This window comes from Branchiostoma belcheri, unplaced genomic scaffold (genome assembly GCF_001625305.1).
Source record: "Branchiostoma belcheri isolate BF01 breed outbred unplaced genomic scaffold, Haploidv18h27 scaffold80, whole genome shotgun sequence".
NCBI lineage: Eukaryota > Metazoa > Chordata > Leptocardii > Amphioxiformes > Branchiostomatidae > Branchiostoma > Branchiostoma belcheri.
The window spans coordinates 1,514,670-1,584,951 of record NW_017804465.1 but is presented as its reverse complement, the minus strand read 5'-3'; the positions used below and the strand labels follow the sequence as shown (position 1 = coordinate 1,584,951).

General features: G+C 40.8%; 6 protein-coding genes across 8 annotated transcripts in view; 3 read left to right on the top strand and 3 right to left on the bottom strand.

The window, feature by feature from the left end:
• Nucleotides 1–2,375, top strand: part of LOC109486478 (calsequestrin-2-like) — a 2,431-nt gene extending 56 nt beyond the window's left edge. The window contains exons 1-3 of one of the 2 annotated variants that reach the window (XM_019790308.1): nucleotides 1–28; nucleotides 142–375; nucleotides 1,458–2,375. The exon at nucleotides 1–28 is cut by the window's left edge and continues 56 nt beyond it. In XM_019790308.1, coding sequence (XP_019645867.1) covers nucleotides 162–375; nucleotides 1,458–1,660 — 417 coding nt within the window. In that variant the 5' untranslated portion in view covers nucleotides 1–28; nucleotides 142–161 and the 3' untranslated portion in view covers nucleotides 1,661–2,375. Of the gene's footprint in view, nucleotides 29–68; nucleotides 376–1,457 lie in introns of those variants that run through there. The other variant, XM_019790309.1, reaches the window with a different exon arrangement.
• A 440-nt stretch (nucleotides 2,376–2,815) lies between these two features.
• Nucleotides 2,816–11,839, top strand: LOC109486523 (dihydrolipoyl dehydrogenase, mitochondrial-like). Its single transcript, XM_019790359.1, has 18 exons — nucleotides 2,816–2,914; nucleotides 3,693–3,771; nucleotides 4,082–4,158; nucleotides 4,584–4,652; nucleotides 5,033–5,102; nucleotides 5,492–5,592; nucleotides 6,069–6,212; nucleotides 6,557–6,658; nucleotides 7,111–7,199; nucleotides 7,731–7,832; nucleotides 8,169–8,202; nucleotides 8,392–8,457; nucleotides 9,206–9,276; nucleotides 9,633–9,694; nucleotides 10,057–10,184; nucleotides 10,690–10,750; nucleotides 11,066–11,232; nucleotides 11,665–11,839. Exons 1-18 carry the CDS (start codon nucleotides 2,876–2,878, stop codon nucleotides 11,728–11,730), a joined length of 1,527 nt encoding a protein of 508 aa, XP_019645918.1. The 5' UTR covers nucleotides 2,816–2,875; the 3' UTR covers nucleotides 11,731–11,839.
• Nucleotides 11,840–13,571: 1,732 nt separating this feature from the next.
• Nucleotides 13,572–23,426, bottom strand: LOC109486473 (serine/threonine-protein kinase ATG1-like). The gene is made up of 13 exons (XM_019790302.1): nucleotides 23,313–23,426; nucleotides 22,666–22,835; nucleotides 21,971–22,147; nucleotides 21,202–21,320; nucleotides 20,003–20,204; nucleotides 19,705–19,773; nucleotides 19,260–19,430; nucleotides 18,667–18,754; nucleotides 18,054–18,313; nucleotides 17,286–17,553; nucleotides 16,483–16,896; nucleotides 15,803–16,185; nucleotides 13,572–15,015 (listed from the first exon to the last, which is right to left on the bottom strand). Exons 2-13 carry the CDS (start codon nucleotides 22,804–22,806, stop codon nucleotides 14,425–14,427), a joined length of 2,883 nt encoding a protein of 960 aa, XP_019645861.1. The 5' UTR covers nucleotides 22,807–22,835; nucleotides 23,313–23,426; the 3' UTR covers nucleotides 13,572–14,424.
• A 5,943-nt stretch (nucleotides 23,427–29,369) lies between these two features.
• Nucleotides 29,370–42,793, bottom strand: LOC109486471 (leucine dehydrogenase-like). Its single transcript, XM_019790301.1, has 11 exons — nucleotides 42,423–42,793; nucleotides 41,887–41,985; nucleotides 39,718–39,824; nucleotides 39,038–39,159; nucleotides 33,260–33,385; nucleotides 32,731–32,823; nucleotides 32,152–32,258; nucleotides 31,569–31,664; nucleotides 30,741–30,884; nucleotides 30,083–30,172; nucleotides 29,370–29,567 (listed from the first exon to the last, which is right to left on the bottom strand). Exons 1-11 carry the CDS (start codon nucleotides 42,768–42,770, stop codon nucleotides 29,370–29,372), a joined length of 1,530 nt encoding a protein of 509 aa, XP_019645860.1. The 5' UTR covers nucleotides 42,771–42,793.
• A 3,906-nt stretch (nucleotides 42,794–46,699) lies between these two features.
• LOC109486520 (ubiquitin carboxyl-terminal hydrolase 15-like) lies at nucleotides 46,700–67,154 on the bottom strand. 2 transcript variants are annotated; one of them, XM_019790354.1, is made up of 26 exons: nucleotides 67,028–67,154; nucleotides 65,027–65,154; nucleotides 62,665–62,804; nucleotides 61,959–62,085; nucleotides 60,384–60,529; nucleotides 60,070–60,134; nucleotides 59,594–59,656; nucleotides 58,732–58,824; nucleotides 57,545–57,659; nucleotides 57,341–57,380; nucleotides 57,012–57,145; nucleotides 56,576–56,734; nucleotides 56,011–56,235; nucleotides 55,565–55,648; nucleotides 55,029–55,123; nucleotides 54,410–54,481; nucleotides 53,710–53,841; nucleotides 53,128–53,207; nucleotides 51,264–51,390; nucleotides 50,743–50,837; nucleotides 50,168–50,238; nucleotides 49,894–50,012; nucleotides 48,880–49,029; nucleotides 47,933–48,036; nucleotides 47,357–47,445; nucleotides 46,700–46,979 (listed from the first exon to the last, which is right to left on the bottom strand). In XM_019790354.1, the coding sequence occupies exons 1-26, from the start codon at nucleotides 67,135–67,137 to the stop codon at nucleotides 46,803–46,805; spliced, it is 2,940 nt and encodes a 979-aa protein (XP_019645913.1). In that variant the 5' UTR covers nucleotides 67,138–67,154; the 3' UTR covers nucleotides 46,700–46,802. The 2 variants fall into 2 exon arrangements, with proteins under 2 accessions (XP_019645913.1, XP_019645914.1); XM_019790355.1 differs by lacking the exon at nucleotides 58,732–58,824 and having other exon boundaries at nucleotides 46,701–46,979; nucleotides 67,028–67,137.
• A 1,565-nt stretch (nucleotides 67,155–68,719) lies between these two features.
• The window catches only part of LOC109486524 (mitochondrial carnitine/acylcarnitine carrier protein-like), a 6,309-nt gene continuing 4,746 nt past the window's right edge, over nucleotides 68,720–70,282 (top strand). The window contains exons 1-2 of the mRNA XM_019790360.1: nucleotides 68,720–69,163; nucleotides 70,169–70,261. Of these exons, the coding sequence (XP_019645919.1) occupies nucleotides 69,071–69,163; nucleotides 70,169–70,261 (186 nt within the window). The 5' untranslated portion in view covers nucleotides 68,720–69,070. The remainder of the gene's footprint in view (nucleotides 69,164–70,168; nucleotides 70,262–70,282) is intronic.

Sequence of the window (70,282 nt, the reverse complement as noted above, 5' to 3'; positions counted from 1 at the left end):
TTTCCGCCTACTTTGGACGTCTTTTAAGGTAATTTTCTGTTTTTTTTTGTACCGGTATCTTTGTTTTCGGTGGTGTTTTGGATACTGTACGTTCTGTTAGAATTTGACACTCAGTCTTGACAGTTTGATACCATCTTGCAGCCACCAAAAAAAGATCTACCATGTTTTTTGAGGGAAACGGAAACAACGATATGGACGTCGGTGGTTCCACTACTCACAACAGGCACCAAGTATCCATAGACCCTGGCACCTACTTCGTAACCAGGATCTTACTCAAGGCCCTGATCGTAGGACTGGCCATACTTATCGGAACTGGAGCGTACAAGCTGTGGCAGTGGTGCCGTTCTAAGGCGAAAAAGCAAGCTGAAACAGAAGGTAAACTGAATCATGTGGGTATAACATTTGCAAACCTGCACGGTGGAGTGACGCCCACCGAGCCTCTTAGGCTAATCTGTCTAACTGTGTGCCAAAAACGCACTGTAGATTTGGTGCGCCAATGTGTCAACATCAGCACATTTGCCGCCGAGAGCCGTGAAATTATTATTTAACATTTGAAAAGAAAATGCATAATGTTTACCTTCCCGTGGTCTAGCCTTGCAGCCAGTGAATGAATGTGACTTTATTTCCGTGTGGGGCGCTTCGCGCGCCCAGCCCGTGTGGGCTTGTAGACACCATTTGATATGGAAAATTCATTGCAAATACATGCCCGAAGGCTAATTGCAAATACAGACAAAATTTATGTGAAAGAAGGTACAATGATATGAGAGTCTACGTGATACTACATTCTACAACATACGTGGTATTTTGTTGGGTTTGACATCTTCTTTTCAGACAGTGGGAGACGAATTTACCCATTTCGTCTATAATATGTGGGTTCTCTGATTTGATAATACAATATGAGTAGTACAAAAGAGAGAATTAGGGTACAGAAATATCAACAGAAAATCAGGGGTACAAACTACTGCTCTGGTCATCCATACCCAAACACACCACTATATATAAGTAAAACTAGTACCATGCATGTTGTAGAATATAGTATAATGCTAGACGTAGATATAGTCTCACATACCACTGTATTTTAATGTATTTTCTTTCTTATGTTGTTTGTAACTGCAATTAGCCCTCGGGCATGTATTTGCAATAAACTTTCCATATAAGGTGACGCTAGTCCAACTCTGTCTTGCAGTTCGCAACGACAATCATGTAACACGACGCCACAGGGTGTCTTCTACGGCACCAGTTACCATGGTGACTGACGTCTGGTGCAGGTCATTGACCTTGTCTGTTTTGAACGGAAGAAGACGAAACAGAGCACAAAAACATTACGTTTCCTTTCTCTCTTGCAAACGAAATTTAATTTAGGAACGTAGTTTCCGATCCCGACGCCCCATTGTACTCGTATGCACTTACAATATATGCATGCAAAGAAAAAATGAAAGCATGGGAACTTGTTTCAGAAGAAAAATCCGAAGACCAAACGGGAAACGTCCAGGTCTACATCGATGATGATGACGACGATGATAATGAAGATGATGATGATGATGACGATGATGATGATGACGTCACAACAGATGACGTCACAGCAGATGACGTGATGCTTGTTCCTCGCCAGTCAAGCGCCGGGCATGCGCAGCGGCAGGAACTCCAGCCGTTAGCTTGAGCAAGGCTTGCATGGTGAACGACGGCGAGACCGAGGGAAAATTCAGCTCCTCCCTACTACAACCCTGTAGACAACAGCTAACTTGAAAAACCAAAACTTGTTTGTTTGTTTGTTTGTTTGTTTGAGCCGTTGTTTATGCTTAAATCAGCCTACACATTTGTATACGAATTCACAGAGTTTTTCTAATACAACATAGTTAACTGAATACAATATTTGTATGAATATATCATCCTTTGTTAGGTGTGCCCATTTTTGTTCTAACTTTATTTCAGAAACAAAGGTAGATCGTAGATCGCTGTACAGTGGACACTCAACAATAAAGTGGACGTCATTTTCTACTACATGTATTTATATATTGAATATCACTGAATATCACTTGTTTAATTGCCGTTAGTGCCATCGGTATAAGGGTGTTCAAAGTAATTAAAAAAGATACAGGTTACACGATAGTTCAGCCAAGACTATAATAGGATCAAACTATATATTTGTGTAATATACAGGTATAGAATTTCCCAATATAGACCATGTTTGTATATTGTACACAGTCTGTTTCCTATATAGTAATATAATAGTATGTGCAAACTGAAAAGGTTTTACTATCATTGTAGTATTCAACTGTGATAGGTTGTCTGTTAAACTTGGCAATATAACGTTAACATTTACAGTTACTAGTGGTTAACGTTACAGCATTCAGTCACAATACAACAATCCATACAATAGCAATAGACGGATGTTGTGTGTTTATTGTGTGTTTCTTGTTTTATTATAGCTCTAGCATCTACATAGCTGGAAGTGGGTGTTTTAAAAGCCCGGTTTTTAACAGTTTTGGACGCTAGGAGTTACCTAACCTTGGTGTAGCCTCCGTAGCAGGCTTATAGAACCGGGGGTTTGGTGGTCTTCAGCTGTTTTCTGATTAGCCCAGTTCTAAAAACGGGGGTTAATTCAACCAGGCCGGCTATGTTGTCCATATGCAATCAGAAAATAGCACATAAAAGCTCCCAAAGACCCTGAAGACCCCCCAAGTCCCCAGTTTTTGGCATGCTATGGAGGCTAACCTTGGTACTGAAACAAGATTCCACACACACACACACACACACACACACTGTACATCAGCGCCACCATGCGGATAGATCCGGCACGACAGGTGATCGCAGGGTCACTACGCGTGCGCAGCGGTTCACCTTCCGCCATCTTGGATTCGGAGCCAGGCGCAAGATGCAGTCTTGGTGTCGTCTGTCGTCTCAAGCAGCCAGAGTAAGACACCTAACTCCTTATTCCAAGCGTCTGATAGATACCAAAGAATGAAGGAGGCAATAGGTTCAAGTGTTGTGAATTTGACGTGCATAATTTTAGGGAAATAGTTCGATCTTCTAAACGTGACGTAACTTTCCGGCATGACGCCCCCCTCCCCACTTTGCTGGTCGTTCACTAAAAGTTCAATGTCATGACGATTAAACGCGATAATAAGGACATAACGCCGTCATTGTCATACCATTTTACTTCATAAGACTGTGTAATACTTAGGACACCTAAAATTGCAATCATTTGCCATAGTCTTAAATAGTCTTTCACAGAGAAATTTGCCTAAACTACAACGTGCCTCTCATCACGTACGTTGCATCATAGACTTTCCTAGAGTTGTGTTTTATGTCAGTTAGACAGACTAAATCCGCAAAACACCGTTCTGGTGCATATCTGTGTATGGTACTCTGTATATATAGTGAAGTAACAGTGAAGACATTAATTCTACTAATACTCTAAAAGTAATACGCATATTATTATGTAACGTTACAACATATAAAACTACTAAAATGGGAATGCATCTGTTAGCAGCGACACCTGTAATGCAATGCGATGTGAACCAGTCAGAATTGCCCTGAGGAAGGGTACTGAGTAAAAGACTTGGATGTGTAAAAAAAGTCTCTTTGCTCAGTATTTTACCAACCTGATGAAACAGTTAACTATTCACAGAAAACTACTAAAAGTTATAAAAACTTGGATTTTTCTGAAGTGCATTTCTGTTGTGTTTAAGGTGCTGAGAGTGTCCGGTGTCTCCCAGCGGGGACCGTCCATTACTGTAGCAGGATGCAGGCACTACTCAGATGCAGCAGGTCAGTACAACCACACTAGTACACATTCCTGAGTTAGAGCTGTGTACCTAAAGAAAAAAAGAATCGCGAAGGCCACCGTGTCTACCCTCCTCACTCAGATGTAGAAACTGACACAGTCATTGTAGTCTGAAAATCTGTATCTGTACATGAATCTGTATCTGATTGCAAATAAAGATCTCGAGTGATTGCCATACAACTACCATGCAGTTTTTAGTAAGCTGTTTTAAACTGTTTCACATGTTAACATTTGATATTGCTAGATGTGAATGATAATACCTCCCCATGTAACTCTCCTCTGTTCCCTGTGCAGAGGCAGACCTGGTGGTTATAGGCTCAGGACCAGGTGGTTATGTGGCAGCCATTAAAGCTGCTCAGCTCGGCATGAAGGTCAGGCTGTGTACCATTTTATGGCTTTGAATTTTTTATCAGTTTTTCTATCTGTCTAGACTAAGTATAATAGTATAACAGCCATTTTCATTTTATGTCCACTGTATGTTTTGTATATATCACTCCAACTTTGTGATTATTTTCTCTATGTCAGCCCATGTACGATTTTTTGGCTTAAAATGTTATATCTCAGTTTTTCTGTCAGTCTAGGATAGATTATAATAGCCTTGAAGATTGTATCAACTTTGCCAATTTTTGTATATTTCAGTATGTGATTGTACAATGTATTTTTTCCAAATAGGTGACTGATATATCTCTTAAATCAGAGATTACATGTATTTGATTACATTTCATATTGCCTATTGGATGGCCACTTCTACAAATCCTATACTTCAGAATGCTGAATTTGTTCTTGTCATTTCCAGACTGTCTGTGTAGAAAAGAATCCTACTCTAGGTGGAACCTGTCTCAACGTAGGCTGTATACCATCCAAGGTCAGTTGGAAAATCAGTTTGTATCCAAACTCAATTCTTTGTATATTGATTCTGTCAATTTCATCATATTTGCAGTATAGTTGCAGTCTCTCACACAAAAATGCAATTTGTAAGATTGACCCTTGTGAGAGTATTATACAGTCTGTCTGTGTCCACAGTATAGATGTGGTGTTCAGTACCAAGGACAGGGGTGATGTGCTAGTTAGCCAACATGCTTGTCTGTTAGTAACTGTTGCAAACAGATTTTTTTTCACATTTCAAGACATCAAAAATGTAGTTGTGTTAAGAACAACACTGTTTTAATATACATATATGTATTATTTGAACAACAACAACAAAAAAATCCATGTGTTTTAACAGACGTTGTCTGTCCTCCCCAGGCCTTGTTGAACAACTCCCACCTGTATCACATGGCTCATGGCAAGGACTTTGCCAACAGGGGCATCGAATGTAAGTAGCTTTAGTTTTTCAGACATCCGTTACACCACCCAGGCATAAAATAGGAAGTACCTGACTTTGGTTGGGGAGGTAGAAAGGTACTCTACACAACTTTACTCACTCCACCCAGGTGTAAAATGGTTACCTGACTTCAGTTGGGGAGGTAAAAGCCGGTGGAAGGAGAGGGATGGGTCCTCCTTCCAATACCGTGCCCTAGACACAGTGGACTAACAACCCGCTGCCCCTATGGCCTCAAAAAGGCTATGGCACGACATGTTCATTTATCTTTACATTTTAACTTGACTTGACTTGATTTGACCTGATTTGACATAACCTGATTTGACATGACTTGACCTTACCCGACCCAACCCGACCTGACCTATGCTCTCTGACCCCTCCAGTTGACGGCATCAGGTTGAACCTGGAACAGATGATGTCCCAGAAGTCCACAGCTGTGAAGGCTCTGACTGGAGGCATCGCACATCTCTTCAAACAGAACAAGGTCTTTGTTTGTTTGTGTTTGTTTGTTTGTTTGTTTATTGGAAAGGTGGGCTTGTGGTGAGAGTTGTTGACTCAGAAGCTGAAGGTTCTGAGTTCGAATCTCTGGCAGGCCCCAGTGTCGTGCTTGTGGTGTGACTCTTCAAACATAGAACCTCCATTAAATGTCCCTTCCGAGGGACGTGTTGGTGGTGTAAGATGTTAAAGGAATGTTTCTTGTTGAAATGACAGAATTCTGTTAAGTATCATGCATGCAGTTTTTTTGTCTTTCTTTATTCAATTTTACACATAACATATTTAGAACAATAACCAAACTATGAAGATTTGAGGTTAGCACATGTTCACAATTAGGACTGTCTTTCCTTACTTTTAGATTTGACCAGTTAAAATGCTGCTGTCCGACAAGGATTCTTATGACGGTTTTTGAACAATGACAGTAGTTTTCACATTGTTCCCTCTGACCTCCCCCCCCCCCCCCAGGTCACACACCTGGCCGGTCACGGGAAGATCACAGGTCAGAATGAGGTCACCGTCCTGAAGGACGACGGGGGTCAGGACGTGGTCAAGACCAAGAACATCATGATCGCCACGGGGTCAGAGGTCACGCCCTTCCCGGGGATTGAGGTAAGAAGCTCTATCGTATCCAGAACTGTGCGTATCTAGTTCTATTCCTGAATGGGTTCGAGTTAGGATCAGACACGGTTCTGGATAGTCTCTGTGTATCCAGATCTGTGCCTATCTAGTTCTATGGCTGAATGGGTTAGGGTTTGGATCAGGCACAGTTCTGGATAGTCTCTGCATATCCAAGGACGTAGATTTGCCCCAGGCACGGTTCTGGACATGCATGGACTATCCAGAACCGTGCTTTCATACTTCCAATGGAATTCCTTCCAGTTCCAGGTTGTGAGAGTTACTTCATTGTGGAAGTTTTGCTTACTTTTAAATCTGTTACATGTATGTTATTTCAGATTGATGAAGAGTCTATCGTATCGTCCACCGGAGCCCTGAGCCTGAAGTCTGTCCCAGAAAGAATGATCCAGATTGGGGCTGGGGTCATCGGGGTGGAACTGGTAGGTTTGACTACATGTACATGTACTTCCATCGTTTTATTTTGATATGTGTAACCCGCAGGAGTATTGACATTTGTTGTGCCCAAGAACCACAGGAAAGAGGCAAATTGCAAGCTATCATCAGGCCCCAGTATCACTGTGCAAACACGTCTAACCCTCGTTACGGGGAACAACAGACGATAAACCAGAGAGACAGAGAAATGCACAGTCAAAGTTGTCCAAGAAGACCACTCAGGGGACTGATAAAATCAATCACTATAGACTGGATTCTTATTTCTTAATACTAATAATAGGACAATTGTTTGAATATATCTTTCCTGACATAAAGACAAAAGAACTTAAAATTTGTCAGATGAAGTGATTTGAAAAGTACTTGTCAATGAGGTTGTTAAAAGACGGTCATTTTTTTGACGCATTGTAGTTTTACCTGTGACCTTTGACCTTGTTTGCAGGGTTCAGTGTGGGGTCGGTTAGGGTCAAAGGTGACAGCTGTGGAGTTCCTGGGTCATGTTGGAGGGATGGGCATCGACATGGAGATCTCGTGAGTTTCTGTCTTTGTGTCAAGCTGAGAAGCTGGTTGATTATTTTGTAATTGCAGCAAGCTTTGTATGTACTTAGCTGGGTTTTAATAGCAATGATGATTTAACTTTTTTCAGTTGTATACTCTTAATTTGTGTAATTGTTTGTAATCTTGCACTGTAATGAACATAATCTGGCAATGGCTTTACTGTAACTTTCAGCAGACTTCATGTTGCTTGTCACATTTTTATCGTGCTCTTTGAACAATATACATCTGAGTCCCTAATTGCAAGTGCACTGGTCTGTACTTCTGCAAACATTTTTTTATCTTTATTTATTCACACTAGCCTCAACTTAGTTAAGTATTGTCCAAAGTTGTATTTTTCTTGTTCTAGTACTGGATGAAGTTAAAGTTTTGCTGTTGATGACCCTACAGGAAGGGTTTCCAGAGAATCATGGACTTCAAGCTCAACACCAGAAACATTAAACAGATTTCTTGTTTTACATGTAGATCTGGATGAAGTTTTAGTTGTATTTTTTGATGACTCTACAGGAAGGGTTTCCAGAGAATCCTGAAGAAGCAGGGGATGGACTTCAAGCTCAACACCAAGGTCACCAGCGCTTCCAAGAGAGATGACGGCGTCGTGGAAGTCAAGTAAGGTCAAACCTGGGTCATAGAGGTCAAATAAGGTCAACACAAACTAGCAGTAATGTAGTCAGTCACTAACAAACTACCTTGTTTTGTAATAGGTTCTTGTACATGTGCAATATTTTAGTTTAGTTGAATCAAAGTCCCTTCTTGCTACTTGCAATAAAAGAACAGGAATCTGCCTCCCTGAGGTTGCTAAGTAGTTCCCCAGAAAACGGTTTAAACTTTAAGATAACACAAAGACAGACTTTCCATTGTGACCACATTGAAAGCTTTGTCTGGCTCTATTGCGAAGTTGTGATGATAGCTTTTTCTTGACTTGGACTTATGTTTTTTTTTCAGGGTTCAGTCTGTGAAGGGAGACAAGGAAGAAACAGTAAGTGTTGTTGGTCTTATTTCTGTTCCAAAAGGCGATAATGTTACATTTAGTTGAATGTATTTTAGACTGTATTTGAAAAAAAATAGAGATTAATCTGAGTTATTCAGTCTTCAGAAAATTTCCATGATCATTCTGTAACTTTTTACTCCTGCTAACATACATGTACATGTGTATTCCCCCCTGCAGCTTGAGTGTGACGTACTGTTGGTGTGTATAGGAAGGAGACCCTACACAAACAACCTGGGACTGGAGGTAAGTTTAACACTTGTATACTCACCTGACAGGTGTCTACAGTATGGCTTTCCTACAATGTTATAGTATAAAGCACCAGTCATAGTATAGTGTAATAGTATGAAAAGTATGAAATAGTCATTGCTAAATTGCCAAAGTCAGTCCTCATTTAAGTTGGTAAAGATGCATCTCAAATGGTCAGGGAAATATGTTTCTTTAATAAAAGGCAAACCAATGTGTTGTCCATTGCATGAACACTTCATTTTTATTACCATTTAGTCCTGCCAGGTATGATCAGATCAGATATCAGATATGTACAGTTAGTGGTGCATACCTAAACCTAATTTTAGGTTCAGGTCCGGATTCAAGTCCAGAGGTTTAGGTCCAGTTCCGGACTTGTAAGTCCGAACCTAAACCCATGGCATATACGAAATTGCATGTTGGCAACCTTGCAATGTTGTCTGGGTGAAACTTTGCCCACATAACATGGAGGCCGGTACTTGACGATGCCCGATGGCAATGTTTTCTTCGTTTTGCAGCAAAGACTTTACAATGTACGGAAGGTTTTAGGTGGTTTGGAAAGAAAAGGGGTATGTGAAATGGTCTTTTATGGTAATAAGTCCGGACTCGGTTCTTGATCTTTAGGTTTTTTTGGACTTGAACCTAAACATTCTTACAAGTCCGGATCCAAGTCCAGTGAACCGGTATGCATCACTATGTACAGTGTATTGTAACTTGTAAGTAAGTAACATCCATCCATTGTTGTCAGGACCTTGGTATCCAGTTGGATGAGAGAGGCAGAGTTCCTGTCAACTCCAGATTCCAGACTTCTGTGCCCAGGTCAGTCTGTCTGCTGCACTATCCTCTTGTGACTAATATAAGATACTGCTAATATCCTTAAGGGCTAACTATACATGTAGTAGTGGTACCGTCAGTGACGGTTAGAACAATTGCATATTATGAAGCAAATCAAGCAACAGTTACTGGATGAATTTGGTATCATGTGTAGTACAAGTTCTGAAATATGGAAAATAACAGGTACAAATTGTACATAAATGCCATAATACACAGGTTTCTTGTTGACCTTTTACATTTGTAGGTGTTGCCTTGACTTCAGTTTGTACTGTTGCTCATTTTGCTATGTAACTGTGACTTTTTGAAGTATATGTTTTAACAATAGTATGCTCTGTTCCCAGTGTATTTGCCATTGGAGACTGTATTGCTGGACCTATGCTGGCCCACAAGGCAGAGGATGAAGGTGTGTACTTCTGTTTTACTTTCGTGAAAGGTAGAAATTCATAGCTTTTATCACATTTCTTGCACTTCAACTTCGTGCCCCGGTAATGTAGATTTAGCATATCTCTTTTATATCTACAATCTATCTTATGATATACAGGTGAAGAAAGTGCTTATCTTAATAGTTGCTACAGTTTTTTTCAGACTTTTATGTGTCATTTCATTGATTTGATGAAAATTTCAAAAATGTTTGTTTTACAAACCGGCTTGGAATATTACCTTCATGGCTCCTATCGTAGCTGTTGGGGCTATCATAGGATAGATTTTTTTCATCCTGTTGCTTCATATTTTTTCTTAAAAAACACTGGATTGTTCTGTGTTTAGGTATCATCTGTGTAGAAGGCATAGCAGGTGGAGCTGTCCATATCGACTACAACTGTGTTCCTTCTGTCATCTACACACATCCGGAGGTCGCCTGGGTCGGCAAGAGTGAGGAGATGCTCAAGGAAGAGGTCTGTTGTACCAGTTTTACTTGTTTAATAGGTATAAAAGTCCTGACCAGATGTTTAAACATTAGATCATATAGAATGAGATTCAAGCACTCAAGAGAGACAGTAATGTTTTTAAGTACTCACAATGGAATAAGTATTACTTACTAAACTTAAAAAGGTTATTCTATTCTATTCTATTCTATTCTATTCTATTCTATTCTATTCTATTCTATTCTATTCTAAATTTTATTCTATTCTAAATTGTAGTCTAAATTGTAGTCTAAATTCTGTTCTAAATTCTGTTCTAAACTCTATTCTAAACTCTATTCTAAATTCTATTCTAAATTCTATTCTAAATTCTATTCTAAATTCTATTCTATTCAGTCCATTATATTCTTATATAATTATTCCATTCTACATTCTATTCTATTCTAAATTCTATTCTATTGTTATTCTATTCTAAATTCTAAAATTTCTGTTCCTACAAATGAATTCAGAACCCTGCTAACCATATTCTTGCCCACAGGGAGTCCCGTACAAGGTTGGGAAGTTCCCGTTTGCAGCCAACAGCAGGGCAAAGTGTAACGGTAAGTATGTGAATATATACATGTGCTACCGGAAGGTGTATTCTGTATTTTTATGAGCCACATAACGACACATTGACTGTAGTCTAAGAAGTATAAAATGTCGATGGTTTCTGAATAGTAATTTTTTTAGTGTGATCCATACTTCCTAAATTTCTGAGTGGCGCTGGTAAAATTTGTCTGGTGCAGGTAATTTTCAATGTTCAGAAAAGAGGATTTCCAGGCCTGTAATTTTTTTGTGTTTCCCGCTGCTGACAGAGATTGCATGGGGAAGGTTGTAGTTCTATGTGTGGTTCACATGTTGTGTGTTTTCTGCAGCCGACACGGACGGTTTGGTGAAGATCCTGTCCCATCAGGAGACAGACAGGATGCTGGGAGCTCACATCATGGGCCCGGGCGCCGGGGAGATGATCAACGAAGCCGCCCTGGCGATGGAGTACGGAGCATCGTGCGAGGACGTCGCTAGGGTCTGCCACGCACATCCGGTAGGTCTAGGACACGCATGCTCACCTTATACTATCACGAAGGTTCTGTGTGGGTAGTTACATTAATATGTACATGTTTAAAGTTAAAACTTTAGCTCCAACACAAAGAGGTCCTCTCACTTACACATATAGAGATTTTGACCAGTCACTCTGGTCTTCCTCAGTAGACTGACCCAGTGAGGCAAACTCGTATTCCCTTTGACTGTTTGTAATACACGTGTTTTGCTTTCTTTTTTGATAGGAAAAAGGAATAGGATTAAAAAAAATTTAGTTCATTTTTGCTGTTTTGTTTCTGTAGCTTTTTGGGGGCTTTAAAAATTCAATGTAGTTTTGCGATCGGCCAACATGCAGTTAGCTGGTGTCAAATGTATTTACCCAAGTGTATGCTTGCTTAAAGCATGTCTTTGATAAAATTTGTTTTGCATCTTTCAGACGTGCTCGGAAGCCTTCAGAGAAGCCAACATGGCCGCCTACGCCGGGAAGCCCATCAACTTTTAAATGTAATCCTGTCCACACTGAAACAAATATGGGAATATTGTAAATTACTCCGTGTGTTACAGACAATTTATTTACGTGGTATTCTTTAGGTGCATGTACATGAATTTAGGTAGCATTTCAGCAGAATGTACTGTGCACGAAACTTGTAACTGTACCAGTATTGTTCATAGCACTTTGGCAGAACATCTCTTCTAAAGTAATCTTTAAGGATTACATGCTGTACCGGGAAAGATATCGTCTGCAACATTTAACAATTCATCCTACGAAAACCATGAAAAAGCCGTGTTTGACTCAGTATGTTCTTCTGTTGTGCTACTTTAGGTGCATAAAACTGGGATGTTGATCATTTGTGAGTGGCATTGGGTGACAAAAAGTCTGGTGTTGCTCCACATGTAATTATAGGACATGTTTTAGGAATTACAGAGATTGAAGATTTACACAAAATAAAACCTCAGTCTGTTATGACCTTATCTGTGTGTGTAAGTCACACGTACTAATTTTTTGGAAATACGTTTTTGAGATCTTGGATTTTCCCCAGGCCCGATTTTGGAATTGTACATGCATATGCAGAAATAAAGTTAGCTCTAGTATTATAATATATATATATATATATACATTTGTATATATATCATAGCTGTCTGGTTTCTAGTTTCTGCCTAATTTTAATTTTGAATCAAAGCACATCAACTTTCAATATATAATTATGTTGGTTCAGTTGAAGGAGTAACTATGAATGTTAATTCTGTTGTATTTTTCAATGTCTCGGAAAAATATCTCTTGTAATTCTATACAAAAATAAGAAAAAATCGACTCACGAAAAATAATGTTGCTGTAGACTTGTCTGACACGTTGTGGAGAATTCAGTAAATAAAAGTAGTTACAAGAGGTTGAAAATAATATACTTTTGATCTGAATGGTTTTCTGGAGATCTTGAATTCATATATTATCTTTCTTTCTAGTGCAAGTGCGTGGAAAAAAAAGAAAATGAAATGATAAGTCCTAAGAACAAATGCTGACACATTTAACAATTGGAACTATTATAGTTTACTTGGAATGAGGCAGAAGTAGCTATATATATCGTAATATATAGTTTTAACATACCAAACATCAGCAGTCACTTTTGAATTCATTCTGTCCTTGCCTATATGAATTCAGTCCCAACAGGTAAACTACAGTTTCCAACAAAGATAGAACATCCCTTCCACAGAAAAAGGGTTTGTTTACCCCGGTACATTTTAAATTTGACATGCAGCATTTATAGTCTTCATTTGAAATTAGAAAAACATAAAACATTGGAATGAGACGATATAAAAGATCATGATTATCCTACATGCATTCACATTCACCCAAATATTATGGCACTGCATTATCCTACTGTCAAAGCAAACAATATGCATTGTATACTGACTATGACATCTATAAATCATCTAATATATTGTTTCATACAGTTAACCCTTTTCTTCCTTGCAAAGCAGCCTCAACATCCCATGCACAAGCTCATTTCATTTGCCTTTATCAATTAATATCGCTATAAAGACCGCTCTTTCGGCTAGAACCTGCTAGCCTTCAATGTAGAAAATATCATAACTCATATATTCATCCATGGATTCCACATCCAAGTTTAGAGGCACTGTTGCCTACATTCATTTTCCAAATTGTATAAGATACCACGAACTGTAACAGTTACAGTAACTGCTGGTACTAATATTACTATAATTACAAAATACACGACTGTATAAAAGCCAGTCATATACTGACCATTCTATACTATAGTATACGATGCAAAACCACCTATCTTACAGATACATATACTGGTAGCAGTCCCGGATTAATATATCATATAATAATTATACATGAACACTCTTTTTTCTGTACTTAATACTACAGCTATCTAAAGCTGTAACAGTTGTACAAATATGATTCTTGCTTAAAGATAACATGGCAACCAGCTATTGGCCAACATTCAAATCAAAAGGAAACTCTTAATAAAAATAAAAGTACAATGTTTTTTTTTCTTCTATCTAGGCGATACAACCCCTTACGTCCAATCTGTAGAGGCACAACCCAACAAGAAATTATTTCATACCCTGTTGTAGTATACAGTCACATATTATAATATACATGTATTATCATTATCTACCTTTTTACAGGTACCAAATACAGCATACACATATTGTAGAACCGCTATCAATAAACAGAAGAAGTGCTGGTAAAAACTGTTAAAAATTTGGGCAAGTCCAATTGCTTGCAATGTGTACTAGGAAATTACAGTTCGAACCTGTTCTGTAATAGCTTCTACCAAGAACACACTCATGGACTTTCAAACTAACAGGAGGTGCTGTCATCACTGTCCTCTGTAGGCTCCCTGCTGCTTACAGACTCAGAACGACCCACGCAGCGACAGTTTACCCAAAAAGTAATTTGCTTCTGCTGGAAATTACTGCTCAGAGTCTATTCTACTGTCCAAGTATGCTTTCATGTATTCTAGTTCAAACCTGTTTCATAATGACTTCCACTAACACGAGGTGCTGTCATCGCTGTCCTCTGTAGGCTCCCTGCTGCTCACACTCTCAGAACGACCCAGCGAAAGTTTACCCAAAGAGAAATTTGCTTGTGTTGGAAATTGCTGTTCATAGTCCGAACCTGTTCTGTAATTATAACTTCTACCAAGTTGAATACAGAAGAACTTTAGCGCTAACAAGAGGTGCTGTCATCGCTATCTTCTGTAGGCTCCCTGCTGCTCACACTCTCAGACCGACCAAGTGAGAGTTTACCCAAAGACAAATTTTCCGACGGCTGGTCAGAGTCAATCCTACTCTCCATGTACGCCTTCATGTCTTCCGCGTCTTGGGCGTTGTTTTGTGGTGCCAGAACGTTCTCGAAGCACTGTTTAGAGTCAATTCTACCCTCAGAATAGTCCTCAATGTCCTGCACAAGCCTATCGCGGGCCGCATTTGGTGAAAACTGGAAGCTACGTTCGTCCGACGGAGGAAGACTAAGGTTGTTACTAGATGACGACGATGAAACTTCGGGAAGGGACATGGAGCTGGTTTCGGCGTCTGACGAGCTTGGTTCTTCCGTAGTCTCGCTGGACAGACCGCTGCTGGTGTCTGTGAAGGTTGTACAGCTGGAGGATCCATCTCTGGAGATGGAAGACTGGGAGGAAGAGGAGGAAGAGGCTGTGGACTGCTGGTTAGAGCAGCTGGAGTCCGGCGATGCAGGATAGACGTGCTGGAATCTTGACGGTGGATGGTGGGGGTACAGTCTCTGAGCTTCTGCAATGTACTGAGAGAGAGAGAGAAAGAGAAAGAATGGTTTATTCACAGTTAAGGCCACACCTGTCCAATTTAATTTGTTGGTTCTCGGATTCGCCTCTTCATTTTTTTCTGATTTGCAAAAAAAAAAAAAAAAGATTCTGGTTCTGAATCAACTCAAAAATGCTCATATTTTGCCCCCAACAGTTGAGGAAATTCCTTTTCTTCATAGTTGTTACAGTTTTTTCCATCTATCAATGCAGTGGTTTGATTAAAAGTTCAAAATTTATACTTTAAATTTTAACCCAGCCTTTTTTGTTGACTTCATGGCTCATATTGTAGCATTTGGGGCTATAATAGGATGCCTAGACCTGTTTTTATTTTTATTTTTTTTCGCCCTGTCGCTTCATATTTTTTCTGAAAAAATCCGAGAACCAACAAATTAAATTGGTGTGGCCTAAGCACACCTTTAAAATACACTTAAAACAGTTTCCAGTTGTCACAAAGAAGCAGCTACGTTGGTTTAGCTGTATTGAGTTGTAACATGACATACAAGCAATCAGTTATACATATTTTACGCCAATAAAATTATCTTGGACAGTTGCTAAAAGTTATATTTTTTTATTATGTCTATTGGTGTGCCAGACATTTTCATCTTACGTTCGTTATACATTTTGTATACATTTTGTATTTGTTAGTGATGTTACTTCAACCTGTATTTTGAATGTTTCATGTTCAAAGGATCTTAAAGCACAATATACGTGCTTGCTATCAAATGCTCATAAATCCGTGTGAATAAAAGAAAAAGCTGTATATACCTGAGGGTAGGGGTCTTGGTGCATGTCAGCTCTTTGAGACTGTGACGGTGGAACGTCGTACTGTGGTGGGTACTGCGGGTGGTACCCGTATGGGACGTAGTTAGGCGGCAAGTACGGCACTTCAGTTGGGGCCATGGCAGGCGAAGGCTGGCCCATGTACGGTTGACTCACTCCGTAGAAATGTGACTCTGGTGTGTAGAAGGCTGCAGCCTGGCCATTCTGAGACACGCAGGCTTGATTCTGGTGCTGTGGGTAGCCCCAGTGTCTCCCCATGTTGGGAAACTGGGCGTAGTCAGAAGCTCTGTTGTCAGGTGGATTGTAGCCAGGTGGGTAAACTGGAAGGTGTTGCCTCTGATGCTCCTCACCTGGTCTACCTGTCACACCTGGATAAATGTGCAAAAGTTACGTTTAATGTAGACATCCCGGTAATAAGATATGCCAAAAAAACAACTGGATAAGATTTTGGAAATGGTCAGACTTTTCAAGTAGCATCCAATACCTTTCTTCAGTGACACTAAGTTATTGTGACTAAGGATTCCAGGAGAAATGCAGGTTTATAAGCACAAACGATTGAGTAGCTATAATGTTTGTATTTTACAATGTATGTAAGAGGACTCCAGGAAGAGCAGTGGTTGTATTGTCAATAATTCCTGAATGAGTCCTGAAACAAACAAACAAACCTGGCAGAACTGAATCACCATTCCTTCCTGCAGACTGTCTCTCTGCCCTATTCGGTGTGATGCCAGCAGGCTTTTCTGACGATTTCACTGCAGCATTGCCAGCAGGAATGTTGGAGGCCGGTTGGTTAACCTGTGGCTTCACCACATTTTCCGTGTCTGCCTTCGCGTGGAATTCGACGGGTGACTGTCTAGATGGTCCGGACATCGATGCACAGTCGTCGGACTCACAAGGGCTCAGCTTCCTTACCCCGAGATGTCTAGAAGAAGGAGGAGACATCTTGGACACTTCCTTGGGCGGAAGCGTCTTCTGGGTGGCAGACTTGCCCCCCTCCCCGTCTGTGTTTCTCACGATGCTGTCTGGCATCCAGGCCTCGACTGGTCGGTTGGGTGGGAGATCATCCTTCTTTGGCAAACCTTGGAAAACATGTTAAACATCAAATAAGTATCAAAAGATCTAAAACTACATCATGATGTATATTATACATGTACGTCAATGAAGGTTAGACATCCAGGTAATGAGATACTCCAGAAAACAATTACTCAGGGAACTGGACAGAATTTGAAAACTGTGAGATGTTTCAAGTAGCATCAGCTACTTTTCGTCACTGACTGTCTAATAGAATATAATATTATGTATATATATACAGTATCTGTTTTCTTGAGGATATCATTCAATATCTATTTACATTGCCCCAAAATTACAGCATTATCATACATGTACAGTCAATACAAACAATTTCTGTTGCATATCTTAAAATTTATCTATACATCATCAACAAAGGCTAATAACAACAGGCAAACACCTTTGTCCTGCCCTTCATCCTTCAGCTGCTCTTTGCCAGCCATAGCCGTGTTCGGATCTTGCTTGCCTGACGGAATCGGCAGATTGTTGTCCTCTTTATTTGGGGCGGGCGGACCGGCGAGATTTTCCACGTTTTGCTGGTGACTGACGACATCGCTTGACCCCAGGTCAGTACTTATAGTACTCTGTGAAGGGTAGCTGGGCTGGCTTGTTGCTCTCTCTGTCGGGAGTTGGCCACCATTTGGGTTGACACAGTGGCCAACAGTTGCCTTGTTTTCAGAGAGAAAGAGAGAGAGAATCATTTATTAACACGTATTGAATTCAGCTAAATGGACATAGTTGCTTCTTTGTGACAACTGGAACCTATTTTAAGTGTATTTTAAATGATCTTTTCTCTCTGAAAACCATTTTGGTTGACACAATGGCCAACAGTTACCTTGTTGTGAGAGAGAGAGACAATGGTTTATTCACATGCACCCTTTAAAATATACTTAAAACAGTTTCAAGTTGTCACAAAGAAGCAGCTATGTTGGTTATGTCAATGAATTGAGTTGTGACATGACATATAAGCAATATACATGTTATACACTTGCTAAAGGTTGTATAATGCTTATAAAACTTTATTTTCAGTTACATTGTGATAATTCTTTTCATCTTTATGAAGTCATATTCTTACACACGTGATTATTGTCATGTTCTTTGGACTACCGCGTAGTTTGTTATTCAATAAAGTTGTTGCGTACATAATAGGGCTTTTCATGAATCTTACAATTCTGTTAGCTGTCTTGTTGTCTTCCTTGCTCCAAGCCAGCTCGTCAGATTCGATTGGCTCGTGTGATGACTGACGCAGCGGATGTGGAGAGGGTCTGATTAGGATTGGTGACCCCTGATTGGCCAGGTTGGGGGAGGGTCCAAGAATCGGGGACCCCTGATTGGCCAGATGTGGGGAGGGACCTACAATCGGAGACCCGCTGGCCAGACTAGGAGAGTCACTCTCTTGCGGCTCTTGCCGTGTTCTCCGGGAAAGATCTGTAGTAAAAGAAAAACATTTTTTACAATTTGAAATTACTCCATTTACTAAGAGTTTTAGATGAAGAATCAAATAAGGGAAATTTAAATTACAGGGAAGACACCCCTGCAAAGAAGCCCTTGACACTGAGAGTAATTTACCCTACCACAGGAAATCTAGGGAGATGTGTAAAAAAAGTCCTAGGAAGCTACCCCTAGTTAATAATGGCCTTGGTTGCAATGTGTAAAGATGTTTTGATATTAAGTAATGTATATTAAGATATCAAAGAAATAATACACGTTAACTCCAAGTAAAAGAAATCACTTTTACTAATTGAAAGGAGAAACAAAACAGTGAATGATATAAAAGTTACCTGGTGAAGATGATAGAGAAGACATGAGGCTGACTCCCTCCTTACTCAGCTGCCTCCTCACCTCCATCTGCTCAAGACGACTTAACACCTGAGGAAAAAGAAGACGACCAGAGTCAGACAACTAGTGCATCAAGACAGATACTCACCTAATAAGTATATATTGTCACCTTCAACATGTATTGAGTCGAATATATTACAAATCCTCAAATCAAACTGTGAAACAGTTGTATACAAAAGACCATGTTACTGAACTCTACCATAATGATTGCAGCATTCTACTGTAAAAACTAGTGCATAAACAGGTCTGTCCTTGGTGCTGAATGTTCCCCCCATGTACTACATTTAGTATATAGTATGCCTATATGCCGCATATCTAATTTTCATGGAACATGAACTATTACATATCTGTAAAGCATGTCGACTGTGTAGAACAAGATACATGTACAAATTATTCAATGGGAGATTTATTTTATTGAACAAAACAACAGAAATAAACAAAGACAACAACAAAATAAGAGTACACACACACACACTAAATTACATACTACATACTATCCATAGTTGAAAGATCTGACAAAGTTTAAGTAACATACGTCAGTCATTTTGGGCCGCTGCTTCCTCTTGTGCAGCGTACACTGCCGACCGATTTCAAACAGACTCAGCGCTGTTTCTCGTGGCCAAGATGTCCGCCCCGTCTTCTTATCCACAAGCTTCAAGGTCAAGTCAGGGTCGTTGGTTTCCATGTGTTCCATCACAAGGTCGGTCTGTGGACGTAGACAAGGTCATTAAACAAAAAATCAAATAAACAAACAAACAGGGACTTATAAAGGCAAACAACAATATGGTATTCATAGGATTCATTCCCCAAGCTAACCGACATCTCGCACACGCAATCTTCCCCCAGTAAAACATCTGGAGCAGCATAGTTCTGTTTAGAACTTTCATTCAGCCTGTCACACTGAGTGCTAAGACAAGAATCTATGTTTACAGTTGTAAGAAACATCAATCAAAAGCTAAAACAAAGAAATAAAAACCTACCAGCACTCTGGTGTTCTTCCCCCTTGTTTCATCAAATGCCTTCTGTCCAGTCAGTATTTCAAACACCACCTGAGGAAAACATTAAAAAATGTTTATTTATAACATTAAAGAAAAAGATTATTTCATCAGTAATCATTAAAGTAACATAATAAAATCATAACTCTGTATGGCAATGCTATAGACTTTTTAAGTTTGATCAATAGTTAGATCCACAAAGTTGCTATAATTCTTCCTGTGGTCCTTTATGACTTTTAACACAACCAGTATTAGCAAAAAATGTCAACCAATCACAACTCACCACGCCAAAAGCATAGGTGTCGACCTCCCGTGACAGGACCTTGTTCCGGCAGTACTCAGGCGCCATGTACGCAGTCGTGCCCATGAGCTTGCTTCCCGTCTTCATTATCGTATAGCTCCTCAGGCTCCCTCCCGGGCCGTCACGCGCCAGCCCGAAGTCTCCGATCTTTGCCTCGTAGTGACGGTCGAGAAGGATGTTGGAACTGGAACGAAAATGCAGACATTGTGTAACTTACTAAAATGATGCAAACTGCAGGCAAAACAGTTGATCTGAGCTGTTATGTTACCTCCTAGGTTTGTAGGAACAAACGTATTCTGTTAATTATGGGCTCCCATACACGTCACAACTATTCTGCAGAAGGGACGACCCATCCAATATTCATTTCATTTTTCATTTCATTTATTTATCCAGGTGATACATATCGCCTTGTCGGCGTTTTTCAATGATACCTGGGGGGTAAACCCCAACATAGTAAAATACAAACAAAGTAACTGAGGATAAAATACAATAATAAATAAGAAGAAAATAATCGCCATATACAAGTGTGCAATTAATCATAAGGTAACATAAAGAATCCAACCAAACATAAATAAGTTAAAGCGAAAGGAATTTGCATATCAATGGAACTTATCTCACAAGCATAAAACAAACAAAATCATATTAACTGGTAAGGAAAATCATAATGTTTGTAAATCACTCAACCAAAATCAAATTAACTGGTGAGGGAAGAAAGTCTGGTCTTAAATGTACTAATAGATTTTGAGTTTCTTACATGTGGCGGAAGGGAGTTCCAGAGAACTGTGCCGGAGAATGAAAATGATCTCTTTTTGTACTGTAGACGTGCTTTAGGTAGTTGGAGCCCCCCCTGTGTACTGTGTCGGGTGTTGTGTGAGTGGGTAGAAGCAGATGTTGTGAAGTATTGTGAGATGTGCGCAGGTGTCATACCATTCAGTGCCTTGAACGTATGTACTGAATTAGAAAAATTTCAGTGAAAATTTATCACTGGATACAACATAATTTTTATATCTTCATCTGCTCCTTGCTCAATAAATACTTCAAAGGCTGCAGGCTACGGTGTCTGTCCTTAGTGCTGAAAGACCTGTGCATTATTCTCCAGCATACTACTAGCCGACTGCTGCTGACCCCTTTGGCAGGGACACTAGCAGCAGAATAATAAAAGCCTGGATAGTGAGTGATACCTCTTGATATCCCCATGTATGAGAGGCGGGTCCTTGACCGTGTGCAGGAACTGCAGTCCTCGGGCCACACCTTTGGTGATGTTCATTCTCAGCTCCCACTTCAGACCTGCTGTTCTGTCCTGGGGGCACAGATGCAGGGGGTTTCAAAAGGCTTATAAAGATTATAATATTGTTGCTCCCACTAACATATGTGCTAGAAAGAGAAGTTTCCAAATTTCAATTAACAGTTGGCTGAATGTTCCATTTACTATGAAACATGGCAGTTTTTAAACTTAGTAAATACATGTAGGTAGCATTGTATAGCTGAGTGTCTAGGCTAGCGTACATGAGATTGAGAGGTTAGAGGTTCCATTCCTTGCGCTCCTGGCATGGCTGAATATTGTACCAGTGAGAAAGGCCCTTTACACAACTCACTCCGGAGCGCTAGGTGCAAAGATGGGTACCTGACTTTGGTTGGGGAGGTAAAAGGCAGTGGAAGGAGAGGGATAGGCTCTACCTTCCAATACCGTACCCAATGACACAGTGGATCAACAACCCACTGCCCCTACAGCCTCAAAAAGGCTATGGGACTACCTTTACCTACCTACCTTTTTTGTCTCATTGTATTTCTGAAAGAAATTATCCTACCTTGCATTGCAACCTGTCCTCCAGTGATCCATTGTGCATGTACTCAGTGACCACAGGTTACATTATATAGCAAGTTGCAGGACAGAGTTAGAGGGTTAGGGTTAGGGTTAGGGTTAGGATTAGGGTTAGGATTAAGGCTAACCTTGCATTGCAGCCTGTCCTCCAGTGAGCCGTTGTGCATGTACTCAGTGACCAGGCAGGGAACCATCCCGTCTGCGGAGTAGCCGTGCAGGGGGAGTAAGTTCGGATGTCGGAACTGCATCAGCTTTGCCAGCTCGTTAAACTGAAACTTCCTCCCATTCCGCTCCTTTGTGATGTCCTCGTTATTCTGGGAAAGATTACAATGATGTACACGTTAATTAGAACTCATTCATTAATTAAAAAATTGCTAATTAAACAAGTTTATTAAACTGGAACTTCCGACCATTACGCTCCTGGGTGATGTCCTCGTTATTCTGGGAGAGATAACGACAATGTACACCTTAATTAAAACTCTTTCCTTAATTATACAATCCACCTAATAGATGCAATTAGATTAGATCATTATAATTGTAATGCGTATATAATGTACATGTTATACAGCTGCCAAATAAATCAGTTCAAGTTTCAAGGAGCTCAAAGTGATTTCTGGATTTTTTTCTTTTGACAGCAGCCTTTCTCCTCGATTCCTTTTTAGGATGGGAAAAGGTACAAGTACAGAAGTGAGGAAAGCTGCCATCATAGTCTCAAGGACACAACATTAACGTCTAGCTAGAAATTCGAATACATTCAAGTAATCAATGGCCATTCAGCCATTTAACACCATGATAATATATTCAACACTAAAATCAACTGTACCTGACGTAGGCACTTGACAGCAAAGATGGTCTTGAAGACATTTGCGCGGAAGACTCTGCCAAACGTTCCCTCTCCAAGAAGGTTGGCCTGAGAAAATCCTTTTGTTCCTTCCTCCAAGTCCTTGTAGAAAAAGTGGGGCATCTTTGCCAGAGTGAAGCCTTTTTCCACATCTGAAATCAACAAAAATACATTATTTTTATTTTTTTGTATAGTACACATAGGCATGAAGGGCCCAAAACTGCCAGTGTGACAACAAAATTTGAATGTGAATGACGTAATTCAAACTAAGCATCTTTCTTTACAACCTTTTTTTACTCACATTTGTTTATTGAGGATTGGGCAGAAAGCATAATGCATAATCATAAACATTTACATTGTATACAGATTTAACAATACAATACAATAACCTACAATAAAGACAACAGAATGGCAAAATGGATAATAGCAAACTATCAAAAGGCACCAAACTGGTGTACCTAGGGTACTAAATATCATGTCAAACCTACCACAAAACCATCATATAAAAATATTACAAAATCATCATGATATAAAAAATGTTACAAAACCATAATTAAAAATTTTACAAAACCATGATATAAAAAATATTACAACTTTGTAAATACAAAAATAAACATCTTTCGAATCACCATTCAGTCGTTCCTGTGCTTCTTCCCTTGTTTCCTTGGGAGGACTCCCATGATCCTCTCTGCCCCCAGGGTCCTGGTGCGGCTGGCACACCCTGATGTTGGGGGGTGGGGAGATGCCGGGGGGCATGGGTGGGGGAGGGGGCAGGGGGAGGGAGTCCATGGAGGAGCTTGACCCTAGAATCAAAATCACACATGATGTTAGACAAAATTAGGATAATAGCAAGTCCTTAAATTTCTCTACAACATGCCGCATAAGGCATCACCCATGTACAGTTCTGAAGCCCTTAGGCCACACAACTTTGAACAATCACAAAGACAAACAGCTTCAAAAATCTTCTTGGCAGAGGTAATACTGTTAAAAGGCTTTTACAATCAGACCATGGCAGTTATACAATCATAAATGCTAAATATTTGTCACAAGTTTAAGAAAATTAAGAAGTTGAGCAACTAAAACCATTAGGACACTATAATGTCCTTGATAAAACCCATGGAGTACTTTAACTTTTAAGAGGCAACACCTACCTTGATTATCAAGTCTCAAGGCCCCAAAGGTGTCGGAAAGTTTGCCGAAGTTCTCATCAGACTGCACAGTGGGAACTGGGGGGTCTTCCTCATCTCTCAGATATCCGTGGTACTTGACATCCACTGTTAGGGGGAAAGCAATGGTTAAATTTTTGCCACATATTTCTTTCCAGAAATTCCAGGCTATACTGACATAGTAGTAGTCTTGTTTCATCCAAGAACTTAAAGACCTCCTTTCCTGCAGGAAATTAAATGTGTCCCTGCAAAAATGAATGAAATTACAGTTACATAGTAATGGCTTTTTGGTCTTATAGGTATAACTATAAGTTAGTGAGAATGTCAAATACAAGACTTACCTACTAAGCCATATGACTCATTGCTGTAAACTGGTATAACCATAGCAAATATTTCACGTTCAACTCTGTGCAAAATAATTTTCAATATATACATGTAATGTTATAGGAATTGTAACTTTAAAGTTATACAATCTACTAACGTTTAATATATCAGAACAGGCGAGCAGTCTCAAAGGTTTGATACGTCCAATAATCAGGACACTGGATTGTACACTGGTTTTTAAATACAGAGGAAATAGGAAATAGAACTCTTGTGTAGTCATTTCTTAACCTGGGGGATTCCAAGTATGTTTGTTTTTCTCACAAGACATAAAGAATTTACAAGAAGGGGCATGTGTAGTACTCAACTTATCAATAAAATTATATCATGATTATATTATAATTTATAAACGACAACATTTTCTTTGAATACTACAAAGTTTTAATGTTTAAACAAGGAAAATGATTCAGCAACCTATTTTAGGGATGTGAATTTTAGGAAGGGTTCCAACTGGGGAAGTTTTTGTGGCGTCAATGCGGTTTCGGATGACGCTCAACAACAATTTCATTTCCTTAACTTCCTGGCGACCACCTTCCCTAAAATGTTTCAGTGCTTCCTATCATGAAAGTTGTTCCTTCTACAAAAAAAAAACAAAAAAAACAAAAAAAAACAGTGTACTTTATAGATGAGTTAAACAGATGGGTAAAAGGGTTGGTGTGTTAGAAGTTGGAATACAAAAACTTCTGATAACTTTAATTTTAGCTGTCAGTTGTTAAAAGCCTACGTGGGTAAAATTAGTAACTAGCCCAACCCGGAAGTAAAGTAAGTGCAAAAGCCGCCATTTTGTTTTCCCAAAAATTTTTCAACAACGTTTGAAACTTGTGTAAAAATTGTTGATTTTAACGCTTATTAAGGCTTATTCATCCACCATCTCTTCACATATACGACGCAAAACTCAAAGATTACAAAAAAGTTTGTCTTAACCTATCTAAAAGGTGTTCTACGTACCCAGAGGTTTCAGAACTTCGGCGGCCCTGTTGAGCTCGCACTCACACATGACGACGAAAAGTCTGTTCACCGAGACATTTTTCTGGCCAAGATGTTCCAGAAGCCTCATGGTGGGACTTCCGTCCGGTCTTCTGTAGTCCAACTCAAAGGCACTGATCTCATCCTGGGAGTAATCCAGTCTCCCAGCTAAGGAAAAAGAAATAGAGGAAACGTGTAAAAGATTTAATCTCCAAGCAGATCTTTCGGTAGTCGCAAAAGACAGTATCAAAATTGGTCAAGCCAGAAAGTATTTGGTGGCTAATGGGCACTCCTCTGGCCAATAGATACTGCCTTGCCACCGTATGATCTGCTTGGAGATTATAAATAATCTAAAAATCTAAAATCTAGTCTGGTTGCCAGACTGTTGCCGTGGCTAGTACACAGGCTATATCCTCGGCTCCAGGGCCAACAACATGTCCCCAAGGAAATTTTACCATACACACACCCCTTAAGTTTTGCTTCTTAGGGGTCTATTAAGGCTCTGCCCTTAGTACTAGCCCCAAGAAAAGTCTTGCACCCAGGCTAGTAAAATTATCAAGGTCAATAAGTCCTTCAAATAATTTCTGAGAAACTGAACTTCCGACATGTGCAGGAAAAAAACACCACCAAAACACTTCGAAGAAGCTCGTCACTTACCGACATCTTCCCAGTGTTTCTTCGGGTCCAGAAGATCTTTAAGTCGTCTCCGTTTGGAGTACTCGATGTCTCCGACGGCCACTTTGGTCTGAGGACTTGGACTTCGCGACTGGACCGGGGTGTAAGGTGCTGCCTTCATGCTACCGAGAACAGCAGCCGCCATGATCGGAGCACTGAGACCGACCCACAAGGAAGTGACGATTGCGGTAAAAGTTTGGGAAACCCCCGCCGCCCCCTCTGACGTCATAAACTCATTTGCATAATTTATTCAGGGCGCGCGGGTTGTGTGACGGATTTGGCGCGGATTACGTCACGATTCGTGAGAGGAATTGAAGATTGAAGAAGTGTTGGACGTAAATGTCTGGGTTTGGTATTTAGGAAATTTGCCGATGAGTTTTGACACATTTTATGTACTAAATTCGGGGTAATACTACTAATTGGAAAATCAACAATTTTTAGCTCTTTGATATTAAACAATTTCTTAGCCTGGATACCAGCCTGTTCCCAGGGCTTACACAGGCCAGTTCCTTGGCTCCAGGGCTAACATGCCCCAAAGGAGATTTTACCACAGCCTGGCAGTAAAAACACTTACTGTACAACAAGCAGGAATATCTACATCTGAGTTACTCACTTAATGTAAACTCAGGGGTGTCTGTGGTGAAATTTCCTCGGGGACACATTGGTCCTGGAGACAAGGAGCTGGCCTGTGTAGGCCCTGGAAACAGTCTGGCACCCAGGCTACATTTTCTCATGACTATTAAACAGTCTTATCTCTTGGCAATGCATAACATGACATGCAAACAAATGAACATTATTTTTTAGCAAACTACAAGGCTATTATAATAACACATCATTCTTCAATGTTGACATCCTTTATTCCCGACACATTGTGAATTATATATAGAGAGATCACAGTGTAGCCTGAAGTATAAACAAAAAAAGTCATGAAAATTACATGACTGTGCATAAGGCAATACTAATTCAATTCATTGGTTCTTCGACTTTTGCAGGAAACTATTGGACGGTTAACAACTTTCTTAGGAGCTTAAAGAGTTAAACATTTTCTATTATTGACAGAAGGTCTTCTTCCTCCCAACACTGTTTAATAGACTCCTACTACTGCCTACAAGTATTTTGTTGATAGAAGTTAGGCCACACCGATTTAATTTTATGGATGACATCCGCGCACGCATTGATTTTCGCCCGATCTCAAAAAAAAAAAAAAAATCACGTATTCCGAGGCTCTGGCCTGGCTTTAGGCCTGGGTAGTGCACGGTGGTGATAACTCTGGTTGACGGCAGCCAGGCTACCGAAGCTCCAAGACTCAAGAACTCAGTACATACGTACAGCAGTGCCGATTCATATATTCCGCAAAAATCCAGCATGTGTCGGCCTGTCGTATACGTCGCTATGTAATGCGCCAAATTCACAATACCAGGTTTGTATTCCTGTGGTTTAGTAGCATTTTTATTTTTGGACGGATTTTTATTTTTTTCGCCCCCGCGCACTAGTTTGGGGGTCTTCAGAGGATGTCATCCATAAAATTAAATCGGTGTGGCCTTATACAGTACAATACACCATGATTAAATACTCAACTAGAAAAAGGCACATAAATTGCCACTAAAGCACATTGTTGCAAAAGCATTTGTGGGAAAATCACTTTTCCATCTCAGCATAATAATTCCTGAAAAGACCACTTAACTTAAAATCAATATTGCCATCTAAAACAATTATTGAGTTAATTAAGTGCCTAACAAAAGTTAATCACAGTAAACAATAAAAACTTTCACCTGGATCTTGCAACAAGTTGCTTCAAATGGAACAGAAACAACTAAATACTTTGCATTGTACAATACATTGTACACATCTTATGAATGTCAAAAAAAATCTAGATAAGAATTCCTATCTTGCTTTCTTCCCATCATGAATTACGGCCAAACATGATATTACAAACTAATGAACACTAGTTTTTTTCACGACACCACTAAAACACTTCCCTTATTTTTTCTATTTTTTCAAAACTATAGTTCTAAGCAATCATCTATTCAACCTACTACTGACCTTAAAATCACTTCAAAATTAAGATAAAACTTTTGGAGAAATATTTGCTACATCAGAAAATTACAAATCAGTACCATATCTTACTTAGAGTTCTAAGTACAAGTTTCTGTTGTCACAGTCATATTTATGTACAGTGATTAATTATAGTATCTCATTTTCAACTGCTTCTCATTGTGCATAGACATTCTGAAACAACAGCTGCCTTCTGAGGACTAAAAATCCTATTTCAAACAATTAATGTTGTTTGCTATAATCTTAAAAACAAAAACACTATTTTTGCTGAAAACACTAAATGAGTGAACCCTCATCTATCATATCCAAATGCTGCTTAATGCCAGCCTCCACCAGGCCTTTCTACGGCAATACGGATCGTAGAATTTGGCAAAAAGGAGGGTAAAATTGGCCAGGGGAATCAAACCCCAAGGCGGCCAAACTCCCCTGGCAAATATTCTCCCGACCTATATATAGCCAGCGTAGTTAGTCTGGTAGAGACTAACTTAATGCATTGGTCTTGCTGTACTGCTCCAATGTAAACAGTAAATATATAACTACTCAGATTCTATATAGTGTAAAAAAAACTGCAATTTCAGTTTTTCTCTTAAATACAGATGATATGGCTGTATCTTGAAATCGATAGTCTTAGATTTGTATAGTACATGATTACATGTATACCAGTTCTTAAACATTGCATTGTTGTATCAACTATTCTGTGCTATCACACTCTAAGTCAACATGGACTACGCTATTATTTTTTGCACTTAAGGTCTTCAGTGTTTCAAAGATATGTGGAGAGAATTTGTGGACGGCTACATGTGATTCAATCATCAGCACTATATCATACATAGTTGTACACATAGTTCTGTTATAATTGATTTAATTCACCAATATGATGAAGTACCCTCTTAAATACCATTTCTCCATTCATTTCTTAACATTTTATTGTTTAAAGCCTTACAATAAACAAACATGTTTGCTTCTAACTAGAGCCCCTGTCACACATTCAAGACCTTCCCACAACTTAACTGACAAGTTGTCTGGAATCTGTCCTAGTCTAGCTCCAGTTCGTTCCTCTGTTTGCATCCAAGCAGAAAGAATATTCCTGACTTTGATGTTTTCTAATTCATAGTAGGCTGGTGCAGACTAAGTCCAGCCATAGTTGGCTACCTGTGACAGAGACTTTAAAAATTACACTACAAATACTATGACTGTTTAAAGTTAAAACGATAGATCCAACACAAAGAAGTTCTCTCACCTAGAGTTTTCGACCAGATACCTTTAACCCAGTGTTGAAGTCACACTTCAAAGAAGCCATGTGACAAGCCTCACTGGGTCAGTCTACTGAGGAAGACCAGAGTGACTGGTCGAAAGCTCTTGGTGAGAGAACTTCTTTGTGTTAGATCTAAAGTTTAACTTCAAACAATAACTACCAACACAGATGAACTTTCATGATAAATACTAAGATGGAGACCCGTAGATGTTGTTCCCCCTATGCCAGCCGCCGGCCACCAGTGCTTTGATAATCTGCTGACTCCGGTGAGGCCAGATGGGATGGAGTTCCCGACTCGCCTTGTCGGCAAGAACGTCGGCAGCCTCCACAGGTGTGACGTCCTCCTTCTCAGCCTTCTGAAGGATCTCCTTAGTGATCTTAAACACCTGGAGAAATACACAAAGGTGGCAAGGTTGTCTTGAGTATGTTTGAGTGTTTGAGTGCTAAACAGGCTCCAACCACAACTCTCAGTCATAGAATCTGAGGCTGGTTTGTCTGACAAGCAGTAGTACTGGAAGCAGAACACCTTCTGCTACACCTCATCATGATGAGGATGAAAGAAGAAGAACAAGAAGAAGCAGGCTCCAATATTGTACCCTTGGGAAAGGCTTTTTACACTTACTTCCTCACTTGACTCAGGTGAAAATGAGTACCTAGCTTTGGTTAGGGACATCCTCTTGGATGGAATATAAAGCCAGGGGTCCCGTGTTTGGGGAGGGCCACACCTCAAGCACATTTAAGAACCCAACACACTTTATCGAAAAGAGTAGGGGTTCTTCCCAGTGTAAGTGTATCAGTCTGGTCTTACAAATATTGTACTTACTGTACAAAACTGGACAGTTGTGTTATGCCTGAAGGCTGTTAAACGATTATGCAAAACAAACAAAGAACGCCAGCTTACTGAGTTATCCCAGTCCCTCCCCAGATGTCTGGTGATGGCTGGATCATCTGGCAGACGCCCGTACGTCTCATTGGCACAGTTCACAATACCCTGGGGGGAAAAGGAAACACATTATTCTGTATTTACATAAATAACGAAATGCGCATTTTCCCAGCTCTATATTTCTGTGAAATATGCCAACTTCACAGAAAGCCTATATCATATTGCTTTTATTACATTTGCCTGGTAGGACACGTTTTTAGTAGAGTTTGCACGTATGTGTATGGTTTAGAACGATAAATAAAGAAGCTATGGATGGATTGTCATGACAGTTGGAAGGTAGGTAGGTCTAGACTCATTGACAAATGATTAGATTTTGGACCCTCTGGCCTTTTTAATGGTACTGCAGCAGAACTCCAGTTTTAATATCTTGTGTTCTGGACATGCTAGAGTCATGATTTTTGTGATTGATGTACAAAACTCACAAGTCACGTGTATCATCTGCATCACAGGACGTCAAAGAAGTGATGGATTGTTCATTCGTTTACAAAGACTAGAGTTGTACAGTGTAAAATTTGGGTAAGTTCAATTTCTTGTGTTGGAAATTACAGTTCAAACTTTATTCATAACTCACCATCCATGCTAAATTATATATAGAAATCAACTTTACAAGCCTCACCATCCTGTTGGCCACATAGTCCACTATGTACGTGATGCCGCGCTCCTTCAGTAGCTGGTTGTCCTCGGGACAGCCCAGCTGGTTGTTGGCTGCACCGCACACGATGGAAGCACTGATCTGTGGGATGGTGTCCTCATTCAGGATCTGGGGGAAGGGGAAATTCACAGTTAAGAAATGGTACAGTCATGATTACAGGAACAAACTAAAACTATCATCATGTAAGGAACAGTCGAGGGAGGGAAAAAAAGGGCTGCACCACACACAATGGGAGCACTGATCTGGGGTATGGTGTCAGCATTCAGGATCTGGGGAGAGGGGAGGGCAAGGAGGTATAAGCCAAGTGAGGGTTGCTTTTTTTGTATAGGATATCTAGACAACAAACTTGCAGGAATGCTCTCAGTGCCTTATGTGTCAGAAAGACACTGGAGCTGGGAAAGATACAACGAACAGTTGATATACTTAGATACATTGCTCCATTAGCTCTTACCCACTCCATGTAATGTAGATCCTTCTAAAACGAAGCCCTGAAGAAGGTGATGTCGGCTGAATAAAACACTTGGTTGTGTAGAAAGATTCTCTTTATTCAGTGACTTACATTTGTACCAACCTGATGAAACTATTTAGAGTAGATGCTTCTACATTTAAGTCTAAAGCAAGAACAGAAGAAGTAAATCTTACCCCTCCGAGTGCACATGGACATTATGTCACATTTACAAGACATACAGTCATACTTGCTGGAATACTCACGACAAGCTCTGACTGCCTTATGTGCCTGACTGGAGCCCCTAAGTCTCAGTCTAAAGCAAGAAGATAAGAAAGCAAGCCTACCCCTCCGAGGGCACATGGAGACAGGATGTCACAGTTATAAGACATGATGCTGGTGTCGTCTATAGGGACCTTCTGTATCTCCAGCCTGCCGTTAGCCTGCAGAGGGGAGACATCAGGGGACATGTTACATACATTGTACATGTACACATGTTAACAGATGGCAAACATAAAACACTTGACTGTACTCTAAGAGCATGCTCGGACATGATAATCTGATTGAACTATAGATGGCACATGCAGAGGGTTATGGTCATTGGAAATGTTACAATCAATGTTAAACAGTATAGTTTTGTTAAACAGAGATGTCCTTATTTCCTTAAAAATGTTGTTTTTCTTTTAACCAGAAGCAGATCTAGACTGAGGTAGCCATTTGGCTGTCAATTCCCCATTGGATACAGAGTTAGGCAGCAGGGAGAAAGTTGATGCTGAAGTAGCAATTTGTCTACCACTTCTGTATTGGTCACGGGGTTAGGCAGCAGGGAGAAGGTTAACCTTTAGCACACTGAAGTAGAAGTTTGGCTACCAGTTCTCTATTGGTTACAGGGTTACATATTTAGACAGCAGGGAGAAGGTTAAACCAAACCTTGTCAGCTAAGACTCGTTTCATGTCGTCGACCCTGTTCTGGTGACACTCGGTGACGTAGATGTACTTCACTCCCTTCTCTAACAGGGTCTCTATGATCACCAGAGCTGGAAGTGAAACAACAACATGGTGGTTAAGCATTGAAGACTTGAAGACTGTTGTGTGATTGAACCAACTGCCAACAATAGCAAGACAGCTTAATACTGCAGGACAGATGCACAGCTATCCCAAGAATATTCTCAGTTTTGTGACTGTATAGTAATCGTACCACATGCATGTGTGTAACCAGGCCATAATGGCAAAGAAAGGGTGTATTGTTGGGAGTTTGAGTAATAAAATCCCTACATTCACCAAGAGTGTATTTCATTTCATGTATTGGTTCAAAGATATGGCAATATTTGTGTCATTAAAGCTTTTCAGAATGATGTATGTCCCAAAGAAGTATATCTCAAATTAATATGCTATTTGCCCACATTGCTGGCCCCCTGTATTGCCAGTCTGTTTTCTCTCTTATTGAATATACATACATATGAATGAACGGGTGAAAGTGTTAATTGATACAAATATACATGTACTTGCCCACATTGCCAGCCCCCTGTATTGCCACTGTTTTCTCCTTCAGAGTTCCCATGCTGAGGAAGTCCAGAGCAGCCTCCATTGCACACACAACTCCTGCAGGCAGACATATGCATAAAACACACAACATTTTACTTCAATCTTCATCAAGACATTTACATTAAGATTAGACAGGAAAAGTATAACTGTCCAAAATTACATTATACGTATAATGTGCGGATTTTTTTTTGAAAGCTCGGAAACTGTGATTGTGTGGCATTACAACAATCCCTCAACAGGGACAGAGAGGGAGGGACACAAACTGTCCACTGATTCACGTGTTCTATCTGCATAAACTGCCCAAAAAGTGGTGGATTGCTCATTCCTTGACAAAGATTGGACTGTAACAGTCAAAAATTTGAGTAAGTCCAATTGTATTTGTGCTGGAAATAACAGTACAAACGTGTTTCAGAATAACTCCTACCAACAGATAAATATCTCAGTCTTCAAGCTAACATTATAATAATTCTGACTTGATGTAGAAAGAACCCACCTTTCCCAGTGAGTATGGATGGGTTCCCAGATCCCCCCAGTTCCTCTGATATACATGTTGTGTAGCGGGTTCTCTGCATCACATTGTTCAGGTCATTCACATTCAACCCTACATCCTCTGCACTCACTGTTCAAACAGAGCAAAATCGTCATCAAAACATGTATAAAGAGCTGCACAGAAAAGTATCCAAAGGATACAACTTCAGAAATTGAACAGTTGCACAGTATTTAGAGTAAGCCTTGGTGCCATCCTATTTGTATACTGAGGCTAGCTTCTACCAGGCTTCGGGAGGTGGCTGAAAAGAATTAAATAGGCCAAATAGAGAGATAACATGCCAAGGGAGTTGGTCCGCTAAAGAGTTCAGTTTGCAGCACCTGTGCAATCTAGTGGACCAACTCCTCTGGCATGTAATCTCTCTTTTTGGCCAATTTCTACTCTTTCCAACCGCCTCCCAAAGCCTGGTGGAGGCTATACTGGGGCTCCCATACTCACTAAGCTCACTCAAGCATAACTTAACTAAGTTAAGGAGCCCCGTAGCAAATGGGATGGCAGCTAGACTAGGCTCTTTTACTAGCAAATGTACAAATGCACCAGTGGAAACATACAGAACAGTAAGAAGAAATCAGCTGCCATGCAGAACAGGACAACTGGAAAACAAACATTGAAGCAACATCAGTAAAATAAACATACAGCACACATCTGATGGCAGCCTGGAAATATGAAATATCTTTAAATTAGTTGATGATTTTGAGAAAGTCTGCTAGAGATGGCAAAACACATGTTGTTAGTAATTATAAGTTAAGTACACACTGAAGTCTTGTTAAGTCAGTACTGTTAGCATAGTACTGAGAACACTTGTTAACACAGTACTAACAGGGAAGGACATATCCAGTGCCACACTTAGTCTGGTAGGGCAGACTGGAGGGGATCAAACAGTTTTAAACAAAAATGGCAGTTTGGATGATGAGACACAATGAAGTGAAATTTACTGCATGCAGTGGTCGAAATACTTTTTTTCAGTGCTCTGCAATATTGCAGAAGTTAAAGTAAAATTTTTTGTTTTTTGTCTATCCTTGCAAGCTTTCCATTTAGCAAACTAGAACTCTCAGGCCCCAATTGGGGCTTCTGCAATCTTGAAAATCTATCCGCAGATTGCAGACAGGTATTATGGAACACAGCATAGTGTTCCTAACTGCCGAGTTACACATATCTGGAGGGTTCATGTTAAACATTAACTACGGTGTCCCGTATGTGGGGCAAAAGGACTTTGCACTCTGGTCAAGGAACAAACTACAGGACAGTAGTTCTTACAGTTTGGTACGCAGCTAAAATTTTTGCTTGTACACGTTAGGTAATCAGGGTTCCTGATTAATAAGAAATTCCACAAACATGGCTGAGGGAGCACCAAGGCAACCTCTCAGAGGTGCTCAGGACGAGCTGCCACCACAAGATACTGAAATAGAGGTGCAGGGAGAACTGCAGCCTGGACTGCCTGGGGAGTATTTCCTTGCTGAACACGGAGGCCAACCAGCACCCCAGGCTGCCGGACAAGCCTACCAGGACCCAAGGCAGATGCAACAGCACCCTCAGCAGGCTGCTCCCGTGCAGTTCCACCCAGAACAGCAAGGGTACGGGGCTCAGGCAGCCTTGTTTCCACACCAAGGCTTCCACATGCCCCCCCAACCGGCTGGGCAGGTGTACCACAATGTCCCACCTGCAAGTCAAGCAGCTGCAAATGTTGGGCAGCCGCCGGCTCTGCAGATGTCTGTGGGAGGTACTTTTGGTGGCGCAACCATCAGAATCCAGAGCCAGGCCCTTGCAGCAGGAGGCCTCGTGGCCGGAGCATTTGCTACGGCTGCGTTCGCAGCCAGCAAGGTTTCAGAATCACCTGCAGTTGTACTGGGAACTGGACTGGCAGCAGGGATGGCTACAGGAGTGACAACACTGGCAGGGTTCTACCTGGGCAACAGGCAGCAGACAGAGGAGGCCATCCGCAGGGTGGTGGAGCGAGATCGACACATCGAAGTAGAGAACATCGAGGAAGGGTCGCTACTTGTGCATGTCAAGTTTCTCACACTGGTAAGGCAATCACAAAATTACCGGTATATTACACATTTTACTCTTTGATTGTTCTTGTTCTAATTATGACCTCCATGAAAAATGGAGGTATTGTTTTTGGCGCGTCTGTGTGTGTGTGTGTGTTTGTTTCTGCACATTTGTAGTCAGCATAACTTCAGAACGCCTTTATGGATTGTGATATTTGGTATGCTGGTAGGTCTTAGGAAGCCAAAGGTCAAGGTCAAATATGGAGCTCCCGGTGGCTGACCTTGGTACTGCAGCAGAACTTCCGGTTTTTGTACCTTTTTGCAAGGCAGGGAAAACAGATGTGCAGGTTATGCAACAAAACACGCAGCGCGCCTGCTACGGTTTGATTAATGAGGTTCTCCCTCTGGAATAGGCTACTTGTTCAGTTGACCAAATGTATTACAGCCTGACCTATTTCAGGCCAAAGGTGCTACTGTGTGTTTGAAAACAAAAACCTGTGTTATTTTGTTCTGTACTGTAGTGTACTGTGTAAAACATTTACAAAAACTCATATTATTTCATGGAGGTATGAGATCTCTGAATTCTTGTTGAAACATGTGCTACGAGGAAATATGATTCATGGCTGAAAAAGTTTTTTCAACACGGCAAGCTACAAGTGTAAGTTTGCCGGTTCGAATGCAATCAGTTTTTCCACTGGTATAATTTGATCAATTCTCTCCGCAGGCTGGCTACTGGGTCCTACGCAGCTTCAATGAGAAAATCGACAAGCGGTCTGACCGCACCTGTCTGCAGCTGCTTTTAGAGGATGAACTTCAGAGGATCGGCTGGACCGGACCAATCCAAGTGGGGCTGGAGGGGTGGTGGTTTGCTGATGAGGAGGGACAGGAAGAGGAGGAGGCAGCAGGGACAGAGCAGGAAGAGAGATGGGAGTGGGCAGGGATGGTGGAGAAACAGGTATGGTGGAATGTATAATTTACTATACATGTATTTATAATGTTTTTTTTTTCTCAAAATCACACGGAGAGCAACATATCGTTTTACTTATAGCCAAGAAGGGGTGGGGGGTAGGGTAATTTGGGAAAACCCTTGATAAACTGGATGATTATTCATTTTATTTGATAGATTATTTTGGGGAAGTTATCTAATAAATACAACTGGAGACACGTTTTACCCTTGGTCAGTTGGTGACTGAAGAATGCTAATTGATTAATTTGCGCCCTCTGTTTCCAGTCTGTACCACCCAGTGTGACTACAGAGGGAGACTCAGGCCTGCCTGAAGATGTGTCCTCTGTAGCTGCCATGTCCATCACTTCAGCTGGAGAGGTGGAGGAGGGCCCGCTCAAGAGGCTGAGAGCCAGGCTACAGAAGCACAAGGACTCACCAACAGCACAACGTCGCATCAAGGCCTACAGGTCCTGGGAGGAAGGAGCAGAAATCCTGACCAGCAGTGGGTACACAGACCTGGGGGGAGTCAAGGCCTTGGTGCAGGGATTCATGCTGGATGACATTAAAACACCAGATTACACAAGTACAATACTGTATGGACAGCCATGGCTGAACCTGAACAAAGCCCAGCTGAAGCAGCTGATGACCTCCCAGCTACAAGCTGACCCCACTGACAGCACCTGTCTGCTGCTGACAGCCCTACAGCTGCCAGATGGAGACAGCCGGGTGCAGACCCTGCAGCAGGTGGTTGATGCCGTCCTACAGCACGGACCAGGAGACTGGCTGTACCAACACCTGCACCACATCTACGGCTACCTGGGGTGGGCCATATGGATGGCAAGCCCTCAGCCAACGATGATAACAAAACTTTTCATGGGGAGTGACCTGCCTGCTCTAGCCAAAGCACTATCTGCCATGGCGAGTTCCCTTATGTACAAACAGGACCATTTGAACACAGTGTACTTCACAGCCGCACTGTCTAAGGAAGTGTCCGAGACAGAAGCCATCAGACAGTTTGAACACTTCCTCAGGCTGGCACCAGAGTGTGATGCCTATGTGCCACGTGCTCACTACCACCTGGTCACTCTGTACAACCAGCAGCAGGACAGACAGAAGGTGATTCACCACTTCACCAGGGGGCAGCAGAGGGAGGCCAACAGGCTACTTGGGTTTAGTGCAGTCCCCAGATTCATCAAAGACCCTGCTAAAAAGGCATATGAACAAGCAAACAAGTAATCAAAAACCTTTTTCTTTGCAAGAAATAGGCTTAAGTCTAAGAGTGCACTAACAGTGCAAAAATTTCCTTCAAAACATTTTTGATCAACCTATAGCTATTTACTAGCAATATTTCATCATTTAGATGTTGAATGTGTTGAAAATATACAATACTACTAATATACTAGCTATAGGATTTCAGTGTATATACATGTAGTAATACATACATTTGTACAATGTATAACTGTGTTTGATTTGTATTGGACATGCTGTGAATGCGCTGCTATGTTCAGTCCAGTGATTAGCACCAGGCTAGGGTGGAACAAATTGTACTCACAGTGTAGAAATTGCCTATAGAAGAAAACATTTATTGAAACCTACCAGGATCATTAAATACTGTGCTTAAAAAATTAATATACGTATATGTACTAGGATTTCAGTTCATGTATGTATATAGTTCTGTGTTTGAATTGTGTTAGATTTACTTGAATGTAGTCCAGTGATTAGCACCAGGCTAGGGTGGAACAAATTGTACTCACAGTGTAGAAATTGCCTAAGAAAACATTTATTGAAACCTACCAGGATCATTAAGTGCTGTGTTTAGAATATACAATACTATGTACTAGGATTTCAGTTCAAGTCAAGATAAGGATGATGCAAATTAGTGAAGAAGCTCCTGTTGTTTCAGAACCTTATTAAGTACTACTACTAATAAGTAGTGTCTATCCTTGGGTGTTGCCTGTAATCAAGTTGCCTGTAAATTCGAGCTAAATTAAAAACTACTGAATCTGAAGCCTATTTTTCCTTCTTTAAAATTGCAGATTATATATTATTAAGTTTTTCTTCTGCAATCTTGAAAATCCATCTGCAGATTGCAGACAGGTATTTCGATCACTGGCATACAATGTACATGTAGTAAAGGCTTGCATGCATGTGAGAGGACAGACGTCAATAAAAACAGTACTAGTACAGAACATTCCAGAAAGATCACCCCATCACTCAAGTACATACCGGCCAGGTTAACTGTGCTTGTCACCCAGGGGACAGGGTGGCAGGGCAGATGTGTCAGGAGAGAAGAGATGAAGAGTGTGACTCTTAGTCTTAGCTTCTACATTGATTAATTCCCGGATTGCAATTCGTGGGAGCAAAACAGGAGCTACTGTATACATTAGCTCAAAACGGTTTAGCCTCGTAACTTTGAAGCTTGTAATATGATGAGCAAATGGAGTCTTAAAAAACAATATAAGATATTTAGCATTGATTCTCAGAGCAAAGGATGACAGAAGTTGAGTTTGTAACAGAATGGCTCATGTGTGTAAAATGTAAGTGGGTTTGGATTTTAGGTGACGACTATGATAGTAAAAGTATGATGTATCTGATGGTGAGTTAAAAATGTATGAGCTGTTCAGAGGTTGACTATGAAAAGCAGTGCAGTGTGCACCTATTATAAGCATGAATATATTTGATGTATATTTGATGAAATGTAAAATAACTGCAGCAATGGTGACAGAAAAAAATTAACTCTACAAAATAAACTAAACAAGCACAAAAACCTCAGTTGTTGGTACCTACCATAGCAGCCATTCAGCGACGACAGGAAGTCTCCGTAGTCAAAGAACATGTTCTGTCTGAAGGAAGGATCCCTGTGCTTGTTGTGCATGGGCTCTTGTACTACACCCTTCCCTCCTCCTGCCCTGCGAATGGAAATTTATATACAACATTGGTTATGGCTGCATTTAAGTTGTCCCGAGTATGCAAATGAAGGTGTGTGTTTGTTGTGCATGGGTTCTTGTACCACACCTTTACCTCCTCCTGCCCTGTGGAAAGCAGGAAACATGTTAATTATGGTTACTTATGCCGTTGTTTAATGGTGTCTGAAGCCGGGGTCCCTGTGTTTGTTATGCAGCCACAGTTCTGGATAGTCTCCGCATATCTAAGAAAATACTTAGTAGATTTGCCTCAGGTGCAGTTCTAAATACACATGGACTATCCAGAACCGTGTCCGAGCATGGTTCTGGATAAAGTACGGTTTTGGATACAGTGTTGTCCCTAATAATGTATCCAATTTGGGGATTAGGAATCTTCCAGACTTACAGAAAATAATACTAAATCACAATCATCCCTATACCAAATCTCCTAATGCTACAAGTACAAACCAGGGTAAAACCAAACTATTGGTTCTTCTTGTGGATCAATGTACATGACATGAGTGTTGTACTATGAATGCTAAACAAAATACATGTATAACCTACCAGAGTCCAGCCAGTGCAGACTTAACCCCCATCCCCTGGGCCAGCCTCAGTCCATCGGTTAAGTACCGGTCCATACCGGGGTAGTTCCACAGTCGGATACCTCCACACTGTAGGGGAGACACAACGGTACATAACTACATATAGAGAGACACAAGGCTTCAGGTTAAGTACCGGTCCATACCGGGGTAGTTCCACAGCCGGATACCTCCACACTGTAGGATAGGGGAAACACATACAACACTACAACATATTAAACACATTACAGAGAGACAAAGGCTTCAGGGCAGGTACCGGTCCATACCGGGGTAGTTCCACAGTCGGATACCTCCACACTGGAAAGAGTTTAGACAGCACATTGAAATTTTCTTCTTCCTTCATCCATGTATAAGAATAATGGGATCACTAGCAGTTGAACAATACTAAGCAGCTGTGCATGTCTTAGTTATAGATGACAAGGTACATGTTTATAAACCTGTTTTCCCCTCTGGTCTCTCAGTCACTGACGAAAGCTAGTGGATACTAGCTGAAACGTCTGACCGTTTCCAAAATCATATCCAGTTGCTTGAGTAACTGCTTTTTGGCGTATCGTATTACCTGGATGTCTAACCTTCATCGACGTGACAAGGTACATACTTTATGAGTGAACTTAATAGAATATGAACAAACATCCAAGAATATGACTGAAGTGAACAAATGTCTTTTGTATACTAGTATGTTAATGACTTGGGCATTAATAAATTTTTAAATAATGTTACGTGCTTGTTGCAACATCTTTGGTTAGATTATATGTATGCTGGCTGTTCATATGATAAAAATAACACCTGACTAGTACTAAGTGCATGGTACCAAATTTATGGCAATTGCTTTTTTAGTGCAATTCTGTAAACAGGCTGCTACCGGCATCCTGGTAGATGAAATTACAATCTACTTACTAAGGCTCAGTCAACACTGCCCAGTAGCTGTGTAAGCACTTTGTTTACTCGTCTCTGTTTGAAGTAAACCTTTTCAGACAACTTAACTCATGTCCTGACTTCTGACCTACTTACAAATAATCTCAGGGCTCTCCCCAAGCAATGAAGCAAGGGTGCTCCCCTCTCCCAAAAATCCTAGAACCCCTCCCAATATGTTGAAATGTAGAGTTTTCTCTTAGTATTTAGTAACTTACGTGAAAAATTTGCTAATTTTTCATCAACCAATTAGGGAGCACCTCTCCCCTCAGAATTCATGGGGAGACCCCTGAATCTCCAAGCAGATCATACGGTGGACAGTCAGTAACTGTTATCCATTGGCCAGAGGAGTGACCATTAGCCACCAAAGGTATTGGGTGGCTGAATGCATCTAAAAACTGGAAAAATGCATCTAAAGAGATCTCTAATCCAACGTCCCCAGTATTATGCACTGCATACCTGGGGGTGCTGCTGTAAGAGATCTCTCACACTGTTTTATAAAGCAGAGAATATACACATACATGTATGTAGACTTGCTATAGCTAGCATGCAAATCTAACAGTTAATTATTGACTTCACACACACACACGAGTATCAAGTTACTAAGTACAGGGTTCACTGAACTTGTAATCAGACACACCCCCAGGAAATGGGGGCGTGTCTGATCATGTGATCACTTTGAGCCAATCGTAAGGCAGTGTTGGAAACAACACCTTCTTGACATGTGACACCTTCTTTGAGTTAGAGATTATACTGATTTCCTTGAATAACAATCTGATGAAAATTGAATTATCAACAACTTGCAAGACTGACAAAAGTTGTAGAGACATATAGAAGCTAATGACGGCATATGCCTAGAGCTGATCTTACATTACCAACGCAACGGGCTACACGTATGTAACTATGTACAGTCAAACCTGTGCAAGTGACAAGCATTTACACAACTTCACAAGGACCACCATGGCCATTGCAACCACTTTTTGTATAAGAAGGCAGAACCCATTCCTCTACTTACAGTTACACCGCCGTGAAGTTTTACCTCCACTAAAGTTTTTACTGTGTACGAGTACCAGAAGTTAAAATTATAAGTGGCAGTAATTTTATGTCATTAGTTATACTGCTTATGATTGGGTGGTTGGCTATGGTGGAGAAGGGGGCCGGGTATTAAAGCAGTAGGGGTGGACGTGTGGGGTAGTGACGTATGGTTTAGTGTGTTACTTACCGCCTGTCCTCTGTAGGTTCTCCATACGAAGGCTCCCATCAGCACACCCGTCCTCCTGCCAACCTCCATAAACACACCTTCATGCTCGTCAAAGTTCACCTGCGACAGGTGGGACAATCAAGGTGTAACATTATATGGTGTCATAAGGTCTGGTCATTTCCTATAACAACTGACTGAACACCGAAGAGAGAGCAGACACACATAGAGTCTGTATTAGTAGAGTAGAGTATTATTATTAGAGACGTACATGATAATTACCATACATACATGTATACACTCACTCTCTCTCTCTAACACACACACATAAACATACACAAACACACACATACACACACACACACACACACACACTAACACAAACACACACACACACACATGCTCACACACACACAGACACACGCACACACACAGAGGGAGACTCACACACACACACACACACACATGCTCACACACACACACACACACACAGACACACGCACACACACAGAGGGAGACTCACACACACACAAACACAAACTAAACAGTACGTTACCCACCTTATCTGCGGCACAAAACTGTGCCAGCTCCTCCAACTCTGGATGTGAAACCAGGACTTTCCCCTCCTCAAAATCCCAAACCACGAAACACCTCTTGATTCCTAACTTCTGCAGATGTCCTGCAAACCGGTTCGGGTCCATAGCTAGCAGAGAATCAGTCTTTTCTTTCTTCTTCGTAGCATCAGTCGAAAGATAAACATTATTATTCCGGGCGCCAAAATACGAAGAAACCTGAAACAGCTGATTCAGTCGTAGACGTCTGTCGTTGAAAAATCCGTGGTTGTTTTTGGCAAGTTTCCCGCTAAATCTGTTGAACAATACACCTCCAAACGTACGCAGGGCGCTCATTCTGGTCTGGCAAGGGGTCTGTATCGGTTAGAGACGGCCAGAGACACTCAATTTGTCGTAAAGTTCGGTTAAAATGGGAGTCTTAAAAGAAGCAACGTGTTCACCTACATGTACAACACGAGTGCTGCTATCTTGGTCGTGACCCGTGGTTTGACCCTGGACCCAGTCACACATTAGTAGCCCTCCGCTTTAAAATAAATAGATCGGTGTGAAATCAACACTTCAAGAAATCAGAATTAGTACCAAGATATACTTTTGTAATTATAGAAACGACATTTGTCAAAAAAAGTTACTACTTAGTACTTGTACTTAGGGTCATTATCACATTTTCAATCCTTCAACCTGAGCTTATATCCTTCCGCGGCAGTGTTAGTGTATGAGTGGTCCATGCAGTAGCCCCCTCTGGCGAACTAGATACGAACTACAATAGGGCCTAGGATGCGCACATACCAGTGAAGAGCTATGGCAACAAATGTGAAATGATTTGACACTTTAGAACACATACCGCTTGATGCAGCTGTATAAATGAGTGCTAAATCTGTTCATGCACCGTCTGCACAACAGTTTTCACAATCTTCTAAAGTAAAAAAGGAAATCAAAAGTCATTCCAACTTTTCTCGAAATATATAAAACTTTGGCTAACAGTCTAAAATGAAATACTTGACACCCAACACTGAAGTTCATATAAAAACACATTTAATAGATGCTATGATGGCTCTGTACATCATTTACCAATGCAACCCAATATCTTGAATATCAAGAAACCGGCCTCTTACTACAATAACTTTGCACAGAGAAAAGTGTCATTATAGAATAGATACACAGTCATGTTCTCATGTTCTAGTGCCAACCTAGAAGTTAGGGTGGGTATAGTCATTTCAAGCTGGTGTATTTCTTGATCTTATACTGTTCATGAAACTAAGGAACCATTTTCGTTGGATCGTTTAAAATTGCAGTTAGCACAAAAAGCAAAGTTTTACCACTTGTGTGAAAAAGCATCACAGTTACAAACATTCAAACATAATGCATTTAGTGCTAAACCTCTTGTGCAATTTCATGGGTATATGCAAGACTAGCCTCATAGCAGGCTTATAGAACTGGGGGTTTGGTGGTCTTCGGCTGTTTTCTGATTAGCCCAGTTTAAAAAAAAATGGGGGTAATTCAACCAGGGCAGCTATGATGCCTATATATGCCATCAGAAAATAGCACATAAAAAAGCTCCCAAAGACCCTGAAGACCCCCAAACACCCAGTTTTTGGCATGCTATGGAGGCTAATGCAAGACACTGTACATGGTGTTAAGTACTAGTAACAGTCATGTTAGGTAGCAACAGAATACTGCAAACCATCAGAGTGTCTTTCTACTTTAGAAAACATTTCCTATAAGTTACACTGAGGATAGATTTACCATGAGAAATTCATTTCTAGTACCTGGTGTTTTTTTTTACTTACTCCTCACACCTGAGTATAAACAAAAGGCCACAGTGCAGCTCAGAAGGTAAGTGACTGTACATTCTTAAGGTAAGATTTACATTGAAGTGTATACAATAGTAGTCTCCAGACTCCTTTGCAGGCTGAATAAATAGTAGAAATCAGCCTAAAAAGGAATGTAACTGGACAAGGGAGTTAGCCTGCAAGCAAACTGGACCTTCTAGGGCCCGCCAACTCCCCTGGCTAGCTACATTCTTTTTAGATTTCTACTATTTATTCAGTCTGCAAAGGAGTCTGGTGGAACCCATACAAGAGACTGTCTTCCTAGTTATTAAGACTATTACTGGGTCATCGCTCCATAAGCAGAAGTTGCAGAAAAAAAGAATGATTGCGGGGTGATTCTGTATCTATATCTATATCGGTATAGCCGGTATAACTGCCCTTCGGCGTAACACACCAGCTTTGCAGGCACGTGGCGCGGCGGCAGCTGGCTACATCACACCGAATGACTTGTTACACCGATTCTGTTCAGTTTACCATTAACTGTTCCTGTTATTTCACTTGTGAGCAACAGTTCATAAGAGAACTAATAAAACCTTTCAATCATACTTCATTGTAAGGTACATGTTTTCCTTTAAATTAATGTAATAACCAATCAACCTGTATCTTCATCACCCTAATAATAAGCTCAGCTTCTTTATTGTTCCTAAAGGAGTATGATTAAGTACTTCATTGGTGGAAATAGTCCCCACTGACTCTATCTCTGGTTCTAGCATTCAATTTCATGTACACATGTAACTCCAAAGCCTTAGCTTGACCAATCGGACCCCTTGCAACCAATATGAACTGGCCTAAAAGAACTACACGTACTGTGTTCATTTTGTTTAACATACAAAATGTAAGAAGCTGGCAACAAATTGGAACTACTCTTTTATCATGCCATATGTGAACTGGGCTCTACAGTTGATAACCTGACGTTACTCAATAGATAGTGAAACCTGAGACTGTGAGAGTACTAATGGGATACAATTGCTTGATAGGTACTGATACTCCAAGGTACTGTTACTTTTGTTCTCGGCCGAGGAATGAAATGTTACTTATTATAAGTGGAATTCCGATCCAGGTCACTTTCTAAGACACAAGCCTGCCAAAGTTTCAGTTGAACATCCAGACATTTGCCATGAGACAGAGCTATTGTTAAGCACTATCCTTCTCCCCAAACCTGTAACCAATGTGAATTTGGTGTGGAAAGACTACCTGAACAGTGTAAGGTATTACAGTACTACACTGGGTAAGTTATATAATATCATATACGACTCCATGCATTACAAACATACCTGTAAGTTTTCTGTTGGTACCAAACTTTATTTTAAAATGCTGCTAGAGCAATACAAGCGAAAACATGTCTGGAAACATGTCATAGGAGTAATCAACGCTGGGCAAAGTTGTTGAAGAGGTTCATCAGTCACGTAAAATTATCAGTTAGTAGAATATTCCTCAATCAGTGACTGTTTTTGAAACAAAGGTAGAAACACGTACACCCGTGATCAAGATGTACAGTGAACATCGAAATTTGGAGGTACGTGTTTCTAACTTTCAAAAACAGTCACTGATCGAGGAACATTCTACTAACTGGGCAAATTTGGTTTCGTGTAAGAAATAAAAATCTGCCTATCTTTTATTTCAGATCCAAAGAGGGAAAGTAACATTCTTAAGAATCAAGTGGTTGTAGAGACGTTAGTTATCAAAATGGCCTGCAGTCACGTCAGGGTCTCTGACTTACGATAGTATTGCACGGACACAAGTTACGGTGTTTTCAACTCTTTTAATAATACAGAAACAATAATACATCTGGCGAGGGATAGAGAATTTTCCAACCGATGAAACTTATTTAAAAAAGCTGCTGATTTTTGTCATCATTTTCTGGCCCAAAAGCGTGTAAACCTCTCCACAGAGAGTACTTAAGAATAGGGTAAAATCTTGGGCTATGCTTGTGTGGGTGAGTGAGTGTGAGGTGTACAATGTACATGTATGTAGTATAATTGCCACTAGTTTCTAAACCAGCCTTTATAGGAGAGATCTTTTACTACAGCTTCCTGAAAACTGTGCGTAGAAGAGAAGTAGTTGTAATAATAATAATAAAACATGTCACTGTGGCTCTGTAGTGCCAAAGCAGCAGCTAGCAGCATACACTTTTACATCATCAGTACTCATATGGAAATAGTAGTAGTACAGTATAGTATACACATTTTCAAACCTTAATCACGTGACCTGATTCAACCAATCAGGGTTCATCAGAGGGTCATCACATGACCGGCATCCAATGACATTATAGGTGACGATGCCGTTATTTTTTAATCAATCCCACAGTCATGAGACCAGCACAGGTCTGTACTAAGTAAAAGTAAGGAGTCAGAGTTCAGGGGTCAGAGATCAGGGGGTCAGAGATCAGGGAGTCAGAGTTGAGGGTCAGAGTTGAAAGGTCAGACAGTGTTCAGTTGATCTCCATGGAGTTGTCCTGTACAACTGTTGGTTGTTCTGTTGTCTTCCGTGCAGGAGTCAAAGTTCAGGGGGCAGAGTTGAAAGGTCAGAGGGTGAAAGGTCAGTTGATCTCCATGGAGTCGTCCTCCCCGCTGCTGGTTGTTCCGTTGTCCTCGGTGCAGTTCGCGGAGGACTGTGTGGCGGCGGCGGATTTCCGGTTGGCCTGCGCCGTCTGCTTCTCGCTGCGCTCGCATCTTGAGCCCTTCAGCTCATAGAACAGCACGTACGCCGCTTTGGACTGGGGAGGGTAAAACACAGGAGGGTTAGAGAGGTTAGCAGGTAGCCAGTGTCTGAATAAGAAGGTTGAAAATAAAAGGGTTACTGGAGCTGAAATTTGCAAAATTCAATATGAACCAGATGCCACATTATGTGAATGTCATTCAGCACCAAGGAGAGTTACCAAAACACATTGTTCAGCACCAAGGACAGGGAATGACTCATGTAAACTACATCAAACTTATTGGAAAGCAAGCACAAGAGGCAAAGATCATTTATTTTTCACCAAGTACGGCACTAGGATCTATAGCTAACTATGACAATCATCCCACTAAAGACCAAGGACATAAAGCACACAATGTATACTTGCTATATAGGAATAGGTTTTAGTGAACTCACCACACACTGGTCTTCCGAGGCAGGAGAAACGCTGCTGTCATCAAAGTAGTACCACTGATGGTCCTCCCTGCTCTTACCATAGGCTGTGTCTGGGGGATAGCAAACACATGTTAACCAGGGAATATACATGTAGGCTGTCTCTGGGTGTACCACTGATGGTCCTCCCTGCTCTTACCATAGGCTGTGTCTGGGGGTGGGGAGATAGCAAACACATATGAACTAGGGAATACATGTATGAGGGGGCTTATGACATTAGAGCTCTGCACATTGAAGTACATACACTTCGAGAAGAGTTGGGGTGACCAGGTGTGCTTGGCTTAAAACGCGAGCCATGGCAAGGCTGCATAAGTTGTATTTGCTTCACCTCAGTTGAGAATGACAAAAGAGAAAGGAATACAATGTCATGCATTTAAACTACAGTCTCACAGTCTAAAACAGATGATATGGTTGTTGTTGCTGTGCCTTAAACTAATCTTGAGAAACTCACATTTTGGAATCAGCGTAACATCTCATCCCTACAAAATAGAGAGAAAGACAGAAGGAAATGTATTGCACTCCAGAATCCATCATACTTACAGTGCCCCCCTCCCATGCCTCCATAGTGGTTGGACACTCCTATGAGGTCATAGGTCGCGTAGCCATGCCCGTCATTGATGATGAACTCTGACATGTCCAGGTCTCTGTGGGAACAAAGGAGGGTCAAAGGTTAAGTGTGCGAAAACAGAAATTTCATTTGACTGCATTTGAGTTAAAAGTTACATTTCACTGTACAATACAATTATTAATTCGATGTTGCCTACTCAACATTTTTTAAAAAGCATAATGACTAAAGTTTCAATCTACAAAATTTAAGAAGTCTCTAACATTGTAGTGGGCTAAGTAATGAATAAATTGGATACGGAATGTGTAATTTTTTCTGCTTTTGAATTTTATCGAATGTTGCATCAGTATTGTAAGTCTACCCTATAGCATGTGCTCAGAATACATGTAGACTTTCTTGGAGCTGTCACAAAGGAATACTAAAACTTACCTAGTACGAAACTCGACCATAGTGTCCAGTTTGTCCCTCCAGTAGAGGGTCAGGGTTAGGGTCAGGGTTAGGGTCAGGGTCAGTGTTAGGGTCAGGGCCTGGGTTTGGGTTGGGTCAGGGTAGAGTTAAACTGGTACTGACCTGGTTGGAAACTCGACCATGGTGTCCAGTTTGTTCCTCCAGTAGCAGTTGTACATTTAGGGTCAGGGTTAGGGTCAGGGTCAGTGTTAGGGTCAGGGCCTGGGTTTGGGTTGGGTCAGGGTAGAGTTAAACTGGTACTGACCTGGTTGGAAACTCGACCATGGTGTCCAGTTTGTCCCTCCAGTAGCGGTTGTAGGGTTAGGGTTAGCGTCTAAGTTGGGTCAGGGTAAGGGGTTAGGGTTAGAGTTAAACTAATACTGACCTGGTAGGAAATTCGACCATAGTGTCCAGTTTGTCCCTCCAGTAGCGGTTGTAGGGTCAGGGTCAGGGTTAGAGTTAAACTAATACTGACCTGGTAGGAAACTCGACCATGGTGTCCAGTTTGTCCCTCCAGTAGCGGTTGTAGGAGAAACGTTTCAGGTGAATGACCAGGATCTTCGGGAGGGACCACAGGTCAAACTTCTTAGTGGCCTGCTGGTGCTTCTTACAGCTCGGACAGTACCTGGAACAAAAAACAGTTCTGAAAAACTTCCTTATTTCCTATGTATGTTTCATACAGCTGGGACAGTACATGTACCTAGAACAAAAACCACAGTTCTTCAGCATAAAACACACAACTTGTACTTACAGTACAAAACTGTGAAGACTGGACTGTAAGGTTCGATCCACAGTACAGTCACAGTACTAGTAGTAAGCGCCCATACTCTTTTTGTGCAGTGTGTTCTTCAAGGTGCAGCTTTAAATCCCATCCAAGAAGACAACTCGAACCGAATCTAGGTACTAGCAATTTTCACGAGTCGAGCGTGACGTGCCTTCTAAAGGACACAACATTGGGGCCTGCAATGGATTTGAACCCAGAACCTTTAGGACTGTGGTTAGAGTTAACAATTCTAACCACAGACCACCTTGCCACAGATACTAGTAGTCTATCCCTGTCTAAGGCTGCAGGGTATCAACTCATCATGGGCCATCAGAATAACATTATGCAGATTACGACAGATAGTCTACCCCAGCCTGAGATCCACACTCACCACGGGTCATTACAATAAAGTTTTAATACACTGGATAGTGCCTGAGACTGTACAAGCAGGTTTCCACTAGCACACCAGAACGTACTGCACCTGTGCGAAACACATAATGTGTTATGCATAGCACTTCAGCAGAACGTCTTGTATAAGGTTGTATTCATGCATATAAGGTTAACATCTCGTCTGTAGTTTCCAAATGTTAAGTCAAAAAAAAAAATATCCTCTGCAACAGGCAAAATTCTGATGCAACATTGACCAAAAATCCAAGGAAAACCGTGAAAAATCAGGCTTTTTCACAGAAACAGTACGTTCTGCTGACGTGCTGTTTCCAAACTCACCATGGGTCGTCTGCCCCGAGTTTTTCCTTGACCAGGAAGAGCTGGATGCAGTCCTTCAGACTGATCACCTGACGTTTCCTCATGGGGGTGGCGTTTACCGTCTCGTCAACATCTAACTCCTGAAGTTAACAAAGTTTAACAAACAAACATTATCTCATCTACATCCAACTCCTGAAGTAAACAAACAAACAAGACAAACAAGCATGTAAGCAAACAGATTTGTGGCTATACTATGGAATATCTCTGCAATCTGACAAAAATTGGCCATCCTTACCTCTGCTTGCTTCTCATCGTAGTATTTCTCCTTGGCTTTGGGGTCCCAGTCAAGGGCTAAATAGGAACGATCTGAAACACAAGTGGAACAGGTACACTGGTAAAGATCCCTTATTAAAGTGGCATTGACATAAAGGTGCTCTGGTGAAGATCCCTTACATCCATCATGTGCATCTTACATGCACATTAAGGGAAAACACCCTAGTTTCTTTTGGGTCTCAATTTGATACTGCACATTCTCAAGTAGGGGATTTAATGATATCTCTATTGCTATATATAAAAACAACAGTTTCAGTTTCTTAAACCTCTCAAATTTCAGTAAGAAAAACGTCAGGGAAATAATTTAGATAGAGTGTTTTTGTAACATTTTTGAGCCACACTACGATGGACCCCTGCTGCAGAGGAATTGGTGTGTGTACACTGGAATCTACAACAGATACAGACCACAGTTGATGACTACAAAAACACATTGTTTTCCTGCAATATTTTACTGAAATTTGAGAGGTGTAAGAAACTGAAACTTTGTTGTTTTTTGAGGGTGTGAAGACTACATGTATCTCTCTGGAAGTGCCTTACTTGTAAACTTGATGGGCCTGTCGTCATCACGTATATGTTCTATCTCCGCACTGCCGTACGAGTTCACCAGGTGAAAGGTGAACATCCTGTGTGGCCTGGGGCGAAGGTAAAAGGTCAGAGTGCAAGGTCATGACACAGAAGAAATCAAAGGCAAAAGGTCAGAGTGCAAGGTCATAACATAAAAGAGGTACATATAAAGGCAAAGGGTTAGGGTGCAAGATCTGGATCTGTATCGATATAATCCACCAGACTCAAAGGCACGCAGCTCGGCAGCAGCTGGCTACAATACACCGAACTTGTTACACCTAACCCTTGAACATCTAACTCTTAACATTGTTGAAAGCTATCTAATTATAATACCCCTACTGTACTTGGTGACAGTGAGCTCCACTCTGCAACAGTTGAATTTTTGAACACCTCAATCCTTGGTACTCTAAAGGTATGACTACTTCTTGTCTTTTCTGATCATAACATAGAAGATGTATACTATCAGATGATCCCAGAACTCTAAGAAGTCTGACCTGTTATCACAGTTGACCTCGTCATCAGACATGCTGTTGTCGTTCATGAGCGACTCGTTGCCCTGGCAACTGTCCTCCTCAGACTCCGCCTCCCCGTCTAGGTTGTCGTTCTTCATGTCATCATCTCCTGGGGAACAACACACTGTACATCAACACCTGTACATCCTACACACTAACCCTAACACTAACCCTTACCCTAACCCTCCCCGTCTAGGTTATCATTCTTCATGTCATCATCTCCTGGGGAACAACAAACAATAGGTAAACACCTACTTCTTCTAAGGCATAACAGATTAGTCAGCTCCTCTACATGTACATTGATCTGTGTTGCAGTAACTTGTACCTGTACAATTTGACAAAGTAACATGTGGTCAATGATGATACGAATAAACAAACCTCCAGAAGCCTACAGGTATACTGTACTTTTAAAAGTTTCTCAAATCAAAAATAGTGCTGACTTAGCAAAGATGGAATTCTGTCAAGGATGTATCTTTGTGTTTCCCATTTTCCAGCCTTAGAATTATGTTGAATTTTGATGAAATAAATATTTTTTGTATCACTAAGTCTTATACTAAATAAATAAATGTTTTTTTTTAAATAAATGGTTTTTTTATTGTCCAAACAGTACCCGTGCAGTCGCAGCCTGTATACGGCTGAATTGATGCAGGGTATCACATACTATACTATAGTCTAACACAGTAACACCACTCTGGTTTAGTTTACCCTGGTAATTCCATTAATTTCTTTGAAAACTTCAAAGACTGTTAGGCAGATTCAAGAGGTGAGCTGCTCCAAAGTCACTGCATAAAATTTTTTTTAATGTAATCCATGTAAATCTATATGGGTTATTCCTGAGTTAGCTGTACCATGCTTCAGCCACACAACATTGTGAACATGTTTACCTGGTACAAAAAGGGAAAAATGACATGAAAAGGAGTAGGGGCTGAGAGAATGGATGTTGACGCTGGACTCTGGGGAACAGACAATTCTCATTAAACTCTCTACCTGGAGTCAAAGTCCTCACAAGAACTTGGTCATCGCACGTCAGCTTTTTCAGTGACCAACTTGTCTTGTTTTTATTGTGCAATTGTTGTGCAATAAAGTTTTATTTGTTTTGCTTTTGTTTTGTTTTGTAAACCAAATTCAACAAGCCCGCCAGTTTTGTAAAGCATGTACAGGCTGTGTAAGACCAGACTGTAAGATTTGAACCATTTGTGTCAAGTACCAAGAGCCTCCACACGTTACACCATAGAGTGATGTAATTGCAAGATATATATTGAGCTCTTGGGTCTATTAATTGTGGGTTGAGTTAATTTTAATTACAGTCAGCAAGAAATTTTATGTAATTTGCATTTGGTAAAGTTGTGTGCAGAGCATATGTGCAGCATCACTTACGTCAGCAAGTTTACATAATGTACAAAATAATGTACATGACATTCACTGGTTGGTCACTGAATAAGGCAGACATGTTCATAACACATGAATCTTGCTGAGTACCCAGACTCCAAGTTTAGAGTTTAATAAGAAATGGAGAAGGGAACACTATTGCATGATTGCATCAAAATGTAGTGTAAGAAGTGCCAGGGAAACATCTTGCTTAACATTACAAATAATGCATACAATGCTGGCTGCACTACAGCAATATAACAGCAAACTAGTGCTGTAACAGAATCACATAAATGCCCCTTACACTAACACAGTAACAGCAGCTGTTTCTTTTGCAGTTGGTAAATTAAAAGTTACTGTAATTTAGTTCTGTTCATCTCATCAAGACAATTCTTACGGCTTTCTCCACAGGAAAAGTTGACCAACTCATCAAATGTAACATTACATGTATGGTGAGTGAGTGGTATGTTCCACTGACCTATGACCCCGTCCTTGACACAGTTTTTGATCTCCTCCCCGTACCACTCATCTCCACTGTCTGGCTCCTGGATGTACCGGCTGGAGAGAGATGAAAAAAGGGGAATATATAATATTATAAAATATAATAGTGATCTTCATCCAGTTTGGATCACTGAAGAGCAACTGTGCTCTTTCACTGGTTGTGACAGAGAAGACATCTGGTATGTACAGTACCGTTTTACGGGTTCGTTCTACCAGGAAAATTCCCTTAGCTCTCTTTGACAAGCACAATGAACAGTGGACCACGGATTAAAGACTGGGACCATTTCCAGTAGCATGCAGGTGGGCAACAACAGCTGGGATTTGAACTCACAACCTCTTGGTAAGGTTGCTAAGCACAGGACTACACAAGTTAAAATGATACCCGTCACTCTTACCCATCACAGTTTCATCACAATCATCATTGCAACCACATGCACCTTATACAGTACCTGTAAAATACTGTTGAGGTTTGCACTGGTATCACATTGTATCTTTGACACAAAAATCATAAGCAGAAGATTTAAGATCTAAGATTGTTAAAGACCAAGTCCAAGCTGACCTCATTTTCTGGATCATGATTCTGTAGAGGTCCTCGTAGGTGGTGTTTTTGCGAGGGATGGGGACCAGCAGCGGCGTGCCGAACAGCACCGTGCTCACGTTGTTGTAGTTATAGGAAGGGTTTTGTCTTACTCTGCAACAGAAACAAGTAGGGATGAAGTTAATGTTCATTGTTCATTTCAGGCTCAGTAGCTCATAACCCACAATGTTACACAAACACTCTAAAAAAACATCAATTTAAGTATTTAGAGATGGATGTAAAAAGACATGAAAGTATTTACGGATGGATGTAAAAAAAAGGTTCATTCAATTGTTTTGGGGAAATTCTCCGAGCTTAATTAATGTTTGCCTTTTCCTTTCTTTATGTTTTTCTAAGTTGTAGAGTAGCGTCATATTCTAGATGACAAAGAAAAGAATAACAATAGTGTGAGCTACAAAAGGTTAGTCTAGGACTGATCTTCCATTGGTGACTGTTGTATAGAAATGTATAAAAAAATAATTTCAAAAAGAATTTGGAAGAGATAATCTAATTTTTTAGGTCAGAAAAATGGCGATTCTGTACAACAACAGAAAAATGCACCAACAAAATCATCCACCCCTAATCTGTCTTGGTCTACCCTCAGGCTGAAGAACAATGCTGTAACTTTAGTGTATTAACTAAGCAGAATGAATAACAACTTGACAGTTTTATCACGACTTACTTTCTTTCCCTCATGTACACAGGGAGGATGAGGGTGTCTGGATCGTCACAGGTGTTGACTGGTACCTCGTACCTACAGACAGGAAGGACAGATCAAACACAGTTCTACACATGTGTATTATCACACTCAGATTTGTTCAACAATCATAACAACTTTGCCAACTAGAACTAATCTCCAAGCAGATCCAAGGTTGGGCACTGCCTGGCCTTTTGGATACTGCCTTGCCACCAAAGGATCTGCTTGAAGATTAACCTTTAAGTTTAAAAAAAAAAGTACTCTCGATCCAGTTTTAAGAATCTCTGAAGAGCTAATCTTCCACTGGTTGTGACAGAGAAGACAGGCGCTATATGCAGTATTTACAGGCACATGGTACCAGGAAAATTCCCCTAGCTCTTTTCGACAAGCACAATGAATTGTGGACCACGCCTTAACGTCCCGTCCTCAGGACTGACACTCTTTCCAGTAGCAAGCATGTCAGGTGAGCGACAACAGCCGGGATTCAAACTCCCAACCTCTTGGTCCAGAGGCAGGGTCACCCACTACTGGACTACACACACTACGCAATCACTGAAGAAAGATAGCACAGTAAAATAAATCCGAGTGTGTACATTGTACTCACACATAGATGTCATCCCTATCCAGGATGTGGGACAGTCCTTCATCAGGGGCAAACACCTTGTGGAACCGATGGTTGTACACATCTGTCACCACCATCTGGGGGGGAGCAGGGTGGCAAATGGTTAAAAAACAGACTAGAACATTGGATACAAGAGTTTTCTTTTATACAACCAAACTTGTTGACGTTTCGGTGTCTATCAGACACCTTCCTCAGAGCTTCTGACTGGAGTTCTGCTTCTCGCCGCTTGCTATATGTAGCCGATGTCGTCAGCAAGGTAAATAGTTTGGTTGTGTAAAAGAAAACTCTTGTATCCTATACTTTACCAACCTGATGAAGCCATTTTCGTAACAACATTATATTACATAATGCAAAATATGATTCAAGCAACTGGATATATTTCATGGCGTGTTTTTGGTAGCATCAGCATCTGCTTTCACAGATAAAGATCAAGTTAAATCTCCAATAACCAATACAAACTTGCTGCCAAAAGGCTACCTTAGCAGGCTAAAGGAAGGGTACAGTGAAGGGTATCTTACCTTGTCTGGAGATATTTTGGTGAGCCTGGACAGAGCTTCACACAGGTCCTGTACGGTTCCCATCTTTGGAACAGATAACTTGTACTGCAGGGAAACACAACAAAAACAAATTATGCTGATGAAGGGCAGGCATCCAGGTGATGAGATAGGAAAGTAACTGGATACAATCTTAAGAAATTAGGTTGACAATGAATTTTCATCTGACCTTTTTTCTCAAGTACATACTGTCTTCGTAACGGTTTAAATGGTTCTGCTATGAACATTTTAACAATTTTTTCATGAACTGAAATGGAAAGTGCAGGTAAAACATTTAAGCCATGCACCTGCATAGGTTTAGTGGCAGGGTCCATCCTGATCAGAACCACTTCGATGTGTTAGTGTTAGTGTTAGTAAGGATGAAGTTAGGGTAAGATGTAAGATGAGTGATGAGTTAGGGGATGTTTTACCTGCATAGGTTTAGCGGCAGGGTCCATCCTGATCAGAACCACCTCGATGAACCGCTCCTTCTTGATGGGCAGCGGCAGGGACAGGTAGCAGAAGGGGTCGAAGGTTATGGATATCTTGGAGCACTCGGGGCAGACCAGCGTGGACTTGAACAGGCCGTGGAACGTGTCCACGATGATCGAGTCGTTCCGCAGACGGTGGTTCTTCCACGCCTCGTCCGCTACTTCCTGGAAAATAACAGAACAACGATTTTGACATTTGACTGAATAGAATCCTTTTCCTTGTTATGGCATATCATGTGTATTGACATGCCGTATTGATATTGATATGCCATAAGAAAACAGGGGCATTCTTATCTTGAAAGTTCATCTGTGTTGGTTTCATTCCTCGACAAAGACCTGCAGTTGTACAGTCGAAAATTTGGGTGAGTCCCATTTCTTGTGTTGGAAATTACAGTTTAAACTTGCTGCATAAGGTGCATTCTTGCATCAAAAAACAGCCATCTGCTGTCTGTATTGTGAAATGCAGCCTGCTATGGATGTTACATGTTAAAGAGACAAAACTGACCTCATCCGGCCTGCCGTCAGCGTCCCTGAGCTCCACGTAGGGTTTCTTGCGGATCCGGTTCAGATCCTCGTGCAGACCGTCCAGCAGGAAGGCCAGCAGCTCATGGGAGTCCTGCTGCTGGTAACCTGAGAACTGGGGGGCGAAGCGACCGACTGCCGTCTGGAAAGAGAGAAAATAAAACAAGATGCCGAGTCTTTTACTCAACTGACGTTTCGGTGACCATCTGTCACCTTCCTCAGGGCAATTCTGACTGCTGTATCAGCGACACCTGTGCTGCAGTGCAATGTGAACCAGTCAGAATTGCCCTGAGGAAGGTGACAGACGGTCACCAAAATTGGCTGACACGTTGAAGTCGATTTTTTTTACAGTGATCATTCCTCTCTTTTGACTACATAAAATACACAAATACAAACTTACAAAGCACACTGGTTCCTACCTTAAAGTTCCTTGGTATGGTGTAACTATATTTGCCCGACCAGATTTGTTTGATAAGCTCTGCATAAGTCTTGGCTATCTCCCCCTTCATCCCCAGTGGGTTGTCTGAGTTCAGTTCTTCCTGGTAGTGGTTTTCTGTAAGGAGAAGAAAATGTTAACTTTGGTTACAACTTGTAAAAAAACAACCGAAAAAGCAAACAATAGATTTTCTCCAATCATCAATTCTACAGCAACATACATACTGATTGCTAATTTGCCAATGTGTAAAATGTTATTTTAACTGTAGTTTAGTTCCTAGAGGGGAGAGTAATACACACTAGTTGTACTCACCTAGAAAGTATCTTGTGAGAACTGGTACATTGCTCAAACACTGGAAAATGCAAAAGATGATATAAGATGTAATTTATGAAAATCCTCACAATTATATTTATAAAAGTAATGTTACGTATACTATTGATGTAGCATATCTTTAGGTAATTTGTACAAGTTTAACTGTATTCTAATAAAATAAAAAGTCCATTTTATTCTACTCACTTGTAAAGCTGAGTTCATGAAGCACGTGTTGCCTAGGTTACTGAGTCCACACAGTCCGGGCTGTACCTGGCCCCTCCCTCTCTCTGAGCTGTAGTCATACGTACTGCTGTAGCTACTGGAATGGGGGGAGAACAACACACTGTGAACACCACAAAACACAGAGAAAACACAGACATCGTTGAAGAGATTCATCCGTCACATGTGTATCACAGTTAGTAGAATATTCCTCAATCAGTGACACTTTTATAAAGGTAAAAACACGTACCTGCAAATTTTCTTACCCCAGAAGATCTGGACAAGTCTCGACCTAGTCTCAAGTTCTCGCAAGACTAGGTCACTCCGTGATCAAGATGTACAGTAGACATCGAAAATTTGGAGATACGTGTTTTTACCTCAGATATAAAAACGTCACTGATTGAGGAATATTCTACTAACTGTGAAAACATGGTCAGTAAATTATGCAGCCTTCAAACAAGGGGTTACATTAAGACAGAAGTTACAATAAGACACACACATTACATGCCACACAAAACTTGCAAAGAAAAATGTTTATCACATCAACACAGACTAGACAGAGCAAAAGAACAGAAGCAGAGCATTACAAGTTAATGGAAAATAAACAGGACAGAAGAATGCAGTTCCTATACTGTATAAGAGCAGAACATTATCAATATCACAACTAGGAATAGCCTTAAAGCTTTCCATTGTGAAATAAACCCAGGGACAATCACACTGTTCGATACATGTATTGTAGTTGAGGCTGAGGTTGTCTCTACATGTTCACACAGTCATGTTTAGTTCTGGGACACACTGTGACCATGCTAGGAAGCATGTTGGCAGAACGTACTGCACCAGTGCGCGAAACCTGTAATGTACTGTGCATTGCTTATTGGCAGAACGTCTCATATAAGGCCATATTCACGCACATAAGGTCAACAACCCATCGGTAGTTTCCAAATGTTGTGTTGGAAAAGATATCCTCTGCAAAAGGCAAAATTCTGATGCAACGGTGATCAACTATCCAACAAAAGCCATGAAAAATCAGGGTTTCGCACAGGTGCAGTACGTTTTGCCAACGTGCTATGCTAGGACAGGGACTTGAGGGCACATGCTATGTGTAAGTCTAAATTGCTGGTGAAATCACGTCATCCTTGCATTGTTAGGGACACACGTATCGCATGTTATACTTGATATATGGTGAAGACTTGGGGGTGCCGATTGTGGGCGTCGGCTCGTTAGAGCTTCCGGCTTCGTTCTCGTTATCCTCACTGTCCTCTCCACTGGTGGGGCAGAATAATTAAGACTCAGGCTTAGGCTGGGAGCTTATGAAGTAACAATGTGTGTAGCCTGGTGCCCAAATCTATCATTAACGTTATAGGTTCTATTGGTGTGCTAGCCATTTTCATTTTATGTCCACTGTACATTTTGTATTTGTTACCCCAATTTTGTGATTATGTTCTTTATGTTTTATGTGTTATGTAATAGATCTTTTATCTATCAAATCTATGTGCCTGAATAAAATAAAATAAATACACCTATTTAACTGCCGAGTCTCTTTCATCCTCTCAGTAAATAGATGAAAGACTATGGCTGCTAGAATAGGTTTAAACACCAGGCTACATCATGTATGCTACTGTGCATCTGACTGGAATTATTTTGACTTTATTTGGGTCCAAAATTAACTTAGTTTTCAGAAGTACTGATTCCAGGTGACTCTTGTTGCTAGTTGTTTTGTAGGCCATAGAAGAGTACCAGTATAACATTTTAATTCCACCACAGCACTCTCATCTAAACCTAAACAGGAGCATTGAAAGAAAATATACACAAGCCAGAAAAGATCTCCAAAAGGGAATAAAAATAAAACAGCAAAAAAGCAGAAATGCAAAACTAAGACTAACAGTAAGACAGTAGCAATTTTCGTGGCAAAGCTGTTTGTCACAATTGTGTAGAAAGTAAGGGAAAACTTTGCAAAGGCAACTGAAAAAGACAAAAGAACAGCAACACACGGAGACCAGAGTGACATGACAGAAATGACAGAACCCTCCCCACCTTCTAGTTGCAGGTGCGGAGTAGGTGCCCATCTCCATGTTTCTGGCACTGCTGGAGCTGGAACTGAAGAAAAAAAAATGGAAAATGTCATCATAAACTGTCCAGATTCTATATCTGCCTACATACTGGCCTGTATCTTTCTACTTCAATTCCAAAACTGAGACCAATCATCCATACATGATGATACTGTTACTCTTATACTATTATCGATAATACTACTCATCATAAATGTAAGATAGTAAGCCCCAGATGTATAGTGCAAGCACATCTAACCCTCGGAAGACGGGGAACAACAGACGATAAACCGGACAGTGAGTGTGAGTGAGTGAGTGAGTGAGTGAGTGAGTGAGTGAGTGAGTGAGTGAGTGAGTGAGTGAGTGAGTGAGTGAGTGAGTGAGTGAGTGAGGGAGTGAGTGAGTGAGTGAGAGAGAGAGATTGATCTTGAATGTAGTCTTATTGCTTTGTTTCATACTCACCTTTTATTGGTTACATTCCCTCTGGGCCATGTTCCATCTTCATTTTGCTGCTCTATCACCAGAATCTGTAATGTTAGAGATAACAAAGTTATAACTTAACTTTCTAAAGAGCGTAAACAACAAAGAAAATGAATGTCGGGGTTCAAAATACCTTTTCTGTAGAGCAGTGCAGGTTTGGTGCTTGTAGACATAAAAAAAGTCCAATTTTATCTGTAATAACCTGCATATACAGGACCTGGTGGTATTTTGAGCCCTGATGTAGTGTAATGAGGAGAAATAATTGGTAATATACTGTCAACTATAACAGTACATACCTGTCCCTGGTACAGTCCTGCATCCTGTACAGTGTTCTCCGGTTTGTTCAGGTGCTCGTAGGTGTTGGACATGTACTTGTTCCACACTCTCGTCTCCTTGTCTTCTCCGATCGCAAACAGCTTTCGCATCTCCTTCTCTATGTAGTCTGCAAAATATAGAAGAAAACAGTTGGGTCACCATTCAGGGCTCAAAATGGCTTTTTCTGAACTGATGCTGGTAAGGTGCACCAGACAATTTTTACCTGCACCACTCAGAACTCACAAAATGTAGGATGTACAGATAACACTAATACTATTCAGAAACCATTGTCAATATTTCTCTTATATTTCACTAGCCTACACGATACATGTGCTACATGTTGCACTTATGTATTTGTGTATCTGTACTTAGCCCAATAGGGCATGAATGTACAATAAAGGTTATTGTTATATCATCAAGATATATGGAATAATTTACAGTATAACCATAAAACAATAATGACACAAGTAAACTAAAGAGCAAATTAAATTTGCATGCTACATGTACGATACATCTTGATATTTATAGTTACACTTATTCAAAGGGCTGTGAAAACAGATCATGAAGTCTACAATTACATAAGAAAACGAACATTCAGGTCCCCAGGCTGGTTAATATAACTTTGACATATAAGCTTCATCATGGATGTTTGTTAAGCCACTTTTATCAAATATTCATGCCAAACTGAATATAATATGCAAAGTCACAAAAATCATGTTACATGTACATGAGTATGAGTCACTCTGGCAGTAATTTTAAGTCAAACATGACAATATATCAGACGCCTAGGAGACTTAACTGCCTATATTACATTGTATATGCAGCAGTGACAATGAAAACACAGTCTTCTTTGGAATTCCAACTAGCCTTCCTTAATGGTATGATTGATATAAGACAGGTACTTTATATAGAATGTGATAGAAAATGCCTCAACTTTGTTTCTCTCCCCATACTCAACACTCAACAGTATTACTAGTAGTTTGTGAGACAGTGGTACATTTTGTACCAAGTGAAGTGTACTTGTTTCTTAATTCCTTCCTGACAAATTCTTACCACATGTAAAGAACACTACATGGGGTCTAGATGGAGGGAGGAGCAAGGTGCTATTAATGGCAGTGCTAACATTTGTTTAGATGCCCTAACAGTGTAAGTGGTACGCTAGCCTGTGTTACACAATCTCTCACTGTCAGGGGCTGATTGGGACTCCTCCCCAAGAGCTTATGCCAAGTTATGGGCCATACAGCTCTAATTTGAGAGAACCATTCCAAGAACTACCAATAGTAGATCAGGATTCTTTATCGCTATGAAAGGTTGACGTCATACTTCAAAGAAGCCATGTGACAAGCCTCACTGGGTCAGTCTACTGAGGAAGACCAGAGTGACTGGTCTGAAGCTCTAGGTGAGAGAACTTTGCTGTGTTGGATCAAAAGTTTTAACTTGAAACATTCTGAAAATCAGTCCAATAGGAGCTCAGGATTCTCTGTAACTCACCTTTATCCTATACAGTGTACTGTGTTCAACCAACCAAACAAACAAACAAACAAACATGTCCTCACCGATGGTGTCTGCCTTGCTGAACTGTTGGGACACACAGTTGTCTAAGTTGTCGTTCTGACACAGCTTCAGTTCCATCAGATAAACCTCCACCTTACAGTGTTTCACAAACATCCCATGTTCTACAACCTGAGAAACAAAAAAAAAACATGCTTGACACATTGTACATGCATACATGGTGCCATTATGCCTACAACTGAGCATCCTGAAGACAGACCTCAACAACAAAGGAATGGGAAGCCTGTAAGAACTGTCAAGAAGCTCTGAGAGAGCCAAGGCTACTCGCAGAGAAAACACTGTGGAGTAAAATGAAGAAAGACTGCAGCCAGGGGCTGTTTCAACAAGTGCAGAACACATCATTATGGCTTAGTTCCTTTACTGAAATGACAGTGTGAATAGAACTCTTGTATACATTATCATGAGATGGTATACTATGCAAGCAAAAGAAGAAAACACACCATTGAAGAACACATAAGCTGGAAAAGACATCAGTTAAGGTTGTTTGGAAATTTTAAACTGTACTATTTCTAGTACTATACAACATCAGAAAATCCCTCTGATGCATACTTACCTTGTGAGCTATGGGCAGCTGACCGTTGACCATGCAATACCAGGCCTAGGGTAGGGGGCTAAATCACAGTGTAGGGGGTCAAAGTCACAGCATAGGGGGTCCCTACACTCGAACAGCCTTGTGAGAACTATGCTTACCTTGCGAGCGATGGGCTGCTGACCGTTGACCATGCCGTACCAGCTGACCAGTTTGTCCCAGGCCTCGGTCGGCAGGAGCATGTAGTCCAGCTCATCAATCAGGTGCTCCTTCAGGTGCCGGGAGTCGGGGGTCTGCGGATCTGTAAGAACACAGAAGTATGTTTGGAATTAAAACTTTTTAACCAACACAAAAAAGTTCTCTCACCTAGAGCTTTCGACCAGTCACTCTGGTAGCCATTGTCACTCTGGTCTTCCTCAGTAGACTTTTCACATAGCTTCTTTGAAGTGTGACATCAACACTAGGTGAAAGGTATCTGGTAGACGATGTTTAACTCTAACATATAACTACCAACACAGATGAACTTTCATGATAACATGGAAGGATTTCTTGCTGAGATATACAAATACAAATATTCAACTGACAATGCTACCTAGGTTTTATTTCAGGTGTTGGGAATCTGGGGTCTGCATATCTGCAATAGCAGAATGTTTTCTGTTTTAACTACGTATACTGATAACACATTTAGTCCAGCTCATCTATCAGATGAGGGGATCTGTAAGAACAATATTATTAACATTAATAACATATTATCAACATTCACACATTTTCTATTTTAACTACTGAACAGATAACACATTAGTCCAGCTCATCTATCTTCAGGTGTTGTGAGTCAGGGGTCTGAGGATCTGTAACAACATGGAAGGATTTTGTTTTGTCACTGACGTTTGACTGTTTCCAAAATCAAATCAAGTTGCTTGAGTGACATTAATTTTTTTTTTTTGGCATAAGGATTTTGTTTGTTTGTTTGAGCCTCTGTTCATTCATGAATTATTCAAAGCCAGGCACTTTTTATTGGCATCATGAGAGAAGAGGACAAGATCAGACAAAATTTAACAAGATACAAGAGTTTACATGACTGGAATGACAAAAACATAAATAAACCTTACCTTGTGAAGCTAGGCTTCAAGTGCTACTACATGTATATGTAGCTTTATTGGGCCTACAGTGTCCAAGTGACAGTGTGATCAAATTTTTATCACATACGAAATTTATTTGCCATCAACACAACAAAACTTGAATGCTTTGGCATGCCAGTTCCAGAAAAAGAACATCCTTCAAAATGTAATATTTAGAGAAAATTATTACACAGACGAAGTACTTGAGTTGAGTCTAATTAGTAGTTGACAAACTAACATAGCCAGCCAGCTGGCTCTTGTTACTTCTGAGGAAGTGTCATCTCTTCGTCATGGAGTTCACATCCAGCCTCAGGCACCACTAAATTTGGACACAGATTACAGAAGTCTACACGCTACACTAATCAGCACCAGTAAAGATAGCTCGTGTTGAAAGTTCATCTGTGCCGGTAAAAGTCATTATGAAGTGAGTTTATGCTGTAATTTCCAACATAAGAAATTGTACTGTAAAATACGTGGGTAAGTGGACTTTCCTGTGTTGGAAATTACTGTTCAAGCTCACTTCATAAGGATGGCTCATGTTTCGGGTTCTGAATAGTTGCCTGTCAGAAGCCAACCTGCAAGAAGACTGGTACTGAGAGTGATCTTAGACCAAACTTGGAAGTTGGAATTAGCCAGATATAAGACTTAACCCAACTGTGTACTTAAAGAGACTTGGGGTTAAGCCATTTTACCAGTTATTCTAACCAGACTCAAACATATTTTCTTCAGTTATCGTAAGTCACTGCAAAAAGGAAACAAGGAAAAGATGACCTCTAACATCTTGATTCTTGAAAAATTTCCTTATAGCTGGTTCTACCAAAGCATTTCTTCATGTATATTTTAGTAGGCCTCTTGGGTGTCATAATTTCTTCTAAGTAAGACTAACGATAACTATCTTATCATTCAATCTGTGGGAACATTCCACAAGGTAGGATTGCTGTAACATACATTTGTACTTACTTACTTATACACTTCATCACTTGTGAGACATAAAGCTAATCTCCAAGCAGATCATACGGTGGCAAGGCAGTATCCATCGGCCAGAGGAGTGTCCATTAGCCACCAATGGCCAATGGACACTCCACTGGCCAATAAATACTGCTTAGCCACCGTATGATCTGCTAGGAGATTAACATAAGGCCATGACTTGTTCCTTCCATCTTGGTCTGTCCTTAGCCAACATTTTAACTTAATGTGGGTGAAGGTTAGGCATTCAGCATTATTCCAGGTAATATGATAATGCCAAAAAACAGTTACTCAAGCAACCAAAATCATATCCCATTGCTTGAGGTACTGTTTCTAACTTAACCTTTTCCCTGCTGCCAATCCCATAACCAATACAAATTTGGTGCCAAACGGCTACCTTAGCAAGCTGAAGGTTAACTTAAGTGTGTAAGATACAAACCTTTATAGAGTGCAGCGTTGTCGATAGGCCCAGGGAAGGTAGCCTGGTCACCCATACCGTACATATCCCAGGAGTCATAGCCAACATACTTCTTCCACTGCTTGAACCACTTTGCATCAACCAGGTACCTGTGATTGTGTGTGAAGAGACAAAAGTTATACATATATCATTATATGCCTGGATTATAGATGGATAGATCTTAATGTTTTTACAAGCTACTGCCAGTACTGGTACAGGCCATGGTGATAGAGCAATTGCACAATTATACATTTTGTACTTTATAGTGATACAACTGAGTAACAAGGGTGTTGTTTTTTACTACATTGTACTTTTAGAAGGGCTAATGTATACTACTACTAGTATTATGTACAGGTTTAACTTGAATATATGAAATACCTTTAAATTATTGTACATTTATATGCTGACACATGTAATATTTCAACCTTTCTTTATCCTGAATATGACATTGTCCTTTTGCTACACAACATTTTTCAGTAAGGACAGATTCCAGTGCAAGGAGAATTCTGTAAAAGTTGGCAAGGTGCAGCATATTATGTGGTATGCTTTGGGCTAGTGCCAACAAGAACAACATGGGAGACCTTATGTAACATGAACACAAGGTGACACCTACACATTCTGAAATGTTAAGACTGTGTGTGTAGTTGTCACTGTGTTCCTTGACAAGTCAAGATGCTGGTAGAATTGTCTATTTCAGGATGTTTACATTGCCCAAGCCTGCCAACCAGTCCTGTCATTAGACACCGGATAAAAATAAGTCCACGGTCAAAAAAGGCAACTTAGCTTGTCATTGTTTGAATTTGGCTTCACGCCAAGATGCTGTGCTCATAATTTTTCGAGAAAAAATATCTGGTAAAGATATCTATCCAGGGTTGGACAAGTCCCATTGCCCACTTGCCCGGGGCAAGTAAAAGTACTGTTCGGGCAAGTGAATATCCCCCTGTACTTGCCCGATTGGGCAAGCAATTTCTTTTAATGCAAAGTATAGCCCCTGCAGTATTTTGACCAAGTTTCAAAGTTTGATAAAAACATGTAAAACATCCAACATTATAAACTCTATATTAATAAAATAATTTCCTTTCTACTAGTAAAATGCATATTTTGGGCAAGTAAAAAGTTGGTTCGGGCAAGCGGAAATGACCAGGTACTTGCCCAATAGGGCAAGATGATTTTTAAAAACTTGTCCAACCCTGCTATCACCGATATTGTGCATATGGACATATCTCACAGGCTTTCAGTTTCAGGTTAGTCTAAATTGGATCTTGGGGGGAGGGGATTTTTCTGACAGCCAGGATTTTCTGACTGCCATCCTATTGTTAGCCTGGGTACCATCCTCAGAAATGTGGTTGTAAGAAAAGTCTGGCTGTCTGCAAACTTTACGATCTTTCACCCCCAACATCTGCTTGGAGCAAATGAGATAAAGCAGTGAACCGCCACCGGTGTACAGTAGGTGTCACGTGTTATGCAACAAACACGCCCGAAACCAGGAAACTCCCGACCGACGTGAGGAAAAATGACAACGCCTTGAACTTGACCGCTCCACTGTCCGTGACAAAGCCGTCTGCCTGCCCCAAAACCCTCCCACGGACGCGTTATGACCAGTCATTTCCGCTTTTTTCCGTGACGTATGGCTTAGTATGTCGTCCGGGTTTTCCAAGGATCCCAAAACCGACGTTGTCATGCTTGTAGTACCTCCATCTAAACCAAGCCTTGATCGCTTTGAAGACATTCGTAATGAAGAAAAATACCCTTGCGACTACCGTGACATTGTTCTTAGCGAGATGTTATCATATGAAGGTAAATAATTTAGGCAAAAATGTCCCCGCAGTCGAATTCCGCCGGTACACTTTCCATTTCGAACCGGCATTTTGACTTGAGACATGCTCAGGACTCCCGTGGAATTTTCGGCTGTAACTAAAAACAACGACGTCCCAAAGACAAAATCTTACTGTAATTTGACAGGATATATTCCTGTCTCCTTACCATGTGTCTCCCTTTTTCAGCTCCTTCTTTAAATCGGAGGAAACCTGACTTTTCTGAACCTTCGGCTCGGGAGGCCCGCCGCCTTCCGCCATGATGATAGAGATCGTCATTGATCACTGACCACAGCAGAACGTAAAAATGGAAAGCGAATAATTGTTTATTGTGACGCATCGAGCATTGACGTATGAATTGTTGGAATAAACTTGCAATAAAGATATCATTCATATTGAAGTCGAATACGCTCAATCTCATTGTGATGAAATTGAGCGTTCAGTGAATTTTATTTTAATCACATTGTTCATTATTTTTGCGTTTGGCAGCGGTAGCATGACGTCACGAGTCATGAATTTTGGTGACTTTCTGTCGCCCTAGGCCGGAAGAGACGGCATCTTTGATTGGCTGTGTCATGCTAGAAGCTTCTAGTGAAAATATAGCCTCTATCGCGTTTCAGAGAAGGATGAAAAGAGTAGCAATTGACAAAATTGACAGATAACATGCCAGGGAAGTAATTCCTATAAAGGAACACAATTTGCCGCTCAGTTTATAGCCACCTCTGAAGCCTGGTAGAGAGGCTAGCGAAAAGCCGCTAAACATTTGGCTAACTCGGACAGTAACATAGAAGGGCCGAAAGTAGGGCATAGGTGTGCTTTCAGCTGTACACGGTGTTCATTCGCTTTCAGTTTTGGCAGGAAACCATGTCACTCAGTGACTTTGAAAAGGCATGAAAATAATACAGTAGCACGCACGTGTGGTGTCAAAAGAATTACATGATACATGTGTAATACAAGACTCTCCGGCAACGCGTAAATCTTTTAACGCTTTTATTTCTGTCTTTGTCTTCTTCCTTCTAACAGAACGGAAGCACCAGAATAATTTATAGCTAGTCAAGCATCCCTACGCTTTTATAAAAGTTTGATTCACCTTTCGCCCTTCAGTCATTACGCACTTTTCATGCACCCAATCCTATATCTGCTTTGAGGTTTTTATTTTCTTTCTTTATCTAAGTAACGTTATTTACTTAATACTTTATGTGTGGAGAAAAAATGTTCCCGCATCACTTAAGCACACAAGCTGAATTTTTCAATCAAAATCGAAGCTTTTCTGAAAATATTAGCACTTGAGGGCTGTTTCAGTCTATGAAATAGGGGAGAAATAGGTTTCTTCCTCTCTCAAATTCAGTTGAACTCAACTCAATCCTTTTTTTCCAGCGAACGCAAAACATTGTAGCTCATTATTAGGTTAAATAGGGGTCACCAATTGAGGAAAATTCGGGCAGGTCATATTTGGAGTGCTAATCTTTCTCACTCCGGGGTCCTCCATATAAGGTGCTGAAGGGCCTTCCACTACTACTCAGCTGTCATGGCGGACGTTAACCCGGTAAAAGACTTCATCGCCGGAGGTTTTGGCGGGGTTTGTCTTGTCTTCGCAGGACACCCGCTCGACACCATCAAGGTAAGGTCCCAAACATTCTACCACGCGATATCCTTCGCTAAGAACCGCTGTCATTGTCTCTTCTAGCCTGGTTTTTGTCTGTGACCTCTAGTTCAGGTTACCGAATGCGCTGTAGGTCAATATGTCCGATAGCCCCGCCCTCCCACCTTTGTTGGACGGCTCCATTGGCTGCGGCCGGAAAATTTACATCAGGGATGCGCTAAATTTGAATAATAATCGTCACATGTAACCCCTAACCTCTGCCCCTACTGTCTGCTCTTTTGTTACCGGTACCCCTCCCCTCTTTGGATCGGAAAAACCGGCCGGTGTCCGTGTAATTCTACTGTAGACAACTACGCTGCGTTGTACTGGAGTTTTGCCAGGGTAGCTTATCGGCTTGGGATCGATCGATCGATACTTTGAATCAACAGGGCCGGGAGATTCTACAATACTTCTCCAACTTCTTATGCGTCCTACAACGTCTCAAGGATCTTACCATTCATTTTTTCTTCACGTGTGCTTCACGTGAACAGTCTACACACCTTGAATACCGGCATCCGGCGTTTAGATAAAATTTTGTAACTTAAGGATAGATCCAGAGAACTCTACAATATGTCTGATGTAAGCCCAGCTAAAGACTTTATAGCCGGTGGTTTTGGAGGAGTGTGTACGGTGGTAACGGGGCATCCACTGGATACCATCAAGGTAGGAACATCAGTGGTTGCAAAATTATATACAAGTAGTAATGGTATGTACAATCCTTTAAAGGTGTGTACAGGTAGTTTTGAGTAAGGTGTGGTAGTGGTATAAGCCCTGACTTGTTAAAATTTATACGTCTAAGTGCGTAAACATCCGTGTACGTTTGCCAGGCATCAATACGACAGGTGGGACCAAGGACGTGTTAACGTTATTTATTTGTATGCCATTGTGGGGTTTTGCTTATATAATACATGTGCCTTCTGATTATGAATATTAAGTTAATAAGAGCCATTTGAATACGAATTACCGGAATATAAAATTATTGGTAATGAATTGTTGAAAAAAAGCATGCAGAGACCCCACTATATGTGTGTAGAAACTCATTGTACATTGTAACAGGGAAGTTTTTCCTATCCCCACATTTGCATCTGATTGGTCCAAGAAACAACTTACTGTATTGCTATGTCCATTCATTAAAGGACACCCTGTGGTGCCATGCTTAATTAACAGACTACAGCAGCATTATTATTCATCAATGCATTTACATGATGTACATCCAGAGGTGACCCCAGTCTGATATGACTGCTAGGTCGTTGAACTACTTTGCATGGACTGCAGGTGCAATCTCCAAGTAGATGTCGTGTGTAAAATTCAAAGTTTTCTGACTTGTGTTATGTTTGCATGTCAGTCTCCAAACCCAGCACCTCCCATCTCCAACTTTCCAAGACATTTTGGTTTTACCAGTTGTATAGATACAGAAAAAAAGACACAGACACATTCCATATGATACTAGTAAGTGGATTGTCCTGTAAACTTGTGCTATGAAAAATGAATGAAGACTTGTGTTGTTTTCTCAGGTACAACTTCAGACCCAGCCCACCCCCTGCTTCTAGAACAGCCCCCAAGTTTGTTTACACGGGCTTATTGATACACAGAAACATAAATGACGCCTAGAGGTTTGTGCTGAAGACTTGTGCTATGAACTAATGAGGCTTTCTGTTGTTTTTTCAGGTGCGACTTCAGACCCAGCCCACCCCCCCTCCAGGACAGGCCCCCAAGTTTGCAGGAGCATGGGACTGTGCCAGGCAGACAGTCATGAAGGAGGTCAGTGGTCTCAGCTATCTG

What these genes read in the sequence shown, in the direction of transcription:
- LOC109486523 (XM_019790359.1), top strand. Translation starts at nt 2,876, where the DNA reads ATGCAGTCTTGGTGTCGTCTGTCGTCTCAAGCAGCCAGA. An exon ending in CGCCCTTCCCGGGGATTGAG is followed by an intron (nt 6,213 to 6,556) that starts GTAAGAAGCTCT and finishes ATGTTATTTCAG; the next exon opens with ATTGATGAAGAGTCTATCGT. An exon ending in CAAACAACCTGGGACTGGAG is followed by an intron (nt 8,458 to 9,205) that starts GTAAGTTTAACA and finishes CATTGTTGTCAG; the next exon opens with GACCTTGGTATCCAGTTGGA.
- LOC109486473 (XM_019790302.1), bottom strand. Translation starts at nt 22,806, where the DNA reads ATGCCCCACTTTTTCTACAAGGACTTGGAGGAAGGAACAAAAGGATTT. An exon ending in CTGTCAAGTGCCTACGTCAG is followed by an intron (nt 22,148 to 22,665) that starts GTACAGTTGATT and finishes CAGAATAACGAG; the next exon opens with GACATCACAAAGGAGCGGAA. An exon ending in TTCTCTATCATCTTCACCAG is followed by an intron (nt 18,314 to 18,666) that starts GTAACTTTTATA and finishes CTTTTACTACAG; the next exon opens with ATCTTTCCCGGAGAACACGG.
- LOC109486471 (XM_019790301.1), bottom strand. Translation starts at nt 42,770, where the DNA reads ATGAGCGCCCTGCGTACGTTTGGAGGTGTATTGTTCAACAGATTTAGC. An exon ending in GAACCTACAGAGGACAGGCG is followed by an intron (nt 39,825 to 41,886) that starts GTAAGTAACACA and finishes TCTCCCCTACAG; the next exon opens with TGTGGAGGTATCCGACTGTG. An exon ending in GGAGGGACTGGGATAACTCA is followed by an intron (nt 29,568 to 30,082) that starts GTAAGCTGGCGT and finishes GTATTTCTCCAG; the next exon opens with GTGTTTAAGATCACTAAGGA.
- LOC109486520 (XM_019790354.1), bottom strand. Translation starts at nt 67,137, where the DNA reads ATGACGATCTCTATCATCATGGCGGAAGGCGGCGGGCCTCCCGAGCCG. An exon ending in TCCGCACCTGCAACTAGAAG is followed by an intron (nt 58,825 to 59,593) that starts GTGGGGAGGGTT and finishes CTGCCCCACCAG; the next exon opens with TGGAGAGGACAGTGAGGATA. An exon ending in CTGCCGCTAAACCTATGCAG is followed by an intron (nt 55,649 to 56,010) that starts GTAAAACATCCC and finishes GTTTCCCTGCAG; the next exon opens with TACAAGTTATCTGTTCCAAA.